This window comes from Callospermophilus lateralis, unplaced genomic scaffold, assembly GCF_048772815.1.
Source record: "Callospermophilus lateralis isolate mCalLat2 unplaced genomic scaffold, mCalLat2.hap1 Scaffold_2319, whole genome shotgun sequence".
NCBI classification, from domain to species: domain Eukaryota; kingdom Metazoa; phylum Chordata; class Mammalia; order Rodentia; family Sciuridae; genus Callospermophilus; species Callospermophilus lateralis.
The window spans coordinates 167341-239092 of record NW_027513216.1 but is presented as its reverse complement, the minus strand read 5'-3'; the positions used below and the strand labels follow the sequence as shown (position 1 = coordinate 239092).

The window sequence follows — 71752 nt, the reverse complement described above, 5'->3', positions numbered from 1 at the left end:
CCGGGTCTCAGCAGGTCCTCCATGACGGTGGGGAGATGTCCTCTGTCCAATCTCCCAGGCTCCCGCCCAGGCGGGCGTGGCTCCGGATCCAAGGGTCCCACAGGGTTCTTCCCTGGGGCCCAGAGAGCGCCCGCTGGCGCGTCCCAGGAGATCCCCACAAGCCTTGGACATCCACATCCACTCTTCCCAGGGACCTCCGCCATCCCGGGCAGGTTGTGGTCATGCACAGGAGCACAGCCCCATGGGCCCAAGGGCCAGAAAACGCTGTGTCAGGCGGGATGGATCCGGGTCCTGGGTGCCCTTGGAGTTGAGATCCCCTAACAGTGTTCTTGGGGTCGCAGGTTTTGAGCACAAGGCTGCCTGCAGGGCCGCTTCGAAGGCCAAAAGCCAGGTGTTTGCCAGGAGGAACTCTCCACCTAGCTCCAAGTCTCCAGGGTGGCGGCCTCCACAGGGACTCTTCACCCCTCCGGCCAAAGAGGGTGTCCCGGCGTGGGAGAGAAAGACCCCAGCCACACAGTTCACTCCCCAGGCGCCAGGTGGCCTCAGGGCTCCGGGGAGACTGGGCCCTGGCGGGCAAGGGGGAAGTCCCCCCCCACAGGCCCAGAGGACACTGAGCCCTGGCAGGCGAGGGGCGCTCACCCACAGGGCCCAGGGCAGACTGAGCCCTGGCGAGGGAGGGGCACCACCCACGGGCCCCAGAGGAGACCCACTGGGAACTGCTGGGCGAGGGGCGCTCACCCCTCAGGACCCAGAGGGGACTGAGCCGGGGGCGGGGGGGGGGCGCTCAGCCTCGGGACACAGAGGACACTGGGGACCAGCGGGCGAGGGGCGCTCACCCGCGGGCCCCAGAAGTCACTGGTCCCTGGCGCGCCTGGGGGGCTAACCCCAGAGGCCCGGGCACACCGAGGACCCGCGGGCGAGGGGCGCTCACCCGCAGGCCCCGGAGGACAAGGAAGCCTGCTGGGCCCCCCCACAAGGCAGGCGGCTCACCCACAGGACCCTGGGGACACTGGGCACTGGCGGGCGAGGGGCGCTCACCCGCAGGACGCAGTGCAGAATGAATGCCAGGGACCCAGGGGCCCTGCCAAGCAGGACCCTGGGGAAAGGGAACAGGGCTGGGACCGCGGGGAGTCGGGGCGGGGGCCGCCAGGCGCGCACCAGCAGCACGCCCAAGCACACTGAGCACTGAAGGCCCAGGGGCGCTCACCAGCAGGGCCCAGAGCGCCCTGGGGACTGCAGGCCGCCTGGGGCGCTCACCCCACAGCCAGCAGGCCAGGCCCAGCACTGCTGAAGGGAGGGGTGCTAACACCCCAGGAAGGAAGGAAGCCTAAGCCCCCCACCCCCAGGGCCGGGGCGGCTCCCCTGCACACTCAGGGCCGCCCGGAGCACTGCTGGGTGAGGGGCGCTCACCCCCAGAACCCCGAGCAGCCTGAGCGGCGCTGGGGGCTGAGGGAGCTCACCAGCAGCAACCCTGGAGAATGAGTGCCTGTGGGCGAGGGGCGCTCACCCACAGGGCTCAGAGTCCTGGGCACCTTTGGCGGAGATGCCCTCAGCCCCAAGTCTCCCTTACCTGGGCCAGGGTGGGACAGTGGTGCCCTTTTCCCGGGTCTCAGCAGGTCCTCCATGACGGTGGGGAGATGTCCTCTGTCCAATCTCCCAGGCTCCCGCCCAGGCGGGCGTGGCTCCGGATCCAAGGGTCCCACAGGGTTCTTCCCTGGGGCCCAGAGAGCGCCCGCTGGCGCGTCCCAGGAGATCCCCACAAGCCTTGGACATCCACATCCACTCTTCCCAGGGACCTCCGCAATCCCGGGCAGGTTGTGGTCATGCACAGGAGCACAGCCCCATGGGCCCAAGGGCCAGAAAACGCTGTGTCAGGCGGGATGGATCCGGGTCCTGGGTGCCCTTGGAGTTGAGATCCCCTAACAGTGTTCTTGGGGTCGCAGGTTTTGAGCACAAGGCTGCCTGCAGGGCCGCTTCGAAGGCCAAAAGCCAGGTGTTTGCCAGGAGGAACTCTCCACCTAGCTCCAAGTCTCCAGGGTGGCGGCCTCCACAGGGACTCTTCACCCCTCCGGCCAAAGAGGGTGTCCTGGCGTGGGAGAGAAAGACCCCAGCCACACAGTTCACTCCCCAGGCGCCAGGTGGCCTCAGGGCTCCGGGGAGACTGGGCCCTGGCGGGCAAGGGGGAAGTCCCCCCCCACAGGCCCAGAGGACACTGAGCCCTGGCAGGCGAGGGGCGCTCACCCACAGGGCCCAGGGCAGACTGAGCCCTGGCGAGGGAGGGGCACCACCCACGGGCCCCAGAGGAGACCCACTGGGAACTGCTGGGCGAGGGGCGCTCACCCCTCAGGACCCAGAGGGGACTGAGCCGGGGGCGCTCAGCCTGGGGACACAGAGGACACTGGGGACCAGCGGGCGAGGGGCGCTCACCCGCGGGCCCCAGAGGTCACTGGTCCCTGGCGCGCCTGGGGGGCTAACCCCAGAGGCCCGGGCACACCGAGGACCCGCGGGCGAGGGGCGCTCACCCGCAGGCCCCGGAGGACAAGGAAGCCTGCTGGGCCCCCCCACAAGGCAGGCGGCTCACCCACAGGACCCTGGGGACACTGGGCACTGGCGGGCGAGGGGCGCTCACCCGCAGGACGCAGTGCAGAATGAATGCCAGGGACCCAGGGGCCCTGCCAAGCAGGACCCTGGGGAAAGGGAACAGGGCTGGGACCGCGGGGAGTCGGGGCGGGGGCCGCCAGGCGCGCACCAGCAGCACGCCCAAGCACACTGAGCACTGAAGGCCCAGGGGCGCTCACCAGCAGGGCCCAGAGCGCCCTGGGGACTGCAGGCCGCCTGGGGCGCTCACCCCACAGCCAGCAGGCCAGGCCCAGCACTGCTGAAGGGAGGGGTGCTAACACCCCAGGAAGGAAGGAAGCCTAAGCCCCCCACCCCCAGGGCCGGGGCGGCTCCCCTGCACACTCAGGGCCGCCCGGAGCACTGCTGGGTGAGGGGCGCTCACCCCCAGAACCCCGAGCAGCCTGAGCGGCGCTGGGGGGCTGAGGGAGCTCACCCGCAGCAACCCTGGAGAATGAGTGCCTGTGGGCGAGGGGCGCTCACCCACAGGGCTCAGAGTCCTGGGCACCTTTGGCGGAGATGCCCTCAGCCCCAAGTCTCCCTTACCTGGGCCAGGGTGGGACAGTGGTGCCCTTTTCCCGGGTCTCAGCAGGTCCTCCATGACGGTGGGGAGATGTCCTCTGTCCAATCTCCCAGGCTCCCGCCCAGGCGGGCGTGGCTCCGGATCCAAGGGTCCCACAGGGTTCTTCCCTGGGGCCCAGAGAGCGCCCGCTGGCGCGTCCCAGGAGATCCCCACAAGCCTTGGACATCCACATCCACTCTTCCCAGGGACCTCCGCCATCCCGGGCAGGTTGTGGTCATGCACAGGAGCACAGCCCCATGGGCCCAAGGGCCAGAAAACGCTGTGTCAGGCGGGATGGATCCGGGTCCTGGGTGCCCTTGGAGTTGAGATCCCCTAACAGTGTTCTTGGGGTCGCAGGTTTTGAGCACAAGGCTGCCTGCAGGGCCGCTTCGAAGGCCAAAAGCCAGGTGTTTGCCAGGAGGAACTCTCCACCTAGCTCCAAGTCTCCAGGGTGGCGGCCTCCACAGGGACTCTTCACCCCTCCGGCCAAAGAGGGTGTCCCGGCGTGGGAGAGAAAGACCCCAGCCACACAGTTCACTCCCCAGGCGCCAGGTGGCCTCAGGGCTCCGGGGAGACTGGGCCCTGGCGGGCAAGGGGGAAGTCCCCCCCCACAGGCCCAGAGGACACTGAGCCCTGGCAGGCGAGGGGCGCTCACCCACAGGGCCCAGGGCAGACTGAGCCCTGGCGAGGGAGGGGCACCACCCACGGGCCCCAGAGGAGACCCACTGGGAACTGCTGGGCGAGGGGCGCTCACCCCTCAGGACCCAGAGGGGACTGAGCCGGGGGCGCTCAGCCTGGGGACACAGAGGACACTGGGGACCAGCGGGCGAGGGGCGCTCACCCGCGGGCCCCAGAGGTCACTGGTCCCTGGCGCGCCTGGGGGGCTAACCCCAGAGGCCCGGGCACACCGAGGACCCGCGGGCGAGGGGCGCTCACCCGCAGGCCCCGGAGGACAAGGAAGCCTGCTGGGCCCCCCCACAAGGCAGGCGGCTCACCCACAGGACCCTGGGGACACTGGGCACTGGCGGGCGAGGGGCGCTCACCCGCAGGACGCAGTGCAGAATGAATGCCAGGGACCCAGGGGCCCTGCCAAGCAGGACCCTGGGGAAAGGGAACAGGGCTGGGACCGCGGGGAGTCGGGGCGGGGGCCGCCAGGCGCGCACCAGCAGCACGCCCAAGCACACTGAGCACTGAAGGCCCAGGGGCGCTCACCAGCAGGGCCCAGAGCGCCCTGGGGACTGCAGGCCGCCTGGGGCGCTCACCCCACAGCCAGCAGGCCAGGCCCAGCACTGCTGAAGGGAGGGGTGCTAACACCCCAGGAAGGAAGGAAGCCTAAGCCCCCCACCCCCAGGGCCGGGGCGGCTCCCCTGCACACTCAGGGCCGCCCGGAGCACTGCTGGGTGAGGGGCGCTCACCCCCAGAACCCCGAGCAGCCTGAGCGGCGCTGGGGGGCTGAGGGAGCTCACCCGCAGCAACCCTGGAGAATGAGTGCCTGTGGGCGAGGGGCGCTCACCCACAGGGCTCAGAGTCCTGGGCACCTTTGGCGGAGATGCCCTCAGCCCCAAGTCTCCCTTACCTGGGCCAGGGTGGGACAGTGGTGCCCTTTTCCCGGGTCTCAGCAGGTCCTCCATGACGGTGGGGAGATGTCCTCTGTCCAATCTCCCAGGCTCCCGCCCAGGCGGGCGTGGCTCCGGATCCAAGGGTCCCACAGGGTTCTTCCCTGGGGCCCAGAGAGCGCCCGCTGGCGCGTCCCAGGAGATCCCCACAAGCCTTGGACATCCACATCCACTCTTCCCAGGGACCTCCGCAATCCCGGGCAGGTTGTGGTCATGCACAGGAGCACAGCCCCATGGGCCCAAGGGCCAGAAAACGCTGTGTCAGGCGGGATGGATCCGGGTCCTGGGTGCCCTTGGAGTTGAGATCCCCTAACAGTGTTCTTGGGGTCGCAGGTTTTGAGCACAAGGCTGCCTGCAGGGCCGCTTCGAAGGCCAAAAGCCAGGTGTTTGCCAGGAGGAACTCTCCACCTAGCTCCAAGTCTCCAGGGTGGCGGCCTCCACAGGGACTCTTCACCCCTCCGGCCAAAGAGGGTGTCCCGGCGTGGGAGAGAAAGACCCCAGCCACACAGTTCACTCCCCAGGCGCCAGGTGGCCTCAGGGCTCCGGGGAGACTGGGCCCTGGCGGGCAAGGGGGAAGTCCCCCCCCACAGGCCCAGAGGACACTGAGCCCTGGCAGGCGAGGGGCGCTCACCCACAGGGCCCAGGGCAGACTGAGCCCTGGCGAGGGAGGGGCACCACCCACGGGCCCCAGAGGAGACCCACTGGGAACTGCTGGGCGAGGGGCGCTCACCCCTCAGGACCCAGAGGGGACTGAGCCGGGGTGGGGGGCGCTCAGCCTCGGGACACAGAGGACACTGGGGACCAGCGGGCGAGGGGCGCTCACCCGCGGGCCCCAGAGGTCACTGGTCCCTGGCGCGCCTGGGGGGCTAACCCCAGAGGCCCGGGCACACCGAGGACCCGCGGGCGAGGGGCGCTCACCCGCAGGCCCCGGAGGACAAGGAAGCCTGCTGGGCCCCCCCACAAGGCAGGCGGCTCACCCACAGGACCCTGGGGACACTGGGCACTGGCGGGCGAGGGGCGCTCACCCGTAGGATGCAGTGCAGAATGAATGCCAGGGACACAGGGGCCCTGCCAAGCAGGACCCTGGGGAAAGGGAACAGGGCTGGGACCGCGGGGAGTTGGGGCGGGGGCCGCCAGGCGCGCACCAGCAGCATGCCCAAGCACACTGAGCACTGAAGGCCCAGGGGCGCTCACCAGCAGGGCGCAGATGCAGTGTGGACTGCAGGCCACCTGGCGCTCACCCACAGCCAGCAGGCCATTCCCAGTACTTCCCAAGGGAGTGGTGCTCACCCCCTGGAACTAAGGAAGCCTGAGCCCCCCAGGGGCCAGGGCGGCTTCCCTCCACACTCAGGGCCGCCATGAGCACTGGTGGATGAGGGGTGTTCACCCCTTGGACCCCAGTTTGAGCACTGGGGTGCTCAGGGTGCACACCAGCAGGAACCCTGGTGAAAGAGCGCTTTTTGAGAGGAGAGCTCACTCACAGGGCTCAGAGTCCCAGACGTGTTTTGCAGAGGATCCCTCAACCCCATGTCTGTCTTACCTGGGCCAGGGTGGGAGAGGAGGAAATAGAACTTGTGATGGGGAGGCACCCTCCATGTGTCCTAAGGATACTGAGCACTGCTTGTAAAGATCTCTATCACTTATATCCGGGTGGCATTTATTACTCCTGTGCATAGGGCACTCATTTGCAAGACCTTGAGCTGTCTGAGTACTGCTGGGGAAATTTCTTTGTCACCAGTTAATATCTTATTCCTCATGTGAATTCAGCACTCAGTGTTCTCAGATGTCTCCTGTTCTGATGTGACATTGGCCCTGATCTCTAGGTTTCTTGGGTTCTTCTCTGTTCATGGAAACAGGGCACTATGTCCTATGCCTCACTGTGTCCTCTGCCCTGGTGGTCTGAGACGTGTCTCCAGGTAGTCGGTTGGAGCTCTGCCCACCCTCTCTCCTTTGTATCCAGGATGTTATTGATGTCATAATGGGTGGGGGAGGGGCAGGCACAGCTCATTGGTGAGCGTGTCCGTGCCCTCAAGACTGACTGTCCATTTCATTGGACCTAATGACCTCTGCCCCCATTGGTTCAAGTCAGAGACCTGAAGAGCCCTGGCCAAATTCAGTTTCTGATTTTTGTCCCTTGAATTGATTGATTCCATTGGGGGTGCTGTCCTGGGCATCAGGGATTTGGGGTCACAGTGTAACTGTGGAGTTTGAGAGCCCCTGTTTCCCATCTAGTTCCTACTGGTGCCAGGGGCATCTCTGCCTGCTGCTTTCTAAATAGGGACCCCACTCCTGGTCTCTAAACCTTGTTTCCTCTGTGCTCAGCCCCAGGAAGCCTGGGTCTCCCCTTTCTCTTCTCCCCTTCTCCAGCCCTCCCCAGGCACATGCAGACTGCCATGCTGCACTGGGTCCTGACAGGAGTCCCATAGGCTCCTGCGTGGTGCTCATTGAAGGGTGGGAAGAAAGTCCCACCACAGGCCTGGGATCTCTCATAGTCCTCAAGCTCCTCAGCCAGGGGCACTTGTGACCAGGCAGAACCTGCCTCTTCCCCACAGGCTATCCCCAGTGTCCCCAGGGCTACGGAGCTGGGGCATGTCCTTATTACCAACTTGCAACCCTGCCACAGACTTCTCCAGGGGGCTGTGGTTTTTAAAGGAGCCCTGAGGTGTCTGGGGCCCTGGGGATGGACAGGGACAGTGGTTTGGCTGCAGGACAGCGGCACCAGCTGGGAGTGAGCAGAGTTATGTGCCCTGAGTGTTGGACTGGCAGAGGCTAGAGGAAATGATGCCTGGTGACAACAGTCCTGCTGAAAACTTAACTTGATATTCCTGGGACTCTGAAGAGAAGAGACAGATGCTCCCTCCAGGGTGCCAACAGGCCAGGGTCCTGACAGCTGTCAGTGGACTGTGACACACAGCGGTCTCACAGTGAGGTAGCATAGAAGAAATAAGGATCTGGAGAAAGGAGGGAAACAGGGAAGGAAAGAGGGACTGCAGCTCTGTACCTAAAAGATCGCCCTCACCTTCAGCCCCAGGCCTGTTTTCCTCCAGGCCTGGATTCTTTAAAAGTCCTACAAGTCTTGGAGTCCTGTAAGGCCAGGTTTGTAGCGCCTACAAACTCAGTTTACAGAAAGTATTTTTAGACTGATTAAAAGAAGCCTGGAGAGAGATTGTTCAAGACCCAGGATGTGGGTTCAGTCCAGGTGCTGCATATCAACTAGATAGTGTCAACCTGAGGGTCCTGAGGGGGAACCTGATGGCCGTGATTCACCCTGCAGCCCATGACCCAAGGAATAGGGTTCATCAGGATGATACCACAACCCCTGCTTCTCATGTTCACCATCTACAAGGTTTCCTTGCAAAGAAGTGTTTGGGACCCCAAAAGCACATCTCACCCCAGGCACAGACCCTGCTCTGTGGCTTGCCTTCCTGAATAAATCTTTGCCTGTGTCTCTATTGACAGGTCCTGTAATTCCTTTCTGCAGCAAGTCAACTACCTTCCAGGGCTGAGTTGATGTCCTCTTCTCCCTCCTGGGACCTCCTCAGACCCCATCTAGTGACACTAGGATTTCATTTCAGAAGCACATAGCCTGCTTCTATGGGTGTGGTGGCCCTGACCCTGGAGCCACCTTACACCCCCTTGATGTTCTATGCTCCCTGAGACACGTGCCAGGTGGCTTCTGGTCCTTGGCTGACATGCTAGGAAGGAACCCACTCAGCAGCACAGTCACTGCCCCCACACGGCCCGGGAATCTCTCATAGTCCTCAAGCTCCTCAGCCAGAGGCACTTGTGACCAGGCAGAGCCTGCCTCTCCCCCACAGGCTAGCCCCAGTGTCCCCAGGGCTACAGAGCTGGGGCATGTCCTTATTACCAACTTGTACCCCCACCACAGACTTCCCCAGGGGGCTGTGGTTTTAAAGGAGCCCTGAGGTGTCTGGGCCTCATAGGGATGGACAGGGACTGTGGTTTGGCTGCAGGGACCACAGCTCAACCACCAGACCAGCCTCTGCCAGAAACCACAGCACTGAATCAGAACCCACCTGAGCAGACTGCCCAGAAGTCCCAGAGCAACTTCACTAGGATGTCCACGGCTGCCTCGCTTTCGTCCTTTTGTGCTTATGGGTTTGGGGGGTTTTAGTGATAAATTCATTTTTTGGTTTTGTACACTTAAATTATACATTTGTTTTGTTTCAAAGGAAGATTTTGGCTTTAGGGCCCTCTCTGCTCCTTTGCTGGTAAGCTCCACTTATTCAAGGTTACTTAGGGGACTGTTCATCAATCCTCAAGTTAACACACCCTTGAATGTGAATCTGCTTTCCTAAATAAATTGTCTCTCTGAAAAGGAAGAAAGGAAGGAAGGAAGGAAGGAAGGAAGGAAGGAAGGAAGGAAGGAAGGAAAATAAATTAACTCTCAGACTGTTTGGGCATGGAAGACTTTGATAAAGACTTGCCCATAGCATCCTAATGTTAAATCATACGACCATGTGACCTCAGCTTGTTTCAGCAGATCACAGCATGACTCAGATCTAACTGCCTGTGTATAGACTTGGTATTTACATACATGGTGCTTTGTCTCATGGCTAAACTCTTAACCTAGCAAGATCTCTGACAAATGGGTTAATTTAGATTTGTCAGAGACAATAAAGTCGACTTCAAAACTGAAACACGTTTGTTTTGTTTTGTTTTTGTTTGGGGCTGGGGGTTTCCTGCCATTCAGTATTATTACAGCAATTTTTAGGGTTTTAGGTTAAAGCATTAACAATGCTTCTCTGGCATCTCAAAATTTCATGAGAAGGTAATCAAGAAATAACTTAAAAATAAATGTGGTGGCCAGTCGCTATGGCACATGCCTATAATCCCAGCGGTTCAGGAGGCTGAGGGAGGAATGTGAGTTCGAAGTCAGCTTCAGAAACTTAGCAAGGTGCTAAGGAACACAGTGAGACCCTGACTCTAAATAAAATACAAAATAGGGCTGGGGACGAGGCTCAATGGTTGAGTGTCCCTGAATTCAAACCCCAAACCAAATAATAATAATAATAATAATAATAATAATAAATTTGGTGAGGATAAATATATGTGATAGGAATAAAACATCCAAATAATTTATAAGTGAGTTAAAATACTAAGCCATCCTCTGCTAAGTATGAATCAAGTACTCAGATTCATGAAGTCTGTTGAAAGGCACTGCATTTGGGTCTGTTCCATGTGGTTCACAGATTCTTGGTACAGAAAACACTGATGTCATCAAGGATTATCTGATCTTTTGAGAATTACTATTCTAGAGGAACAATGTAAGTATCTAGAAAAAAACTTTAATTAGAAAGCAATCTCATATGGAGACATACTTCAGTGGACTTTGAGCAATGAAGTTTTAAGATATTTAAGGATCATTTTTGTCATCCATTTTAAAATATCTGGAAGTCAATAATTTGTATAAGGACAACTCATTCAATACTTAAGCTTTAAAATAGCCACTTTCTATTTTAGGTAGCAGTCAGTTTGAGGGAAACATCTTTTGCTTTGTGGTAGGTGGGCTAATGAAGGCTATTCTGATAGAGGCAGCAGCTCTGGCCCTTTCTGCCTGTTGAGAACCCTTTACTATGTGGCCCAATGCCAGCAGCCATGGCAGGGACGGCAGGGACTTCTCTGCAAAATGTCAGCTGCTGCTCTATTTCTATCACTCCTTTGCTTACATGAGATTCTTTAAAATGTACTTTTTAAAATCCATTTGGTGTTTTAGGAACGTCTTGCAGGATTCATAAACAAAAATCTTAAGCTAGGCCAGGTGGCACATGCCTGTGATCCCAGCAACTAGGGAGGCTGAGGGAGGAAGATTGTGAATTTAAGGACAACCTCAGCAACTTAGTGAGACCCTGTATCAAAATAAAAATAAAAAGGATTGGGGATGCAGCTCAATCTCCAGGACCAACAAAAACAAAAATCTTGAGCTTTTTATACCCAAATCTGTTGTGTGCTGTAGGTGGTGACGGTGAGTGACCAGCACTTGCACCTGCACATGGCACTAGTCCATCTGGAGTTTGCACATGGTAGGCATTACAGGGTTTGCAACTGAACTGTCCCCTCAAAGTCCTGTGTTGAAGTCTTGGTCCCCAGGGCAGCAGTGTTCAGAGTGGGGCTTGGGGGAAGTGATCAGATCAAGACAACTCTGACCTCGCTGACGGATCAGTCCTTTACTGGGTCACCTTGGAGGAGAATACTGGAAGGTGGGGAGGAAGGATGAGGGGCTTAGGGAGAAGAAGGGTGATCTCATCCCCAGGCCCTCCCTCTCCCTCTCCTTCCCAGCCCCCAAGAAGCCAGCAGCTTTTCTCTGCCAGGAGCTTCCCGTCATGATGTTCTACCTGGGGCCCAGAGTCAATAGAGCCAGTGACCATGGGTCTGAAATTCTGGAACCATGAGCCAAAATAACACTTCTTCTTGTAAGTCGATTTCTCTGGTGTTTTGTCACAGAGTAATAGCGTCTGCATCGCCTTACAGGACCATGGACAGCTCCTGTAATGTAACTTGATGATGGGTTCCAGGTAGGTTCAGCCTAAGAACCACTCCTTCTAACTCTCTCTGTCACCCAAGTTAGACCCAAAGGGCCTTTCCACACTGACTTCCCCTCTGATATGGGACCAGATCAGACCAAGGATGGGGCAAGTCCACATCGGCATCGAGGGACCAAACCACCTGGTGGAAGATCAGCAAAGTCTTCAGAGAAAGCCCCTCAAGAGGAGGAAATTGTCAGAGTCAAAATGGAGTCACTGAGGCATCCTACACCAGGTACAGTCACTGGGCTTCCTGGGCACCTCTGCACCTGGGCTCCTTCTTGCCTCCTGCTCTGCAGTTTGTGACAGTGCTCTGTGTTCAGGAAGAAACATCTGCTCTGCCCCAGGTGCCTTGATAGGGTTCCCACTGCAGCCCAGCAGCAAATGGCCAGTCAGATGATGGCACTCCAGAGCCCTCAAGGCTGAGGAACACATGGGAATGGGGAGGGGGGTGGAGTGTAATGGTGCCCATTTAAAGTTAGAAAATTTCTAAGAAAGATTTTTTTTTTTCTTTCTCAGTCCCCAGCCATTTCCTGAAAACCTGTTCATCCTAAATTGGTGTTTGGGGCTACTGGAAGAGAACAAATATATTCTATATGTTCGAGGAGGATGTGTATTTTGGGAGGAACTGCATGGCCTTAATGCTTGCTGACCTCCTCACCCCCAATTGAATGTTGAAATTTGTGGAGCATTGGAGAGAGGATTCGGTCAGGGGGGCAGAGGCTCTATGGGTGGCATTAGTGCTCTCCTGAAAGAGGCCCAAGCTTCTGCCATGTGAGAGCACAGCCAGAGGTGATGTCTGCCAACCAGAAAGTGGCCCCCTCCAGACACCAAGTCTTCCAGTGCCATGACCTTGGACTATGAGCCTGTGGAATTGAGCATGAATGTCAGCTGCGTGTTAGTCAGACTTGGATCACTGCAAAAAATGCCCAAAGCAGCTAACTTTATGAAAAAGAAGAGGCCAATTAGCTCAGTTTTGAAGGTGGAAAACCATGACACCTGCCTCAGCTCAGTTCTTCTGAAGACCTCATGTTGATGGCGATGGGGACCTAACAGCAGGGGTATGTTGGAGCAAGCATCACATCTCAAGTGGGGGGCAGGCAGGCTCTGGCCACTGACCCAGGGACTGCCCTGGCGTTATACCTGGGAACCTTGTTTAGAGCAACTTATTCTTTTATGTCTCCAGATTCCTAAGGCTGTCCACATGTCATCCCTCTCCAGGGCTCTAACTCTAGTCCTGTAGGCCATCTCTGCTATTCTGTGCCTGTCACATCTGGCTCCCTGGGGATTGCTTCCTGACAGGCAGCCATGAAAGAGCATTCTGTCACCCCAGGGATTCCTCACCCCCAATCCCATTCTCACCTTCTTCCTCCTGGCACCCCAGGAGCACCCCTAGCACAAGACCACACTTCTGCCAGCAGGCAGGGACTGGACACAGCCCCCGACTGTGCATCCCAGGGGCTGCTGCTTTCAGCCCAGAACCCCAAAACACAGATCCAGGCAGCCTCTGGCCTCCAGCCTAGGGTAACCCCTTTGCATTTCCAGATTCTGGTGAGGCTTCTGAAGCTGGGCCTGCCCATAGGCCTGGGCTTCCTACCTCAAGTGTCCTGGTCCCACAGGGATCCTGCAGCCACGTGTGGGGCTCAACATCCTCTTTGTTCTGGCAGCACTGCCACCAACTCAGCTCCAAAGATTTTCTCCTTTATTTATTTTTATTTAATTTATTTAATCAATTCATTTAGTAGTACTGAGGATTGAACCCAGGGGCATGGACTGCTGGGTTACAGACATATTTTTATTTTATTTTGAGACAGGGTCTTGAAGTTGCCCAGGCTACTCTAAAACTTGAGATCCTCCTCCTCAGCCATCCAAGGCACCGGGATACAGGCCAGTGCCACTCAACGACTGACGGCTTTTTAAAGGATCCTCAGCATCTTGTCATAACTCATAGCTCAAGGGTTTGTCAAAAAGATGAGGGGGTGGGGATCTGGGGTAAGAAGGACAATAGAATGAATCAACATTATTACCCTATGTACATATATGACTATAATACCTGTGGGATTCTACATCATGTGCAAACAGAAGAATGTGAAATCAGACTCCATTTATGTATGATATATCAAAGTACATTCTACTCTCATGCATAACTAATTAGAAAAAAATAAAAATTATATTTTTAAAATAAAAAAACAGGATGTTCTCTTAAAATTCTCTTATTTTCCATTTCAACTTAATAATAAATAAATAGTAGTAAAGATAAACCCACAACTTGCCTTGGCGTCGCCCACCTGGCCCGGGAGGTTTCCTTCCTGAACCGTCCGTCCGCTGGCCTGCGAGGTTTCCTTCTCGACGGTTGGGGGCGCGCGCGAGGTTTCCTTCGGAACCTTTAGGGGGCGCTAGGCAGCGGGCACGCGGCGACCCACCTCCCTGCTCCCCTCTGGACGCCGCGGAGGGCTGCTGTGTACTATGGCGCCCGCCCAGGCTTCACAATGAGACTGGGGTGCAAAAGGTCCGGCGTCACCCACAAGGGATGAAGACAGGGCGGCTTGCAGCTCCCTCCCCCAGGCTTCGGACCGGGAGCAGCAGGGCGCTACCTTGAGGGAATGCCTCTGCTCTTGAGCCTCTTCCTCCTGGCCACGCTTCTGATCCCAGCCACCAGGGAGGCTGAGGCAGAAAGATCTCAAGTTCTGGCCAGCCTGTACAACCAAACGAGACCTTCTCTCAAAATAAAAAAGGCTGGGGATGCGACTCAATGGTTGGACACCCCTGTAAGGCGGAGGCTCTCCAAGCCTGTGGCACACCCGGCCAGCCTATTTCCATCCAGGAACCGGCCTCATCCAGGGCCAATGTGGGTGGTAAATGGGGTTTGAGTTTGCCAGCCCCCATGCCTGGCCAGGGAGACTGCACCAGCCAGAGGAACAGGGACTGTCCCACCAGGAGGCGCTGGTGGTTTCTATGGTAACATTGGCAGTGACCCCAGTAACTGTCCCAAAGGAGGTCACCTTTGCTCAAGCAGAAGTTCAGAAACTTGGGAAAGTGGGGGCAGTGCCTGCGAGGACAGTCACTCAAGCCAGTGGGCCAGTGCTCGCTAAGTCGCACTACCCTTCAAAGGGACAGTGAGACTGTGCAGGGGTTGACAGGCAGGGAGGATGGGTGTGAAGGTGTGAGAAACACAAAGTCCTGAGGCCCATTTTCAGAATGAGTATTTAGCTAGCCTGGTGTAAGAGCCAGTTGCTGCCATTTTAACTGCAGCCCTTCCCTTTTCCACAGTTTTAAAGTGAGTCAATCACATAGATGGTAGGCCCTGAGGGCTTCTTACAGAGCAAGGGGCAGTGCTGCCTTAGGGATAAAAAGAGGCAGCCTGCCCACCCCAGGGTGCTTTCTCACTGAACTGTTCCAGAGCACATCCTTCTGCAGAAGTAATGTTTGCCTTGCTGAGTAACTTGAGCAGTGCCTGATTTCTTGCAGCACAGGGTATTTCCAACAAGGGGCTCACCAGCCTGAAGGCCCAATGCAGCTGCAAGGCAGGCACTGCAGGGAGACTAGAACATGGGGTGGGGACACTGTGACTGAACTTGGAACCTTTCCAGCTCAGACTCTTGCCCCTCTGGCCGCAGGTGCATCTGAATGTCAGCTGCCTGACCCTCACCAGGCACTCAGCACCCTGGCCTGAGTAGGGAGATGGAGCTGAGTTTTTATTACTGTATGTGCGTTGTCTGGGTCTAATCTTGAGACTCCAGCTGGAGCTGGCCAGTGTCCTCCTTGAGCAGCAGTTAAGTTCAGTCCCTAACCACTTCCCTCCTCCTGCTAACATGAAGCTCTGCCCTAATAGCCCCAGGGCCCAGTACAGGACAACTAGGGGCAGTCCTATGCCCCTTTGTCCACCCAAATTGTTCAAATGAACCAATCAACAGAGAGCAGGAAAAACCTAGCTACCCCTACCTGTGAGCCATTGTCAGCCCCTATAGCTCCAAAGGGCTGTCACCCAGCCCCAGGGACACCCCCATGGCCCTACCTGGCAGCTTCCTCTTGGTTAGAGCTCTGCCTTCCATCTCCCCAGGGTCACTGTGGGAGTCCACATTAAAAGACCCTTTAAGTCTTCTGTAACAGGGGTCTGGGCAGCCTCTGGCCCCAGCCCCAGGAGGATGAGACAGGGTGATTCACAGGAAGATGCCCTAAGTGTGAGAAATAGAAAGTTTAGTGGCTCTTTTTCACAGTCTGGTATTCAGCCTTTATTGGATCCAATCGCAGCCCTTTCCTTTTGCCCACCCTAATTCTAAAATTAGCCAATCATGTAGATTACATCCCAGACTCCTCTGAAAGGAGTGAAGGGTGGGTACAGGCAAGAACAATGGAAAGAACCCATATAGACAAATCTTCTTTTCCTTTAAAGAGTTCTAAGCAAGCAAATGAACAGTGGCAACACTGTGTAAGAATATCCTAGTTAGTTTTCTTCAGTCACAGGAAGAACACCTGGAGGCTAAGGGTAGACATTAATGAACACCATCAAGGCCTAATTCAAATGTAAAAGACCTGAGGCTCCCCTGTGGGCTGGACTGTCCTATGGAACAGTCCAGCCAACTCCTTTATCCCAGAGGTGGAAAACCATAAGGTGGGGGTGAACCCAGATGGAAGGTATAGGAGGACATGTGGGGGTGAACCTGGATGGAAAGGAAGACAGTGGCTTTGATTCTGACTGTTTAACATAGCTTTTGCTCCATGCTCTACCCAGAACCATGTATAAACTCCTAAGTTGGCACACCAAAATGGGTTTTTCTGCTATCAGGCCTCCTCCCACATGGTGAATCTGTCCCTTCTCCCTTAAGTAAATCCTGATCCTTTTACTCTTCCCTTTTATGATTGTCTGTGGATCTTATTCTTCAAAATTCAGGAGACAACAACCAAGAGGAAATTGGTAAAGTCCTCCATGAGGCCACTGGAAGCCACAATCTTGCTGGGCATTGGCCCCACCAACCGACTGCCATGGAATCCTGTGATGGACACTTGGGCTTTGCCTTGTATATCAGTTTCAGGGGCATTTCTTGTCTGCCACATGATGTCCTGTGGACACAGAATCATAGCCATCACCATATCTGCCATTCGCCAGCAGGATGGGTGGCACCAGCTCTGCTCACCTTGATCATGAGGGTCTGACTCTACAAAGGCACAGTCTCCCTGGAATTGATGGACAAAACACAGAGGCACACATCAGGCAAGCACACACCTCCTTACACATCACACAACCCAATACACACGTCACACACACCCACTCAACACACAGTACTACAACTCACATGCCACAAAGCACACCATCCTATCCAAACTGTGCTGTACAGACAACACACAACACGCACAGCACCCAACTATCCACACACAAACCCAGCACACACATGACATGCACACAGCACACACACACTGCACACACACCATATACATAAACATTATACTACACACCTACACCATTCTTTGAACATTATTAAAGCTTTTTTTGGCTCACTATATGATCAATGTTTGGAAAGGTCTGTGCACGTGTGTCTCTGTGTCCTACATCTGCACCTCAGGTTCCAGGGCCATGTGGTGTGGCCATGGGGGGTCTTAGGTCCTACAGGAGGGGCTCATGTACCCCTGGGGCTCACTCTCCTGGGCCCTGCTGAGCCCCTCCCATCCCAGCTGCCCCTGGTGATATACTGAGGGATCAGGACCCAGCTCTCATGCTACCTGTCAGCCAAGGACACCCCTGGGCACCCACAGGACCGAAGCCACACCACACAACTCAGTATCCCCATGCTCTAGAGCTGTGGGCTCCCTCCACCCATCACCCAAGTGGCCTTTCCTTCTGCTGGTCCAGGGACTTCCCACCCAAGGACTTTGCCTGGTGTCCTTCACATTTCTCCAATGCTCATGCCTCCCCGGGGAATGCAGAACTGGAGAGGGGAATATTAACCATGGGGTGGGCCTCCAGGGTGAGCTCAGAGGCCCTCCTCTCTGGACTCTCCCTCCAGCTCTGACTGTGCCTCAGCGACCTACCCCAAAGCCCAGGAGCTGCTTGGAGTGGTCTGTGCAAGTGGGAGATCCGTGTCCTTAGGGGGACATGCTTTGGGGGCCTGGTACAGGGGGAGAAGGGATGAAAGGTGGGGAATTCAGAAGGGGACTAAAGAGACGCTGGAAGCTGGGACATCACAGGCCCAGGCTGCACATAGCCACACCTGCTGTGCAGGGGACATGGACAGCACCTCAGTGAGGGGCCCAGGGTCTGTAGACTGGGGACCCTTGGGAGCCCTAGAAGGGGAGCAGACACTGGGGAGGAACCTTTTTTACTTCTGGACCCAAGAATCTGGAGTCCCTGCTGACTGATTGGGGCGTTCACCAGTGTCAGAGAAGACAATATAAAACAGAAAAATGAATTGAATCACAATTTGGTCAAAATGGAGCATGAAGCTGATCTGCCTCTGCCTGTCCTTCCATCTGCAGGAAGGAAGCCAGGAGACAGAGGGAGAATCTGATCTTCCTCTTCTGTCCTACAGAAGCACTGCCATCAATAGGAACAAAGCTGGGAGATGCAGTTGTGTAGGCCCAGGGGACCCTGCTGGGGACATGACCAGTTCCCTCCAGCCCTACATTCCTTCCTGGGCCAGGGCCTTGATCTGGCCAAAGCTTCCATCCTGGGCATGGGACAGTTGACTGCAGGGAGCTGGGATGTTGGTAGGAAATGGCAGGGATTGAGAAAAGGGCAATATGGAATTTCTTTGAAAATTTTTGATTTTTATTGGGCCTTGTCTCAGTCTCCCCGTCTTGTCCATCCTGCAGTCTTGAGGGATGTGGGGCTCCCTGTCTTCTGGACCTTTATTGAGATCCCCTCAAGGGAACCCTGAGCTTATGAATGAAAAGAGCCAACCTGCAAAGATGCCCACTGCTTCCACCTAGTGGAAAACTGGGGAAACTGCTCTGAAGCCTTGGCAATGCCTGCTTTGGGTAGGGTTGGCACCTGCCCATCTTCATTCTGACAATGCCCCTGTCTCCAAATAACCTTTTCTGAAGACATTACTGATTGTCCATCAAGTGGTCTGGGCCCATGTCGCTGGAATGGACTTGTCCTGTCCTTTTGTCTGATCTGACCCCTCATCAGAGGAGAAGTGACAGATTGTTAAAAATCAGTGTCAAAAGACCCTTCCTGAGCCAAACTTGAGCAATAAAACAGGCTTAGAAAGAGTGGGTTCCTGGGATAAGCTTTTACCTGGATTCCTGAAGCACTTGCCTGGGGTCCATCAAGAGCAGCACCAGGAGGGCTTGCAATGGAGAGGGGGCCCTGGTCAGCATCTGCCTCCCCCAGCCCCAGATTCCAGGTACCCTGGCTGCCATCACTGTCCTGTCCAAGTTACCAGGACCCCCCTTTCACCTTATGGGCCTCCACTTCTCTCCAGGGCTCTGGGGCTATCCACCATGAAGGTCATTGGGGACATCAGGGAGGATGTGGGGCTCAAAACAGGTGCTCAGATCTACCTTATTCCCCATCCTCCCAATGCTGCATGCATGGAGAACTTTGCTATCTTCTCATTTACCCTTGGGGTACATGCACCTAAGTGTGTTCCCAAAACCCAGTCCCTTCCTCCAATGGTAGAGCTAAGGGATCCCGGATCTCCTCTGCCTCATCCCCCCCCATCAAAAATGTGGATCCTGCAGTTCTACCTGGGAGACCGTCTGTGATCAGGGGCAGGCTCCTGGATGCCCCAGCTGTGGGGTCAATTAGGCATCACAACAGTGATCAGGTGACCCTGGCTGCTAACTCACACTCAGGGTCTTTGGGAAAACATTCTATCTGCAATTAAATTCTATCTTTATTGTGTTACAAAACAGCACGCGTCACTGTGGAAACCTTGGGGAAGGTGGAGAAGGTGAGAGCAGGAGGAAGCGGTGGCCTGCATGGAGACGCACAGGAGACCTCAGCCCTGGCGCCAGGCGGGATCTCTGCAGTCTGTGAGCAGGGAGATGGAGGCCTTACACATTCTGCTGCTGAAGCTGACCTGGAAGGTACTTAGCAGATGCCTCCACTCCGCCTCTGACCAGGGCTGGATGAGGCCTTCACCTTCTTTCCACTCGGCAGGGCTGAGCAAGGCCATTGTCGCAGGTGGCAGGGGACATCTGTAGTCTGAATTTTCCAAAGAGCCAACACTGCCTTTGCATCTGGAGGATGGCATATATTTTTATTTACCTTTCCCTACAACCTATTCTTCCCTGCAAGGGCAGAAAGATGCACTTTTCAGGTCCGTGTCATTCCTCAAACCATGTGGGTCAGATCCTTTTTGCTAGTTAAGGTCCCCATCAAGCTGTCCCTTTCATCCATGGACTGGACCCATCATCTCAGCCCTAGTCAGGGGCATATTCTGCAGCCACATTCCTTGCCAAAGACTAGAATTACCAAGGGAGGAAACATTTCTGTGTTGAGGAGTCCTCTAGAAACTCTAGAGGACTGTCGTCTAGAAACTCAGGAGACTCCCAGAATCTGCCAGAAGGTCACTCCAGAAGAGACGAGGGAACTCACCCTGCAGTGTGCACAAGTCTTCCACTGAGTGTGGACACCAGGTCAAAACATCCATAGAGCTTGGTGCAGTGGCCACGCCTTAATGCCAGTTACCAGGAGGCTGAGGAGATCCAGAAGATCACATGTTTGTGGCCTGCCTGGACAACTTCCTGAGATCCTATGTTGAAATTAAAAAGAAAAAACGTCTGGCAGAGTGCTCCTGGGTTCCCTTCCAGGTACCACACATCAACAAATTCATGTATGTTTTTTAAACATTCACACACTGATGTGCCAAGAGCCAGCATCAGGGTCCAGGATGATCCCAGACCTGCCTGTGGAGGGAGCAAGTACCCAGCACCACCACACCTGGCCCTGCCTCAACAACCTGGTCCTGCTGCCTGACCGCTGTCAGCTGAGCTTGGCTCAGGTGTGTCTAGGATGGGGTTGCCCTGGTCTTTATCTTGGCATTTGGTTTTGTCTTGACCTGGCTCACCTCAGCCCTGGACTTGGTCTAGGCTTTGGTTTTCATCTTAACAACCTTGGCTTTGTGCTTTACCCTGCTCTGTAGAAACAGGCTTCTATTGCTCCTAGAATTGATTTAAATCTAGTCAATTGATTTAATGTCCAAGTCTTTGAATGAGCCCACCAACTCACAGTGCTCCCTTGGGGACATCTGCTTGATAGACATCATCTGTCATCTTACTGGAACACCCAGGCAGAACATCCTCACAGGCAACAGGACAGGTCCCAGTCCCTCCTTGACCAGCTCCTGATTGTGTCCTCCCCTGGAGGGTGCTGCTAGTACCACACAGAGTATGGGCCCAGGGGCAGATGGGTCTGGGTTCTGGTACATGCCCTTCCCCTTGTTGCTTAGGTACCACTGTCAAAGTCACATAAACCCCCTGAGCATCCTTTGCCACTTGGAAACTGAGGCAATCACTGTTCCCTTACAGACTGGAGGCAGATGGTTCATGACATGAGGTGTGTTGAGCATCCTGCCAGACTCAGGGCAGATAAGGTGCTGTCAACATAGGAAAGCTCTGTCCTTCCCAGTCTTACCAGCAGGGTGGAGCCAGGAGCTCCTCCTGTCTTCACACCCTCAAGTCAGCACCCTCGGCCACGCGCGCGCCTGCGCGCGTCCCAGGAGCCGCTGAGGGGAGTGCGCGTTTGTGAGGAGCGGGAGGCGGGGGCCGGGCCAGCTGAGGCTGCGGGGGCCGCGGGGCCCGACGAAGGGGGAGGGCGGGACCAGCTCCAGTACTGCTGTGACCACAAACGGAGCGAGTTCCTGGGCCCGAGGGGAGCGATGCTGTGGTTCCAGGGCGCCATTCCCGCCGCCATCGCGTCGGCTAAGAGGAGCGGCGCGGTCTTCGTGGTGTTTGTGGCAGGCGATGATGAGCAGTCTACAGAGATGGCTGCAAGTTGGGAAGATGAGAAAGTGACAGAAGCATCTTCAAACAGTTTTGTTGCTATTAAAATCGATACCAAAAGTGAAGCCTGCCTACAATTTTCACAAATTTATCCTGTAGTATGTGTTCCATCCAGTTTCTTTATTGGAGACAGTGGAATCCCTTTGGAAGTAATAGCTGGAAGTGTTTCTGCAGACGAACTCGTTACAAGAATTCACAAAGTCCGACAGATGCACTCATTAAAAGGTGAAACATCAGTGGCAAATGGCAGCCAGTCAGAAAGTTCAATGTGTACTCCATCCGCCTCATTTGAACCTAATGACACATCTGAAAACTCCCAGTCTAGAAATACAGAGCTTTGTGAGACACCACCTACTTCTCCTGATACAAAGTCAGATGTTGCAACAGGAGGAGAAAATTCAGACCGTACTACTCCCTCTCAGGAGCCTAGTGGATGTTCAAATCCAAGACCTGCAGGGGACCTCACCGTCAGAGTGGAAAGACTAACCAAAAAACTTGAAGAGAGGAGAGAAGAGAAGAGGAAAGAGGAAGAACAGAGAGAGATTAAGAAGGAAATCGAGAGGAGAAAAACTGGAAAAGAAATGTTGGATTATAAAAGAAAACAAGAGGAAGAATTAACAAAAAGAATGTTAGAAGAAAGAAACAGAGAGAAGGCAGAAGATAGGGCCGCTCGAGAGCGAATAAAACAGCAAATTGCATTGGACCGTGCAGAGAGAGCTGCTCGTTTTGCAAAGACAAAAGAAGAAGTAGAGGCTGCCAAAACTGCTGCCTTGTTGGCCAAACAGGCAGAAATGGAAGTCAGAGGGAATCCTATGCACGAGAAAGAAGTACTGTTGCAAGAATTCAGTTCCGTCTGCCTGATGGTTCTTCCTTTACAAATCAGTTTCCTTCTGATGCTCCTCTTGAAGAAGCAAGGCAATTTGCTGCACAGACTGTTGGCAACACTTATGGTAATTTTTCACTAGCAACCATGTTTCCCAGGAGGGAATTTACCAAAGAAGATTATAAAAAGAAATTATTGGATTTGGAACTTGCGCCAAGTGCTTCAGTGGTACTATTGCCAGCAGGAAGACCATCTACATCCATTGTACATTCTTCCAGTGGAGACATTTGGACATTGTTGGGGACAGTACTTTACCCATTCCTTGCCATCTGGAGATTGATTAGCAATTTCTTATTTAGTAATCCTCCTCCTGCACAGACTTCAGTGAGAGCTTCATCGCCAGAACCTTCAAACCCTGCATCATCTAGCAAATCAGAAAAAAGGGAACCAGTCAGAAAAAGAGTGCTGGAAAAACGAGGGGAAGACTTCAAAAAGGAGGGGAAGATATATAGATTGAGGACTCAAGATGATGGTGAAGATGAAAACAACACTTGGAATGGAAATTCTACTCAGCAGATGTAGTGCAACAAGTACATTATGTACAATAATCATTGTTTCTCTTATGATTTAATTCAACTAAAATTCTACTGGAGAAGTTGGTCTGCTTTTTATGTTTTCTAGCTGATCTACAAATGTGTCTTTATTCCTGATGAGTGGGTGCAGGTGAAAGTTGTTTAACCCAGAAAAGTTAAGATGTAACAAGCTGCTTGCATATGGTAACCAACAACAGGAAGCCTAAAAGATTCCAAAGGTCTGCCACAGCCTCCCTCCATTAGCTTCTTCCTCATTGTTTCATAAAGCCTTTAACCATGTGCTCTCAGATGGCATGTTTCTTTTTAGAATACTCTTTCCTCCAAGACACTTAAACCCACACAAAGTAGCTGGTATGTCACTGAGTAATTTGACTCTTAGAGCATTTTAACTAGCCAATCAGATGACAACTTATGTTTAACTTTCTCTTTTTGCTCATCAGCTGCAAGCTAAATCTTAGTTTTTGATCTTACATAAACATTGAATAAAAGTTCTTTTCCAAAAATCAGAATGATTTTATTTTGCTTTAAGCATCTTTTTGTTGTACAGGGTTCTGATGAAGTCACATTTCTCTCTTCTGTTCCCTCTCCACCCCCAATTCCTGGAAGCTATTTCAGCAAAATAGCTATCTGCCTTCCCTTAAATAGCAAAGGAAGAAATTTTCTGATGTACTTCGATGCCATGCTGTCTCTCCTAGTTCACTGAGGCATCACTTGGCTTGCATAAATTTATGGTCGGTCTTCTCACCTGTTTTGCTTCTGATGCAAAACAGTTGAGAATTGCTAGTCTACGACTTACTGTTTTTCCTCTCACCTTTATATTGAAGTTTTGTATTCAGTAATAAAGACCTCTCTAGGACTTTAAGTACCTGTGGTGTGGGATGAGAAGTATAGAATAAAGATACACTTTTACTCATTTATTTCTTAATCTGACTTACATGCTACTTTTTCTATGTATGTTTGGTAATAGAGACCACTAAACTAATGATGTTTGAAAGGGGGAGTAAGCATGTTAGTTGCTGTGTTTTCAGATTTGAAAGGTATTGCTCTTTGAGTGAATGTGTAAGAAGACACTGACTTTTTTTTTGTAACAGGAGGAAGGAATTATCTCAGCAGACTTTTTCACCTATGAAATGACAGTGACTTTTTAAAATGGTAATAGTGTTGGCAAGGAAATGGTGAGATATAGGCTATGCTGTTGGTAGAAGTAGAAACCAATATAATCTGGAAAAATTCAGAAACTAACGATTATTTCATACTCTGATTCAGTGATTTTTTAAAATAATGCTGATAAATGTATACCTTTTTCACACATAAACATACTCATTGTATGTTTATTTTACTTAGAAATTGGAAACCAACTAAATGTCCTCTGTAGAAGTAATTACTTTTTGATGACAAATGATATACTACTAATTCAGTAATTCACTTTAATATTGATTAAACATCTGTTATGTGTTGGGGGAAAAGAAGCAGGATACAGAGCTGTAGTTACAGTATGATCTCAGCTTTGTAAAATAATTTTATATATAGATAGAACTATGTATTAATATATATGTGAAGAAAGAAGAAAACACAGTGTAACATTAATAATGGTAAGAGTGGTTATATGTGATTCCAGTTTTTCCTTTTGCACCTTAATGTTTTCGCAGTCTTCTGCAATGATCATTACTTCCATAATTTAAAAAGTGAGTTTGAAAATCTCTAGTAGGCATCCCATTTAAAGTTTTGTCATCTTTAAAAATGCAGCAGTAGGTGATATTTTTTTAAAAAAACTGTCAAAATGGGTGTGACACTAGTAACTATTTAGAGATATATTTGCAAAAACATTGAATACCTCAAGTCATTTTGTTTTGAAGAAAATCAAATATGTCTTAGAGAAATTACATAAAAGAATGCTTCATAATCTTTGAGTAGGAGAATCCTTCCTCAATTTTATCTTTTAAAAAAATAAAACATCCAATACAGTATATAAGGCTATGAAATGAAATGAAGTCTCTCCTCTGGCATCTTACTACCCCCAAGCACTGCTCTTCCCAAGAGGTAACCTCTCTATTAACAGTTTCTTCTGTAATTTTCAGAAAATTTTTATGCATATATGAGCAAATATGTAATCTTTATTTTTAAATAAATGGGATCATATTATATATACTAAAAAAAAAAAAAAAGTCAGCACCCTCACTGGGAGCCTCCTCCCCATCAGCCTGCATTTCCTGTCCCCCAGCCCCCACTTGCTCTGTGCTCACATTTTCTCCTCTCCCCCTCTAACTTCCACTGTCTGGCTCCCCTGAAGCCTCCAGAACACCCATAAGGAGGCTCAGTCCCACTCCTTGGGCTGGGAGCTGGTGCAGAAGTCCAGGAAGGCCCAACCTGGCTAGGAGGGTGATGGTGCCAACTCTGTGGCCATGTTCTGATTGAGGGTGGCACGCAGGCCTGGCCAGGGCACTGCTGAGGGATGGAGCCCTGAAGAAGAATGCTCCAGGGCTGCTGGGAGAGAGCCGCAGGGAGTGGCAGGCAGCAGTGCAGGGCTCTGGAGGCACAGGGCAAATGGCCAGGGCAGAGCCCTGTCGGGGAAGGACCACTGTCTAGCATCTAGCAGACAAACGTTCCCTAAAGACCCAAATAATGAATGCACACAGAGTACTCCATATACACATATCTATGGGCCAATGCACACAACCCACGGTCAAAACCTCAGAACCAAAAATGTGCAGAGCTGGGGTGCTTTGGCCTGACTTCATCTGACAGGGGGGTCTGTACCTCCTCCCTGTGGCCTTCTGTGAAGCTGCACCATGGCCCTGCCCACTTTGTCCAGCTTCTCAGCTCCTTCACCTTCACTCCTCATCACAGAAGTGTTTTCTCCCTTGGTCTGAAACAGAATTTCCATTTCACATTGCAGTGCACATTTCATGGGCTCATCCTGCCTTACTGGGTAAACACCTCCTCTTCCCCTTTCAAGTGCTTGACAATTTCTAGAAGTGGCCAAGTGAGCAGAGTTTCTTCGATTGCTTCATCTGCATTATTGAGCCCAAGGAAGGTGAGCTTGAGTCTGGGTTGTGTGCTGGTCCAGTTACCAACTTGCTTTCCAAAACTTCCTACTGGCTTGTTGGGCTTGTAGCATATTTGGAGACAAGAACCCAGAGGAAATTGATGAAGTCCTCCATGAGGCCACAGGAAACCACGATCCTGCTGGGCACCAGGCCCACCAGCCAACTGCCATCTTGACACTGGAATTCTATGATGGACACTTGGGCCTTGCCTTATATGTCAATCTCAGGAGTTCCTTGTCTGCCACAGACTGTTCTGTGGACAAAGGGATCATTGTCATTACCATAACTGCCACTCACCAACACAGGGTAGGTGGCACCTTGACCCTGAGGGTCTGGCTCTGCAAAGGCACAGTCACACTAGAATTGACGGACAAAACTACACACACACATACCAGATGCCCACACACCTCCTTGCACATCACACAACCCAACACACATAGTCACATACACCCACTCAACACACAGTATGACAACTCAAATGCCAAGAAACACACCATCCTGTCCAAACTGTGCTGTACAAACAACACACAACATGCACAGCACCCAACTATCCACACAAACACAGCACACACACACACTGCCCATCCACACCATACTTTGAACGTTATTAAAGCTCTTTTGTGGTTCATTATTCAGCCAGTATATGCAAATTCGGTGCACATGTGTCCTTGTGTCCTGCAGCTGCTGATCATGTTTCTTGTGCCATGTGGGGTGGCCGTGGAGCCTTGGGACCTGGAGGAGGGGCTTGCATTCCCCTGGGGCTCACCCTCCTGGGCCCTCCTGGGCCCTCCTGAGCCCTTCCTGCCCCAGCTGCATCTAGTGATACACTGAGGGATCAGGGCCCAGCCCTCCTGCTGCCCCTCCCTCGGCCACACCTGGGTAGCCACAGGACAGCAGCCACACCACACAACTCAGTTTTCCCATGCCCTCAAGCTGTGGACTCCCTCCACCCCTCACCTTTCCTTCTGTTGACCCAGATGCAGATCTTCCCACTGAAGGAATTTGCCCCATGTCCTTCACATTTCTCCAGTGAGCTGGACTCCAGCTGCTGCCTCCTAGAATGCAAAACTATGGTGGGGGATATTAACCATAGGGTGGGCCTCCAGGGTGGGGTTCGGAGGCCCTCCTCTCTGGACTCTCACTCCAGCCCTGACTATGCCCCAGGAGCTACTTGAGGGTGGTCTGGGAAGGTGGGGGCTCCATGCCCTTAGGAGGACTTGCTGAAGGGGCCTGGCACAGGGGGAAAAGGGAAGAAAGGTAGGGAGTCCAGGAGGGGACTGAAGAGACACTGGAAGCTGGGATATCACAGGTCCAGGCTGGTCATAGCTTCTAATTGTGCAGGGGACATGGACAGCACCTCAGTGAGGGGCCCAGGGTCAGTAGGCTGGGAATCCTTGGGAGTTTCAGCAGGGGAGCAAGCATAGGGGACGACATTTTTTTATTCCCAGGGCCCAACAATCTAGAGTCCCTGCTGACTGGATAGGAGCACTCACCAACATCACAAATAAGAAAAGACAATATAAAAAGAAAAAAATGAATTCAATCTCCATTTGGCCAAAACAAAGGAAGATGCTGATCTGCCTCCACCTGTCCCATAGAAGCAGTGCCATCTACAGGAACGAAGCTGGGAGACCCAGATGTGTGGATCTGCTGGGTCTGGAGCTCTTGTTCCTCTCCTCAATGCTGCTCCTCCCACTGGGTACAGAGCAGAACATGGTGAGTATGTCCCCAAAACTCTGGGACTAAAGATGGGGAAGAAGAACCCACTCTCAATCCCCAACACTTCCTCTAGGGAAGAGCTGACCAACCTGGGAAAGAGTCTAGGTGACTGAGAAGGTGGACCATGAAGCTGACTGTGGCTGTCATCAGTGAATAAGAACCCAGAAGGGACAAAAAGAGAGCCTGGGAGGAGGGCAGAACCCTGCTCCCAGCCTTTCCCAGGGAGGACCCTGAGAAGGAGGTAGCTGTGCAGAAGGAGGCTCAGGGGTAGGTACAGGAAATCTCTGTCTCAGGGCTTCTGAACCTCAGGACAGCCATCTCTGGCACAGTGCAGAAAGGCACCCTGCAGAAAGCCTGTCAGCAGCCACAGATCTATCTACTAAGTAAGAGGACAGAACAACCCAACCAGGACAGCCAGATGTCTCCAGGAAGCATCACAAGCTGGGGTGATGAAGGACCACCGTGAGTTGAGAGTACTCCTGCACCACACGAGAGGCAGCCAAGAAATTCAAACTCCCAGCATCTCAAGAGCCCAGAACAAAACACAAAACAAACTCTACAAGGGACAGGCAAGAAAGGAAATATGCACTCAACAACAAAGATCAAAGGTGCCCAGGGAACTGCAGGAAAAACACCCACCATATTCTCATAAAGAAGTAACACTAGAGAGAGGGTGGTGCTCACTAGTAGGCAACAAAGAACCAACTGCAATGAAGACACACTGGGGTGCGGCCCCTGGACACAGAGGCACTTTAGCAACTCAGAGAATCCTGAGCAATGGTGGGTGAGGGGTGCTCACTGAGAGGACACAGAGTGAGCACTGTTAGGTAAGGGCAGCTCACCCTAGAATCAAGAGGAAACTGAACATGGTTAAGCAAGGGGCCCTCACCCTTATGACCCAGAAGAGACTGAGTACTGCTGAGCGTGAAGGAAACAAACAGATCAAGGACCATTCCATAGTGCTGCCAAGAGTTTAAGTAAAATAACTGCATTGTTGGTGGTACAATAACTTGGGAGACTGAGACAGGAGGATAGCAAATTTGAGGCCAGCCTCAGCAACCTAGAGAGACCCTACTCAAAATTAAAAATACAGAGGACTAGGGATTAGCTCAGTGGTAAAGCACTCCAGTACCAAAAAAAGGGAGGGAGGGAGGGAGGAAGGAAGGAAATTAAAAATGGATTCTCTTTCTCTTTCAGAAGTGGGAGAAGAATGAGAAGAAACTGTAGAATCAGATGGTCTGTGATTTTTCATTGGTTCAAACTGGCCCTCTTTGTGATATGAGAAAATGTTGAACTTCAATTTAAGCCTGTAAAACAACAATGCTATTTTTTTCTAATCCCATTGAATTATCATGAGAGTAGGAAAAAAAAAAACATAAAATACATTGTCAAAGTCCAAAATACCAAAATAGAAGAGAGGTGTTCTTACAAACTAAAAATTTTGACCAACCTCTAGTTACTCTTCCTATTACTGGGGGAAAATAATAATAAAGTTTCATTTTGGTAATCACCAGAATATGTAACAAAATGAAATATTGTAGCAAAAATAAAATATCTATTTTAAAAAAAGAAAGATCCATTTATGTTTAGGTCAAGTCAGAAAATGTTAAACATGAAAATAAATCCAGGAGAGGGAGGGAAGAAGGCTTCAAGATAAAATGATGTGAAAACGTCTGCAGGAGAGCATATGCAAAGACATTGGGGGAGCACTGGAGGGCAAGGGGCTCTCACCCACAAGGTTGAGATTTTTGTATCTTATTTAATATTAACCTAAGATTATAGAGCACTATTTAAAAACTACCCCAGAGACAAAGCAGAGTTCTGGATAAAATGATAAGATCTTGGGATAACTTAAGGATGTCAGGCATGGACATCACATCAAACAGTAATTCTTACACCTGGCTTTCCCAGGATCACTTGGGAAAGACAAAGAAAGGCAAAATCAGATCACCAAGACCCCCTTCCCTAGGTGAACTGCTCAGCCAAGCTTCCTCTCCTTTACGTATTGAACCACTGTGTAGTGAGTGTGTTACATCAACAAAGGTTCCCAAGGTGAGGGGAAAAATCTGGAATAATATTCCAATATTAATATCCATACATTCACTGGAAAAAATTGATATGAAAATCACAAGTGTTTCCATCAAACACAGAAGAGATTTTTCTTTTTACAAACAACTCTTCCTAGGGCTCCCTTCACGTCTCTGTTCCTCAGGCTGTAGATGAAGGGGTTCAGCATGGGAGTCACCATCGTGTACATCAGAGACATGATGGGTTCTTTCACAGTAGAATTATTAGCTGATGGACATAAATAGAGGCCAATAATTGTCCCAAAGAACAGTGACACCACGGAAATGTGGGAGCCACACGTGGAGAAGGCCTTGTGAATACCACGGGAAGAAGGGACCTTGAGGATGGAGGAGAAAATTCATGCATAAGATATAATGATGAGTAAGAATGGGAAGAAAACAATGATCCTCCCATGATAAATATCACTAGCTCCTTGACATGAGTGTCAGAGCAGGCCAGCTTCAGCACAGCAGACAAGTCACAGAAAAAGTGGGGGATCATATCATCCACCCAAAAGAGACAGTCTTAGGTGGGGTTATAGCTCAGTTGGTACAGTGATGGCCGCACATGCACAAGGCCCTGGGCTCAATTCCCAGCATCACAAAAAAACAAAAACAAAAACAAAAACAAAAACAAAAACAAAAAACTAGTCTTGCCATGAGCAGAGTGTGCAACAGGGCATGGAGCATGGTCAGCACCCAGGACAGCACCACCAGGGAGAGACAGAGCTTGGGGCTCATGATGGTGATGTAGTGCAGGGGGAAGCAGGTGGCCACATAGTAGTCATAGGTCATGGCCACAAGGAGAAAGCTCTCCAGGTCTCCAAAAAACAGGAGGAAGTTCATTTGAGTCAGGCAGCCTGCATAGGGGATGGAGGGAATTTGGATCTGCATGTTCTGCAACAATTTAGGAATGGTCACAGAGGAAACCAGAGGTCAGAAAAAGACAAGTTGCTGAAAAACAAATACATAGGTGTGTGCAGATGGGAGTCCAGGTGAATGAGGATGATGGGGAGGACCTTCCCTAGGACAGAGGCAAGTTACATAGCCAGGAACAAGGCATAGAACAGGTTTTGGTGCTCTGGCTGAATGGGCAGGCCTAGGAGGAGAAACTCTGAGATGAGAGTTTGGTTCCTTCCTATCATGCTCTGTCTCCAGTCTCTTAAAGAGAAAATAATACAGTCCTTTAGAAACTCAAATAAAATTACACATTTCTATGATATATAACCTGTTAGGGGTCTTTCAAAAAAATCTTTATTTCACTCTCTTTGCAATAATTACCATCTTATATCACAACGTGAATAATTATAATCTTTAAAACAAGACATGACATTTGCTTCACTTCTTTTTAACATGCTATAATATTCCATTCTTTTGTAAACATTCTGACACACAAAATGTATTGATGTGGTTTGGTTTGGTTTGGTTTTTGCTTTTCTGCCAGGCCAGTCACCCTCAGTGATTATAACTGGGTCCTGCTTTTTCAGTTTCTGACATGCTAATGCTCTTTAGGAATTTTTCTAAATTTTGCAGTCTTCTAATTCAACATATACTCCCAAGAAAAAACTCATGTACTTCAAGGCTTCAAATATCATTTAAAACTCAGGAGTTGACATCTTTCTATCCTATAGAACCCTATTTTAAGGCTTAATGACTATCTTCCCTTGAATGTACCACAGGTATAGTAAGTAAAATAGATCCCAAGTGAAATTCATAATCTCTGCCTGCTCCTTTCCCAACCCTGTCCTCCTGTCTCTCATATTAAGTAAAAGGAATTCAGGCTCAAACTCAGAAACCTGAGAGTTTTGTTTCACTCACTCATTTCTCTCACCATCCATACCCAACCCAGAAAGTCCTACAGAGTCTGCACTGCATTTTGAATTCATCCACTCTTTGTTCCAAACATCACTACCTTAGACAAGCTGACCTCCTATGTCACTTGAACTGTGCAAACTGCCTCTTAAATTCCTGCTTCTAAGCTTCAATACCCTTCTCCTCCAAATACTTTCTTTTGCACTGTGACATTATAAGATGAAATCTGGTCATCCCTCTCTTCTGATTACATCCAGTGATAGATTCTCAGTGCTTTTAAGAAAAAAGACAAAGTTCCCTTCAGGAGCACAAAAGACACTTCATTACCTGATCCTTTCCCACTTCCTCAGCCTCTCCTCCTGGCTGCACAATGCCTCTTGCCTCCCCTGTCAGCAGTGCTGGGCTGAAGCCATCATTTCTAGGCTCCAGTGTTTCACACTTGCTGTTTCTCCTGCTTCCCACCTGCTTTCCTTGCCTCCCTCTTCACCTGGCCTACCCCCTCATCTTTCAGGGGTATTACGTGGCACTTGCTAAGCTAAACCTTCCTGGTATCGTGCTATAGTTTCCACAGCATCCTGGACTCATCTCATGGCACTCAGTGCCCTGATCCCTGGTTGACGGATGACTTCCCATTGATTAGGAACTCCATGAAGAAAAGTCAGGTCTGCCTCAGACTGCAGCAGGGCAAGCCCCTGGCATGGAGCCTGACGTGGTCAGTGTCCCATAAATACTGACTGGCTGCCTTTCAGGCTGAGGCACGCATTCCTTCACCTTAAAAGACAGCAAAACTCTATCAAGTTAAAATTGCCACTACTATCAATTGTTTCCAGAACAAGAACTCACTTCTTTACCATTTAGCTATGCATTTTGACACTCTGTTACAAACTTCATGGATGTAATTTTGCAAACATGGAAAACATCAGGGTACATCAGATCTACTGCTCATTTCACTACTTTGTATTGAGTTGGTCTAAAACTCCCCCTTTCTTTAAGTCCCTAGGAACCTAGGAGGTTTCTAAACTTATTTATTTATTTATTAAGTGTAGATGGACATAATACCTTCATTTTTTGTTGTTTATTTTTATGTGGTGCTGAGAATAAAACCCAGGGCCTCACACATGCAAGGCCAGCACTCTACCACTGAGCTACAACCACAGCACCTCATCTAAAAATCTTTTATGCTTCATTTCACCTTATGTCATTGATATTGGTGTGGGGAAAATGAATATGATGGTAATTTTAGAAATTATGGGGGAAACAAAAACAATTCTACCTTCAAGCCCTTAACTGAGTTCTTCCTCCACTATCCACAGCCCACGTGATGGTTAATTTCATGGTGAGTTTCATTTCCTTTCAACTCGGCTAGCCCCTGGTACCTAATGTGTAAGTCTTAGTTAGATTTTCATCACTATGACCAAAATCCCTGACATAAGCAATTTAAAGGTGGAAAGTTTACTTTGGTTCACAGTTTAGGGTTTCCGTGCATGGGTGTCTGGGTTCTGTTGCTCTAGGCCTGAGGTGAGGCAGATCAAAATGATGTAAGGGTGTGGTGAAGGAAAGCTGCTCAGCTCATGGAAGCCAGGAAGCAGAAAGAGAGTAAGGAGGGAGGGAAGGGCCCAGAGATAAACCCCTTCTAGCGCCTGTCTCCAGTGACCTGATTCCTCCATCTAGGTCCCACCTCCCTGTGGTCCATTCCACCCTTAGTGGATTAATCCACTGATGAAGTCAGAGGCCTTATGATCCAATCACTTCTCCAAAACCCCACCTCTGAACACATGAGACTGGCGGCCGTTTCAGATCCAAACCATACCACCTTGCTTCAGTCAAACACCAATCTAGATGGTTCTGGGAAGGCATTGTATTATGATTAGCATTCAAATCAATAAAAAAATCACCTTTCTTGGGGCTGGGGGTGTCTTGCCTTAAAAGGAAAGTCTGCTGAAGAGAAAAGGGTTCTACTCCAGTTTGCCTTCAGACCCAAGATGGTAGCATCAACACTACTGGGCATCTGCTCTACTGACCTGCCCTATAGATTTCAGACCTGCCAGTCCCATGATCATGAGAGTTAATTTCTTAAAATGAATCTCTTTTTCACTCTTTATCCCGTTCTTCTCTACCCCTTCCTCTTTATCTACACATATCTATCTATGTAAATGATCTGGTTCTGATTTCTGGAAAATTCTGACTCTAATATAACTGTACCCCAAATATGACAAATAAATCAGAGGAGGGGCATTAAGAGATGTAAGGAGCTCCTTAACTAAAAAGACATAATGGAAGCCAACCACTGGGATCTTCACCCTGCTAGTGGTGTTTAATTCTGCTGCATTAACAGTTTTTACACTTGAACATTATCTGCTGGCATTGCAATGGGAAGAAAATGTCTACTGCAAATCACATATCTGGCTTCTCACAATTTTTCTTTCCATCCCGGATGTCAAGAGTGTGTCTAGGAGTCACAAACAAGAGGCATCAATTTCAGTTGCTGTGCCGAGGATGGATTAACCTTCATGTCTCCCTGACCCTTGAAATCAGGAATTCTCAGTGCGGGGTGCACATAGGAATCAATGAGGGCAGGGCTTCTAGACTTTAGTGTACATGCAACTCACTTGGGCATAATGTTAAAATACTTATTCTGATTTCATGGTTCAGGCTTTATATTTTTCCTTAATACCCACAGAAAGTCAATGCTTTGGTAGATGGGTTGAACAGGAATAAGAAGGACAAACATCTTCTTTAAACTGCAGATTATTGGATCCTCTCAGAAAAATTTAATCACAATGTCTTAAGAGGGGGGCTGTCCAAAAAATGTTAATTCTTTACAGATGATTTTAAAAGAAAGCAATTCTATTTAAAGCCTATTGCATTAAAGCCTACCTAGCTCACAGAGCTGTCATTATGTTGAAATGATATAATCTTGTTGTTGTATCATAAGATATACTGCACATTGATATTTATGAATGTTATCATTAACAATTCAACTTGTAGACATTAGACAAAATACTTATAGAATGTTGGGAAGATGTGAGAGGCAGAGGGGTATAGAACAGATAAGCCATCCCATTAAAAAAAAACATCCTAGAGAATGCATAACCTGGAAAAACTATACCTTCAGATTAAAAAGACACTACAGTTGAAATAAGCACCACCCTTCTTGATTTACCTAGGATTTCTAAGAGTGACCTCTGACCTGAGATCCATCTCCCTTCATTCATTGTAGGCATGTGAAGTAAAAACCTCTATAGTCATAATCTGCGTCTACACCACCCCAGCTCATATCTCTTGCTATTCATTGCTGCACCATAGGGAACCGGCTCCCGATGGACTTCAGATCCTGGGGTAACTAATTATAAACAAAGTAATTACTCAGGATCTCACTAGGACAATTTTCTCAGAGTCCTGCCGCAGTGAGTGATTATAGCCATAGATCACACCTGACTATACTTTGGGGAACAGTGAGGATGGAAACAAGCTCAGGGATGAATGCTTAATCACTGGCTGCTTGGGGAATGGGCAGGAGTTCTGTGCTGGTGCAGCCTGCTCATATATGCCTATATAAGGAAAGGACAGGAATAAGAAAAAAGATGAACACCCCCACATCATGTCCAATACTGTCTTAGGTCAAGTTAGAAAAAGAAGCCCAGATTCCACATTATTTAGTTACTTTTGCCTCCTTACCTCTCTAGGAAAACCTTCATAGCACCCATCATTAACACCCTCCCAAATACTCTTCATATATACCAGATGACTTCCTAATGTCATGTTCTATGTTCCTGGCAGAAGAGCACATACTTTGAGCAATATATATATTGATACAACATTTTAGGTTCATTAGTCTCATCCCTTCGTTCAGCCACAGCTGCAGGAACCAGCTCTGCACTGGCTTCAACCAGCTTGAGTGGATGCAACTTGACATCACCTTCCTTCAGTCCTTCTCCACCTGTTCTTTAATTTTTGTTCTGGGACTTTTTATTTTATTTTGGTACTGGAATTGAACTCAGGGACACTCAACCACTGAGCCATATCCCCAGCCCTTTTTTGTATTTTATCTAGAGACACAGTCTCATTGAGTTGCTTAGTGCCTCACTAAGTTGCTGAGGCTGGCTTTGAACTCACAATCTTCATGCCTCAGCCTCCCAAGACGCTGGGCTTATAGGTGTGTGCCACTGCATCTGTCTCTGGGATTTTTCTGACTCCAGAGAAAGATGTCATGGGAACTCTCCTCATACTCACACAAATAACAAGGTCTATGATACATTTTAAGTTAATTATTTTATAGAATGAGAGGAATGGAGTAAAGCGTTTTGTTGTTGTTGTTGTTATTGTTTTGTTTCTTTATCATGAGAAATCTGATTTCTCCAGCATCATTTGTTGAAGGCTATATTCCACTGATTTGCCTTGGTTACAGTATTAAAAATCAATGGAGGATATAAGCGTGAATCTAGTTCTGCATTGTATGCTATTATGACACTCAATAGTGATATATGTTTCTATCTTTTCTTTAATATCACACTTACTTGGTCATTGTCACTTAATAGACTAGAAATAAGAAATGTGAAACTTTCTATTTTGCTCTTCTCTTTCAAAACTGATTTTAATTTCTAGCTTTGCCTTCACACATAAATTCTATAGTAAGATCATCATTTTGTACACAAAAGAATCTTGTTGGAATTATGATTGGAATTTTTCTAAATCCTGAGAGAAGTTTTTGAAGAGTCAACATCTTAAGAATATTGAGTCTTCCAGTCCAGACCATAGTATGCATTTCCATTTCTTACATCTTTTGTTTCTTTAATCAGTGTTTTATAGTTTTGAGACACAATAGTCCCACTTATCCATGTTCTCATTTTTCCTGATTGCAGTTACTTCCACTAAACCACAGTCCTACAATATGTAATGAGAAATTCCAGAAGTAATTGTCATGTTCTTTTTTTGCCCTTTCTCATTACATAATAATAAAAGGGTCAATTTTTCAATTCTCAAACAATCCTTAAAATTATTTTTAACTCAATGAAAAGGAAAGTACATCTTATAAAAATTACCAGGATGCAACAAAAGCAGTCCCTAGAGGAAAAACTTATAGCATTAAATGCATGTATTCGAAAGTAAAAAAGATCTAAAGATGATTGTCCATACTTCTATTTTATCAAGTTAGAAAAAGAAGAGTAAATTAAATTTAAATTAAACAGAATTAAATAAATAATAGAATGAGAATAGAAATCAACGTAATTGAAGCGGAAATCAATAAAGAAAACCAGTAAAACTAAAAGCTGCTTCTTTGAAAAGATCTATGAAATTAAGATGCCTCTAGTCAGACTAAGAGAGAGAAAGGAAGAGATAGAGACAAATGACATAAATACTTACATCAGGAATAAAATAATATTGTGAACAACTATATTACCATGAATTCACTAATCTAGATGCAAGAGACCAATTCCTTGAACGAAAAAAAAATCTCACAAGTGCACCCAGGAAGAAATAGATGATCAGAATAGGCCTGTACCAATCAAGGAAATTGAGTCAATAAGTAACCTTCCAAAAGAGAAAGTGCCAAGCCCAAATAGTATATTTGGGTATATTCTACCAACATTTAAGGAGAAAATGATACCAATTCTGTAGACCCTCTTTGGAATAAAGAAGAAGAGGGAATACTTCTTATTTCATCCTATGAGAACAGAATTACCAGAATACCAAAACCCAATAAAGACATTATAAGAAAAGTACAGTCAAATATCTTTCATGAATACAGATGTAAAAATTCTCAACCAAAAATATTAGCAAATGAAATACAATCATGTATAAAAAGAATTATAAACCATGACCAAGTGAAATCTATCCAAGTGATATATGAGGCTGGTTCAACATTCAAAAATCAATAATGTAAAATCCATTACATTACAACCTATAGAAAAAACAATCCCATGATCAAATCAATAAATGCAGAGAAAAATCACTTGACAAAATCCAGTACCCATTCATGAAAAAAAAAAACCTTGGTAAGTTAGTTATAAGTTAGTTATAGATAGGAAGAACCTCAACTTCAGAAAGAATAGCTACCAAATAACCTACAGCTTATATACTTAATGGTGGAAAACTTGATACATTCTCCCTAAAATCATAAACAAGACAAGCTTGTTGCTTATCATCTCCGCTTTTCAACATAGTACTAGAATCATGGCTAATGTGATAAGAGGGGAAAAACAAATAGTGATAGATTGGAAAAGTAGAAATAAAACTGTGTCTGATGCTGACATGGTCCTCTAAGTAGTAAACCAAAAAAAGTTCACAAAATAACTAACAAATGGGTTATAGGAAGATTGTATGATCCAAGCTAATATACATGAGTCAATGGATTTCCTGCACTCTAACAATGGAATTTTATATTAAAAACACAATGTCATTTTTATTCTCATCCCCGTAAAGTGTAATATTTTGTTATAAATCTAACAAAAATACATCAAAGATCTATAGGAGCAAAAAATACAAAGCACTGATGAAAGAAATAAAGAAAAATAAAATATACAAATATTCTTTGTTAGCAAGTCATGCATTTGATAAGAGATTAATATCCAATATATTTAAGGAACACAAACTCTATTGAAAGAAAATAGATAATCCCCTTAAGAAATGGGCAAGGGCCCTGAAATAGATATTTCTCAAAAGAAGACATACAAACAGGTAACACATACATTACTGAAAGATTTAAATATGAGAATTAAAACTATGAAACTCCTAGAATGTAAGAGTAATCTTCATGAAGGTGGATTTAGCTGCGGTTCTGTGATTATGACCAAAACAAAACAAACAACAATAACAACAACAACAACAAAAAAGAACCTCACAACAGAACAAGAATAGATGAATAAAAAGCTTGTATGTATCAACAAACACTATCTGAAAAGTTAATAAACAACCTACAAATGGGAGAAAACATTTGCATATCAGTTTGTAAGAGTATTAATATGTAGAAATGTATAAAGAATTCTCACAACTAAGTGTTAAAGACAAAAAGCTCAATTAAAATGTGCAAAGGAACTCAAGGAATATTTCTCCAAGAGAGATGTATAAATGGCCCCATTTGGCCCGGTGTCCATGAAAAGATGTTCAATGTCATCAGTCATTCTCTACAGATCTTAAAAGTTTCAAGGAATGCTTTCCAAAATGCTAGTTGTACACCAGGTTGATTTTAGCTTTTAAAAATGGGAAAAAAATATTGGTAAGAATGCGGAGGAATTGGAACTCCCATACATTGCTGGTGGGGATGTAAAATTGTGCAGCTTGACCTGGAGAATTTATTTGACAAATTCTTCAAAAACAGAGGAGATGGCGCCCCTGGGCTGAGCGAGCTAGCCAGCTAGTGCCGTGCGGCTGGAGATGAAATGGCAGATGCCCAGAGCGGCCAAGAGCGAGGCGCGCGAGCTGGGCGCAGGGTCCTGACCCCAGGGGCTGATCCACCAGCTGTGCAAGTTCAGGCAGTGTGCGGGGACAGTCGGGCCGCCTGGGCCACTCGCGCCCTACTGACAAAAGCAGGCGGCCCCGCCCGCCCGCTCAGCTCTGGTGCAGCTGGAGCATGAGCAGTAAGAAGTACTGCAGCCTAGAGGAGGAATTGGAAGATTGTTTCTTCATGGCCAAGAGGACCTTTTTAAGGAATGTGAAGAGCAGGCATCTGTCAGAGAACATCTGTAAGATAGTAGAGGAGGGAATCTTGGGAATCTCCTCTGCCTACACTGCAGGAGATCAAGCATATCAACAGTCACAATAGCCTGGAGAAGAACTGCCTGGACTTGAAGCTGAGCGAAGATGGCACCTACACGGGTTTCATCAAAGTGCATTTGAAACTTCTGCGGCCCATGGCAGTGCCTGCTGGGATCAGGGCCCAGTCCATCAACGATGCCATCAAGGAAGTGAACCTGGGGCGATGACGGACAAGCGGACATCTTTCTACATGCCACTGGATATCATCTAGTAGCTGCCCATCAGCAGCACAATCACAGTCTGCAAGGTCATCCAGGGGCTGCTCAAGAGGTTTATGGTAGTGGAAAATCCCCCAAAGTTTGCACTTTTTAAGCAAATACACAAGGATGGTCAAGTCCTCTTCTAGAAACTCTGTGTTGCTGACTGCTCCCTCTATCTGTGCCTCCTTGCCAGCCAGACACAGATGTCCTCAACTTTGTGCTAAAGGAGAATGAAACTGGAGAGGGGAGTGGGACACATTCTCCATCCCTGAGCTCCAGAACTTCCTAAGGATCTTGGAAAAGGAGGAACAGGACAAAATCCAGCAAGTGCAGAAGAAGCACGACAAGTTTAGACAGAAATTGGAAGAGGCTTTAAGAGAATCCCAGGGCAAACCTGGGTAACTGGTCTTGCTTCCTCTCCTCCTAATGCTCTCATTGTTTTTATTAATAGTTATTATTTTGCAGCAGATGCTTTTTCTCAGGACACCTCTGTCCTGCCCAGCTGTTCCAGACATGGCACAATATCTCTTCCATGGACAAGTGTCTGTGTGGGGGTTGACTTCTGCCCACTTCTCATGCTGTGCCCCCCAACAGACTCGGCCAAGGATCAGAATTCATGAGATGGACAACATTGGCATCTCTCAAGCTGCAAGCCTTTCACTGACCAAATAGTTGCCTCTTTTGTAACCAAACCAGAACTTCTCACACCAGCCAGCAAAAGGAAAAGAGTAAAAGGTTTTAGAACTATATGTTCTTTCTCTGGCTTTGACTCATCTTTAGTTTCTCTTATTTGCCACCTTCAAAACCTTTATTTAGGTCAAGTGTTGTAGCATATTCCTTTAACAGGTCTGAGCTAAGTTCCTGAAAGCAGAATAATGTTCAGAAAAGGGTTGTCCCACACTGCCCAAGGCACCTGCTGTTCCTGCTTAAGGGAAGTTCATGTGGCCTCTGGCCTAGCTGCTGGGGTAAGGAGCACCAAGGCTGAGGCTGGCTTAGAGATTTGCTGCGAAGTTGCTGCCTGCTCTGGCCCTGGTCCTCATTAGCAAAACTGTGCATGTGTAAACCCAAAGGCATACATACATGTGTTTGATCATCACATCTTTGTCAATGCTGTTTGTTTTTAAGTTACAAATTTGAATTTAACGTTGCCATCATCCTCATGTGTTTCCATTAAGGGGAAACTAGCCATTTACCATTTTTAAAGTCTCCTGTTGAGTCCAGAAATCAGGCAGCAAGAGAAAGCCAGAAAGCATTGCAGAGAATCATGTCTAGGGAGATTATTGAGCGTCGGCGGTGGCGACCTTACATGCCTCTTCCATCTTGGAGAGGACATGCTGTGCAACTGGTAGGTGGCAGCACAGGCAGAGACCCGGAGCAGTGGGCGGGCACTGTGGAGGAAGTAGGGTCTGGAATTCAACAAAGAGCAACCCCTCCTCTCAGAATCTTATCTTGGCTTTGGATCTTAGTAGAGAATCATTAAGCAGAGATCAGACACAGTGAGTGAGCAGATGTTTTGGACACTGGACTTATTGAGCCCATCTCTATTTTAAAAATGGCTCAGAGCAACCAGGAGCTAGTGATTGACTTTCTGTCCTACAAGCTTTCCCAGAAAGAATACAGCTGGAGTCAGTTTAGTCAAGTGGAAGAGAATAAGATTGAAGCCCCAGAAGGGACTGAATCAGAGGCGGAGCCCACCAGTGCCATCAATGGAAACCCATCCTGGCATCTGATGGACAGCCCCATGGTGAGTGGAGCCATGGCCACAGCAGGAGTTTGGATGCCCCGGAGGTGCCCCCATGGCAGGAGTGAAGCAAGCACTAAGGGAGGCAGGTGACAAGTTTGAACTATGGTGCTGGAAGGCATTCGGTGACGTGATGTCCCAGCTCCACATCACTCTGGGGTCATCAGAGCTTTGAACAGGTAGTGAATGAACTCTTCCAGGATGAGGTAAACTGGGGTCACATTGTGGCATTTTTTGTCCTTTAGGGAACATAGTTCGTGGAATGCATAGACAAGGAGATGCAGGTATTGGTGACTTGGATGGCCATTTACCTGAATGATCACCTAGAGACTTGGATCCAGGAGAATGGTGGCTTGGACACTTTTGGGGAACTCTATGGGAATAATGTTTCAGTGAAGAGCTAGAAGGGCCAGGAGTGCTTCAACCGTTGTTTCCTGATGGGCATGACTGTGGCTGGCATGATTCTGCTGGTCTGGCTGTTCAGCTGGAAATGACCAGACACTGACCACCCACTCACCCTCCCTCTCACTCCACCCCACCTCACCACATCCCTTGTCCAGCCAGCGTTGCCACCAGGAGAACCATTACAGGCAGGCCACGCCCGCCATCCATCACTGGCTTGGGCCTATACCTGGTTCCCTGCAGTTAGTTTTCTAGATCTACCACGCTTCTGTGACAGCCACCTACCTGCATACCTCAGTTCTCTTGGCCTCAAAGTCTACAAATTTTCCCTAAAATCTGTCCTTTGAAGGCTGGCAGGGGGTAGGGGCAGCTAGGAGCAGGAGGGCCCTACCTCGTTGGTGGAATCCTTACTACCCCTTAGCCTGTGAGACTGCTTTCTTGGTAAAGAGCTAGAACAGTTTTTGACCCACTTCCCTAGAAAAAAAAACTATATTGTCTTTTTTTGTTGTTGTTTTGATGTTTGTAGCCTCAGAGTTGATCATCATTTTCCATCCCCTCTGGACCTATTCCTTCCATCTCTGCCCCCAAGAACCATTTAGAGGCCACTTTTGACTAATTAGGAATTCAGGCTGCTTGGGATAAAGAAGCAAGGATCAGGACTTCCTCCTCACCTCTGGCCTGGACCAAGTCCCCCCTCCTAGTGTGAATATTTCCCAGAGGCCTCTGGCTAGAAGCCAGTCCCAATTAAGAGGGAGGGTGCTATCACTTCAGGAAGTACCCCCATGCTAAACCTAGGATGGCCCTTGTAGTTTAACACCCCCCCAGTCCCTTTCCCTCCTCTCTCCTGGCTCCCATGGCCATGACCGAGGGACCATCTGGGCCCAAGACAGTTGCCTCAGAGCTATTTATGGCCTCAGCTGCCTCACTTCCTACAGGACCATCCTGTGGCATCGTTGCACTGGGCTACTGTCCATTGGGTACAGGGATTCAGGGGCCTTACCCCAGATGTAAAGAGGAAATATAGGGAACAGCAGTCGGAACCCTGGGGTCTTCCTACCTCAGGAAGGATTGGTGGGAAGGAGACCTTAGGGCACAGGCCAGTGGATGGGGTTGACTGAAGGGGCCTGTGTTGCCTGACCAGGTAGATATTGCCCTACTGTCCAACCTGGGCATCAGGGCTGCCAAGGTCAAAGTGGCCTGGCCAAGAACCCTTCAGGCCTCCCTCTACTCCAGCCTTGTTCTGTCTCATCCACTGGCCACCCCAGGCCCTCTGCTGTACATATTCCAGACAAGTTTTCATTCCTTGTGAAGATGATATACTATTTTTATTAAGTGTGTGTGTGTGTGTGTGTGTGTGTGTGTGTGTGTGTGTATTCATGTGTGAGGAGCTACTGGCTTGCTGTGAGCGTGCAGGTGGAGAGCTGGTGCCTAGAGATTGACAGCCTAATTAATGCTCCTTCCCCTGCCCTGTTCCAGGAAAGCTGTCCTAGGGGTCTTAGCTCCTGAGAGGCACCTGTCCCCCCTCCCTCCTTCAGTTGTTGTAGCTCTTTAAAATAGTCTGTGTGAAAGTGAAAGTGCAAGTCAGTAATAAACTGTGTTGACTCAGTGGGAAGATAAAAGTTAGGAGCTGAGGTATAGCTCATTGGTGGTTTACTACCCAGCATGCATGCAGCTCTGGGTCCAATCCCAAACACAAAAACATGTAAAATGATAAAACATACAATGTGAATACTACTAGCATTGCATTTGGCATAAAACTTGCCAAAGTCAATAAAAGGGTCTTCAAAGCTAAAGAGTAGTTTCAACGTTATTTTTGTAGCTTACTATTTCAAGCTTATTTTTTCCTTCAGGACTTATAAAATCAAATGGTGAGATTTTTAATCTTCGTAATATTTGGATGACGTTGGATTTTTGTACTCTTTATTCAAATTAAATACTAAGTTGTCTGCAGCCTTGCTCCATCTTCAGCAGATGAGGGCCTGGCTGTCTTGGGTTCCCCCTGGGCCTCCAGCACTGCCTCCTTCCTCCCCCTGAACTCTCGGGTCTCCAGGTGCTGCCAGAGGTGTGGCCTTGATTACAGGGGGAGATCCTCCAACTGGGCCAACCTGGAGTCCTTCTGTTGTGAAGCTGGCCAGGCATGTGCTCAGAGAACCTGTGGGCATGCCTCCCCATTGACCTCAGTGCCTTTTGTTGCAGGGAGATGGGAGCAGGGCGTGTTTGCATGAAGCTCTGCTGCTGGCTTGCTTCTGCCAGGAGGTGGACATCAGCAGTGTGGGAGACAAGGCCAGGGGAGCCCTCACTTGGAGCATAGGGTGAGGGTCACATACTTCCTACCCATCTGGCTTCCTGGACTGTGACTTCCCAAGAAGTAATATCAGGGCACATTGACAAGGAGGATCAGATTCCTGACTCTGAATATTTGTACTGGCTCCTTGTTCAGGGTCAAGCTTAAAATAAATTAGCCAGATGATTTCAGCAAGTAGCCAGGACCACAGAGACGCTCCAATACAAAGGGAGAAGGACTTGCCATTTCTCAAAAACAGAACTGGTGTCCTCATCCAGCCTCTGAATTACCGTTTCTTTGCTGTCCTCTGCCTTCCCAAGTCCCTCTTGAGTCAATTCCAGCCCAAGCTTCATGTAGCCTCAGAATTTTCCTCCTTTACCAAGGCTAAGTCCATACTGCCCCATCCCAGAGCAATGCTAATCCCTTGTCATAAACCTTGTGCATCATCTTCAGAACTTCAAAAGCAATGTGAGCTAACAACAATTTTTTAAGCCACAAAAAAACCTGGTTATCTGCTGCCTCATGCTCAGCCTTATCACTTTCCTCCCTTAAAAAAAATCTCTCCCTGTCCCTGCTGCATATTATTCCCTTTGTCCTGTATGTCTCTGACCTTAAAAGAAGGCATGGCTCCTGCTGCAACCGCTGAATGCTGCTGAGACTCTCCCTTGATAGGGATGGCTATTTTATTTTTGAGAATATATATATATATTCTCAAATATATCTAAATATATATATATATATATATATATATATACACTCACATATATATATATATATGGGGGCATATAGCTATATATAAAGAGATAAGGGTGTTTATAAAATAAGAAAATTATGGGAAAATTCAGACTTTAAAGAACAGTTAGACCTGGGACCTATGCTGAGATCTGAGCCTTTGGAAGACATGTTGGGTTTCCTTCCCTCTCAGAGGTGGTGTGACTGCTGGTAGAGCCTTCTATGGTTGTGTTGCTCAGTGTGCAAGTGTTTGTTCAGAGGATATTTTCTTTTGTCCACATATAAAAACTGTTGGTGTAGCTGTATTAAACACCATCAGCAGAGTGAAGTTTCCAGCAATCTGAGCTCAGGTATGAGCTTCCTACATCTCTTAATGTGCCTCCTCTGTTTTATTTAACAGTTTGGGTTGTGCAGAAGAAAACAGAAGTGTGTGTGTTTGGGTAGGGGATTTATTTTAAAAATATATTGCACATGGTCCTAGGGACTGATAAGTCTGATATCTGCAGGGCAGGCCCACCTACTGGGATCCCTGGAAAGAGGAGAATGTTATAATCTTGAGTCCAGAATATTCTGGAGGAAGAAATTTTTGTCTTTAGAGACTCAAGATTTTTCTGTTAAGTCCTTCAAATGACTGCACAAGGCTCATCACATTAGGGAGGGTATTATGGTTTGAATGTGAGGTGTCCCCCAAAAGCTCCCATGTGAGACAATTCAAGAAGGTTCAGAGAAGAAATTATTATGTTACAAGAGGCTTAACCCAATCAGTGAATTAATCCCTTGATAAGGATTAATTGAGTGGTAACTGAAATGGTAAGGTGTGGCTGGAGGAGATGGGAATTGGGATGTGGCTTTGGGTATATATTTGTATCTGGCAAGTGAAGACCTCTCTCTCTCTGTGCTTTCTGATCACCATGTGAACTGCTTCCTTCTGCCACACTCTTATGCCATAATGTTCAACCTCACTTCAAGCCTTGAGGAATGGAGCTGGCCTCCTATGGACTGAAACCTCCGAAACTAAGCACCTAAATAAACTTTTCCTCCTCTACAATTGTGTTAGTCAGGTCCTTTAGTCACAGCAGCAAAAAAGCTGCCTAAAACAGAGGGTAATCTACTTTACTCAAGGTCTAATGATTTAAATTTTAATACTCTTTAAATTTTTTAAATGTATTTTAAAAATTAATTTATTTATTTTAATTAGGTATATATGACAGCAGAATAAATTTTGATTCATTGTACACAATTGCAGCACAACTTTACATTTCTGTGGTTGTACACGAGGTAGCGTCATACCATATGTGCAGTCATACATGTACCTAGGGTGATGATGTCCATCTCATAAAATACCTTTGCAGCAACATTTAGAACTGTTATTTGGTATCAGGGTGTAGCCAATTTGACATATAACAATTAACCATCACTTATGGTGTGAACATCTGAAGAAGAATTGAAGCAAAGTCTTAAAAAAAATGCACCTTTCCTCCCCATACCTTACAAAATGTTCATCATATTTATTTTTCGCACATCAATATCAATGGAATCATGTGGATTAAAGTAAAAGGATGTTTGTTTTTAGTCACTGGTATCACTGAAAAGTATAGCACATTCCATGTACCCTAATATTTTTTGTAAATACAAAATTACATGTGTGACCTTGGTACTAGAATGTCAAAATTTAGGGCCAAATGGGTAAGTCTAATGAATTCTAATTCCAGAAAGATTTAGCAGGAGAGTAATTCTAACTTAACAGAACTTTGTTGCCTTTAAAGTTGAAGGAATCTGTCTTAGCCTGAAGGACAGCCAACAAATACTGAAGAAGCCTTGGCCACATCAGGCACCATGCCAGGAGCTGCCCTGCTGCAGGTATGAGGCAGGCATGGAGTTTCCTGCATGGAGTTTACAATCTGGTGGGAAGTCAGCTACCCACCAGTGATCAGGACATCCAGTGGTGTGACATGAGTGCAGGAGGCTGTGGGACCTGCAGCAGGACTCACCTGATCTGGTGAAAAGAGCAAGGTTTGTGTTAGCAAGTGCCATATAACAGGATAAATCAGGATGGGCCAGGCAAAGAGGAAGCAGAGGGGAGAAAGTGATAGGCTGGGGGAACACTGAGTCTAACATGCTAGAGATAATAATTTGCAACCTTAGGTCCAGCATTGCTGGAGAGTGGGATGCAAGTGTCACGGTGGGGACAGAGGAGACAGTGGGGGTAGATACAGGTCAAATAATGAAGTACAATTTGTCGCTTGAAAGTGACTTTGCCTTTGTCTTAAGACCAATGATAACACAGTAAGGTACTCACCAGACAAGACTTGATTATTATGTTCAGAAAACACTCTTAAGTTCAAGTTCAAATCAATGAGAGCTTTATTAACCTGTCCAGGGACTGTCACCCTGGCCCCAGAACAATGGAGTTGGCCAACCAAGGACTGAACCTGTGAAACTGTGAGCTAAAATAAACTTTTCCTCCTCTAAGTTTTTCTTATTAAGTCACAGTTTTTCTTGTTTGGGTCGCAGACAAAAAAAAAAAAAAAAAAAAACTAGCACAATGCACAACCTCAAACTCTAGGTTCCAAACAAGTGTTCTCCTTTTCCTTTTCCTCACACAATGATTAACGATATCAACCTCCCATGTGGTTACTTGAGAAACCACTTCTGTGTGTAAGTGTGTGGGGTGTGTATTCACAAAAGTAGATTATGATGATTTGGGGGGCTTTGGGTGCCATCCCTGACCTGCGTGGGCAGCTGAACTTCAGGTTGCTTGTAATTTGCAGGGACATCAAATAAAACCCAGACACAAATTACCTTTACACAAGCTTCAAGACAGCTTCTCAACTCTCAGTCTCAGGCTCCCCAAAGAGGAGAGCAAGAGAAAGTCATGAGAGGCTGGCAAGAGAGAGAGAGAGAGAGAGAGAGAGAGAGCACGTTTGGAAGTGGGCTTTTATTGGGGGACTCTTGTTCTTTAGAAAGTTCTATCCAAAAAAAGGCCAGAGAGGCAGGGTTACAAGGGACAGGTAAATGAAACACAACCCCAGGGGTGACACCTACACCTGAAGACCTGCCTTTAACATCCGAGCTGGGCAACGCCCAAGTTACCACGAAATGTAGTGATTGCTCAGAGCCTCCTGCTTCGGGACTGGAAGGCAGGGGTCATTCAGAGCGGCTCCCCACATTTGGGACTTGCACTTCTCCCTTGATCTTCTCTAAAACCATCTTGAAAGGGCCCTATTCTGCCATTGGCAATGGCCCCCATTAATATTTCTGCTATCTCCCAGCGCCCTTGATCTTGAGGCTGCAAGTGCTTCAGATGGTCAATATATGTCCTTGAGACCCTCCTTGTGCCAAAGCTGCATTGTGTTCCTTGAAAAGGCAAAGAAAGTCTCCCTCTCTCTCTCTCTCTGCCTGCACACTTTAACACTTGACCCCTGAGTAGTCCCTCTCTGTGTCCTCTGCCTCACAGAGTTGGCTGAAAGCAGAGCTTGTTTCCCTTCTCCAATCCTCAGACTCTTTGTTTTTTGTTTATTTGTTTGTTTTGTTGTTGTTGTTGTTTTGAGTGAACCAGGGGATATGACAGATCTCACACTGACCAGTCCATCCTGCTTCCCTCTCTCCCCTGCTCAGGCACGCACCTAGCCCCCACTCCTGTCCCAATTAGCTAGTAGAAATAGGTCCCATTATATCCTGTCCCACCAGCATATCAGACCTAAACATCTGTTATTATGGGTTGAATTGTGTCACCCAAAAAGGTATGTTGAAGTCACAACCCACAGCACTTGTGAATATGCCCTTATTTTGTATTTTGTATTCAAGTTAAAATGAAGCCATGGGGGTGAACTCTAGTCTAATATAAGCAATGCCCACTTAAGGAGAGAGAGAGAAAAAAAAAAGCTTTGTGAAGGCAGAGACACAGAGAGCGCACCATGTGATGCTGAAAGCAGAAAACAAAGAAATAGAGTTACCAGCTAAAAAACCTCCAGCCTGATGTCTACCCCTAGAGCTGGGCAGATGCAAGGGAGGGTCTGCTCAGTCTTATGGGGACCAAGGCCCTGCTGACACCTCACTTTGAACTTCTTTTCTCTGGAACACAGAGAAAATTAATTTCTATTATTTTAACTGCCAAAAATAAAAGAAGCAGACTACGGTTCACAACATTTTGCACTATACATACAATATTTCTTTGAATATTGTTGTCAATTGTTTTTTTTAATCTCCATGTGGTTGTTAAGGTAACACCAGTTTTTATCATAGATAAACTCTGAAATCTCAGTGTCAAACTACAAAAAAAAGTATTAGTGACAAGACAAAGGATTAATATTTAAATTAAATCAATTTCTTTTATACCAGAAAAATCTAACAAAAAATGAATCCTATATTCAATTGCACTGAAAACTAGGTGCAAGAACTATAGGGAGGAAAAAAACTATCTTCTGATAGATACAAAAGAATATCACAATAAAAGGACACATAGACACTTCAGAAAGCTTGTAACATTTAAAAATATTTTTTCATTTTTATTTTCATTTATATTAAACTGCAGAAAAAACTCATGAAAATTGTACATATTATCAGGACAGCTTGCAACATTTTGACAAATGTAAATATTGTATAATGTTTAAATTAAGTTTTCTAAGTCCTCAAACATTTGCCATTTCTTTATGGGGAAAATATTCAAAAAAATTTTTTTCCAGCTTATTGAAATGCACAGTACATTATGGTAACCTATCAGCCAAATAGCACACTGAACTTCTTGTTCCTACCTTACTGTAACTTTGTAGCCATCGATCTGAACTATAAAAACATTATTCACAAATTTTTAACATATACTATACATACCATTTCATTCACTGATTTAAAGTATACATTTAAATAGTTATTTTTGTGTATTTTCCCAGATTGGTGCACCCTTCACCACAATTTTAAAACCTAATCATTACCCCAATTAATAACTACTCTTTATTTCTCCATATGTACAAATACTCAGCAGTTTGCAACAACATCATGAGCCAATGATAACAATCCAGACAATGTACATCTTTATTATTTTCCTAGACTTAATATTTCATATGAATAGAATTATACAATATATGGTCTTTACAGCTGCCTTATTTCAATTAACATATTGTTTTCAAGGTACATGTATGTTTTTTCATTTATTTTATAGGTGCATTAAATTATATAGAATAGTGAGATTCATTGTTATATATGCATAATATAATTTGGTCACTTTTGTTCCCCAGCTCAAGGTACATTTATGTAATAGTATGTATCAATATTTTATTTTGTTTCTGGGTAACTACATAGAAGTTATGTGAATCAAGAAACAGAATGTAGGATAAAGAATATATGTGAGTAGATAATGGAGCTCAAATTTGTGTGACTCAGAAATCATCAAGTGAAGATGTCCATTGAAAAATGAGGATAAAAACTATTATGTTTTGATATGGAGAAGGTCTGGGCTGCAGAGATGTGGAGGTCAGTGCCATTTAATAGAAGTTGAAATGATACAGTTGGTTGTCATCATTTGCAGGGGACAAGGAAACTCATGAGCCAATGATAACAATCCAGACAATGTACATGTAGCTCACGTTGGAAAGTGTAAGGCTGCATATTCTATTTCTGAGGTGGGGGAGAGATGAGAAGAACCCCCACAATCAAATATTTTGCAGTCTTAAACAGGTTCAGTACTGACACATAGTGGAGCATCGGCATGTTCAAATTCCACATTTTTCAATCTTTGACCCATATTAAGATTCCCTTTCCTTCATGGAATCATTACAGGAGAAGATCATTGATGTAAAGTTTATTGATTGATAAAGATCTATAGATAAAGATAGTTAAGATCATTGATGTAAGAGCATTGATGTAAAGTTTATTGATAACTTGTAAAACCAAGGAGGGAAAGGTGATCCTTGAAGAGTGAGGTTGAAAAGTGTGTGGGCTCTGTCTCATCCAGCGAGGAGGTCCACAGAACAGGGTAGAGGACAGTGTGGCTCCAGAGTCACTAATCAAGACCTCTGGAGACCAAGCAGGAAGCAGGTCTGATTTTATTGCACAGTTACCATGTATATATACTGAGGCAGTAGCTAAGCAGATTACAGGCAGCCATCAATGCAATTCTGCTAACTGCCCTTGCAGCGACCAATTGAGGAGTGGGCCATGGTGCAAGCACAGAGACTACAACCCTAATGCCCAGGGTTGTGCCTACGGGGTAAGCAGCCTGCCACTTACATGCCTGGCACAAAGGGAGTGGCCTGCCGCTCAGACACTTTTAACGTATGCCATGTATGCAGTACTCCATGCACTTTTCCCCACAGAAAAATAGACTCAACAGCACTTAGCGCCTCAAGGGGACTTCGTTTCTAGCAAATACAAACTAAACTGCTGTAACACAGTAAATGGAAATTTTATTTTAAGTACAGATTGGGTACAAAAGAATAATGCAGAAAATGGAAAGAAGGTAGAAGTAATAAAGGTTAGGAGAATGATGTGAACACTTTCTGAGAAAGAGATAAGTAAAGACTTTCTATTCAGGAATAAAAAGTTCCATTTAGAAGAGCAAGCATTGGCCTGAGTTGTTTAAATCTTGGCATTGACCTGGGAGAGCAGTATATCACTTTTTTTAAAAAAAAAGTTATAGTTTTGGGGCTGAGGCTGTAGCTCAATGGTAAAGCACCTGCTTTGCATGTGTGAAGCACTGGGTTTGATCCTCAGCACCACATAGAAATAAATAAATATACTGTGTGTTAATCAACAACTAAAAAATTTTTTTAAGTTATGGTTTTAAAAAAGGAACACATGGTAAATTATCGATTTAACAGATAGAAATTTCAATTAAAATATTTAAATTATGCTTCCAGGGTCAGCTAGAATTAACAAGCAGAAAACCTTCCTAGCAGGTTACTGATAAAAAGCTTTACATCAACTACCCATCTCCACTTCAGCTCTTTTGTTTTCACTTCAGATTTTTAACATTGGAAAATTATGTGATATTTTATTTGAACAGAAAACTTTGTGATGGGAAGAAAGAACTGCAATAATATTCAAATATACATCACAATATTTATACTGGACAAACTGTGTACCCTATTGCAAGAGTTACCATGATACAGAGAATAGAATTGTCTTCTTAGAAAAGACTCTTCCTAGGGCTCCCTTCATGTCTCTGTTCCTCAGGCTGTAGATGAAGGGGTTCAGCATGGGAGTTACCACTGTGTACATCAGAGCCATGACAGTGTCTTTCACAGTAGAATTATTAGCTGATGGACATAAATAGAGACCAATAATTGTCCCATAGAACAGTGACACCACAGAGAGATGGGAGCCACAAGTGGAGAAGGCCTTGTGGATACCACGAGCAGAAGGGACCTTGAGGATGGAGGAAAAAATTTGTACATAGGACCCAAGGATGAGTAGAAATGGGGTGACAATAACAAGTCCTCCCATGATAAATATCACCAGTTCATTGACATGAGTGTTGGAGCAGGCCAGCTTCAGTAAAGCAGATATTTCACAGAAAAAGTGGGGGATCACATTGCCCGAACAGAAAGACAATCTGACCACAAGCAGGGTGTGCAATAGGGCATGGAGCATGGTCAGCACCCAGGATAGCACCACCAGGGAGAGACAGAGCTTGGGGCTCATGATGGTGGTGTAGTGCAGGGGGAAGCAGATGGCCACATAGCGGTCATAGGCCATGGCCACAAGGAGGAAGCTCTCCTAGCCAACCATAATTGGCTCCTGTTCTATCAGTAACTTGTCTGCAAAGCACAGGAAGAAGTACATTTGAGTCAGGCATCCTGCATAGGGGATGGAGGGAACTTGACTCTGCATGTTCTGCAACAGTTTAGGAATGGTCACAGAGGAAAAGCAGAGGTCAGAGAAGGACAAATTGTCGAGAAACAAATACATGGGTGTGTGCAGATGGGAGTCCAGGTGAATGAGGATGATGATGAGGAGGTTCCCCAGGATGGTGGTAAGATACATGGCCAGGAACAAGGCATAGAACAGGTTCTGGTGCTCTGGTTGGATGGGCAGGCCCAGGAGGAGGAACTCTGAGACGGGAGTTTGGTTCCTTCCTGTCATGCTCTGTCTACTGTATCTTTTTTTAAAAAAAGAAAGACTTGGGTCCCTTAACAATTCAAATAAATGAACATTTTTCTCTTATATGTGATCTGGTACTCATTCTACAATAACTGATCCCACCTTGATTACAATAATTATTATCTTTAAAATCTAATTGTCCATCATCTTTATAATCATTAATGCCTTTTTCTTAACTTCTTTGTAACATGTTTGAATATTCCATCCTTTCCTAAACACTTACCTATTGGTTTCTGAGACAAAATGCATTACTTTTTTACATATATGCCTGTCTGGTAATCCTAGGGAACCATAATTGGCTCCTGTTCTATCAGTAACTTGTATGTTATTATTCCTCATGGATTTTGCTAAACCCTATCTTATCATAACTCTATATGGAACTCTCCTAATAAACCTGACATGCTCCAATGGCTTATATCAGTATTTAAAACTCAGACATGAAAGCTGGGGATATAGCACAGTGGTGAAATGCTCATCCAACATGCACAGGGCCCTAATGCAACCTTCAGCACCTCAAAAAAAATAATCAAGTAAATAAAAATAATAATCAGTAAATAAAACTCAGGTATAGACGTCCCTAACCTATAAATGTCTATATCCCATAACAATTGTCTTCCATTCAATGAATCATAGGCTCCTTAAGCTCAACAGGTCCCTAATGAAACTCATCAGATTGTACTTCCTCTGTACCTCTCTCTTCCTCCTCTACTCTCATATTTTAAAAAAGGAATGCAGCATCAGATCAGAAGTCGTGAATTGTTTCATTCATCTTTTCTCTTACCATCAACTCCAACACATCACGTCATGTATATTCTACACTCTGTTCTCCTGCTACTTCATCCACTTCTTATCACAAGGCCAAGTTCCTCATCTACAATGGCATCTCATCTCACCTGGATTATGGAAGCAGTTTCTCAAGTCTTGTCCCTCATAGGGAAAATTGTGCACCTGGTTTCTCAGAATGCTGAGTCCCTTCTGAGTGAGTAGGATGATCTCTTGAGTCAGGAGTACATGCTGGGATCACAAATTGGAGACATCACCTGGTAGTGTCACTGCTGACCCATCAAGTCTGATCTTCTCCTGTGGTAAAATCCATCATCACATCCTGCACTGACATAAGAATCACATATGGCAGTGCTTATAAACCTTAATAGATGTGCAAATACCTGGGGATTTCTTTTAAAAAAATTCATTCTGGTTCTATAGCTCAATTTCTACATATTAAATGAGCATCCAGGTAATGGCAATTCTGTGGTCAATAAACTTCATGTAAGTAGCAAGTACATACACTGCCATGAAAATACATATTACTGCCAAGTTCAGATAAAGTTAAATAATTATCTCTAAGAAGGGCTTGTGAAAAGATTTTTAAATCTCTGAAAGAAAATACAAAGAAGAAAGAGAAGAAGGAGGAGGAGAAGGGGCAGAAGGAGAATTAAAAATTACAACTTTCAACCCAAAATTTAAAAGCTGTTATTATTTTGAACTGACAGAATTGTCAATATTATTGCACAATAAATTATACCAATGAACATTATTATTAATAACACATAAAAATGTTGAACATTAGTCAAAGTATTAAAACCATGTGAGAAAGTCTTGGGAGGCAGAAAGATGGAAACTTAACAGACCTGAAAAATTATTCTGCAGAACACCACACAACCTGGGAGTTCAAGACAATCACGTTTGAAAGACAAGAATTCATTCACTCTGCTACCAACTCATCCAGGGTGGCTGAGGGTGACTCCAGAGCCCAACTCAGGATCCTTTTCCCCTTTATTCACCAGAGACACAGGAAGTAACAGTCTCCATAGTCTTCACCTAACTGCACCATCCCTTCTCATTCTTCCCCTTCTACTCACAGAAGTCAGAGGAGCTCTGCATCCCATAGGAGTACCAAGACTGGAACTCATTAAAGACAAAATAATTAGCCAGGACCTCTCAGAAACTAATTCTCCCAGAGTCCTGTAGTGGTGACTCATGACAGCCTCTGTTCACACCAGACCATCCTTTGGGGAAAAGTGAAGATGCTGAGCAGCTCAGGACAGATGCTTTCTCATTGCCTGTGTGGGGAAGGGGAAGGAGACTTGTGTGGCTGCAGCCTAAAATTCAGGAGGTAAAGGTGGATGGCTGCAGAAACTATGAAGTAATCAGGGACCACATTATGAATTAATCTTAGGAGTTTAAGAGTTTAGGTTTTATCCTATGAATAACAGGGATCCATACACCATATAGTGGTCTTTGAGTAGAGTACTGCCATGAAACTCGTGTTTCAGAAACATTGCAAGGATGGCAGAACCTGTTATTTCTCCACAGTCCCTAGGATAGAAAGAAATGGATTTAACAAGGATCAGACTTCTATGATTAAAGAACATGCAGATATAAAGAAATCACAAGAGTAAGAAGAAATAAACTTACCTGAACATGTTCAATTCTTCCTCATGCAGATTTGAAAAATGGACCTTTGCATCACATTTGGCTCATTTTTATGAAAATCTTTAAGAAGCCCCAGCATGACCATCGTCCCTTCCTCCATCTATGCCATGTCACTTCCCACTGCCAAGATTATTCTGGCCCTGTATTTGAATGTGAAGCCAGGTTTGGCATATATAATTCACTTTCCCACCATCCACTAGTTTTTAGCCATCATTTGATGCAGGATCTTTACATAGTGGCACATTGCAACTTTCCATTGTAGGGACCTGAATCTTTATTGGTGCTCCTTTATTGGGATTTATACTTTTCATTAACATTTGTCATGAACTTTGAATTATAAAGTGGTACCCAAATAATTCTGCAAGATTTCAGATGTCACCTTCTCTATTCCAGTTGTGTAGAGTAACAAAGTTTCCCCTTGGTGACCAATATCAACTACCCCACGAACAATAGCAACCCGCTGTTTGCACATTAGCTCACACCTGAAACAGAAAATAGTCAAATGATAGTCTAAAGGATGTTATGTCCCTTGGCAGAACATCATGTCCCTTCTACAAACTTCTAATGCACTGTTCTAAGTTTTCTCAGCCACTTATTTCAGTCAGTGTTGCAATGATCTCAACTGACTTCAGTGGCTACCACGTGAAAGCACTGCACATCTATCCTGCTCCATCTCACCACAGCCTTTGCTTTGAGACATCTCTGGCTCTACAGAGCAGGATGTCATGGGGAATCTCCTCAGCACTCATATAAACATTAAAAATCTACCATCCATTTTCTGTAAACTGTTGTACAGAATGTGAGGTGTAGATTAAAATTAATTTTTTAAATATGGAAATCCAATTTTTCCAGCACCAAATATTAAAAAGACTCCTGTACTAGCTTTCCACCAGTACAATGAAATATCTAGCACAGTCAACTTATAAACAGGTTCATTTAGCTCACAGTTTGAGGAGTTAGAATGGCAAATGGCCTAGTGCAGCCTTGGTCAGGACAACCTTTGCATGATCACCTCATGGGATAGGGATGGCAGAGCACATGCAACCGAAGAATAGCATCTCAAACTAGAATGGAGATTCCATGATGCATTTCAAATCATCCTCAATGACCTGAGGACTTTTCACAAGTTCCTTCCACTTAACCACAGCAACTCCTAAACTGCAATACTGAGTCTAGGCCTTTATGAATGAGCCTTTGGCAGATAGCCAACATTAAAACATGGTAAATTAGCAAAGAAAAGGATTAACAACAATATCTAATTGATTTAGAACAATTAAAACAATATACTGTAACAAAATTTTCTTAGTGATCTCTCTCTCTATCCCTATCTCCCTAAAATATTTTTTTTACTTTTAGTTGCATATTGACACAATAACTTAATTTTGTTTCTTTATTATTTTTTATGTGGTGCTGAGGATCAAATCCAGTGCCTCACATGTGATAGGCAAGCACTCTACCAATGAGACACAACCCCAGTCTCTCCCCCTAAAATCTTATTGTACTATATTTATTTTTCTTCTACCTGTCACACTGTATCATGATAAAGTGCCTACAGGGTAAGATAAAGTGAGGTTAATGACCTAGACTTTGCTATGTAGCATTAGCTCCATAATATAATGCTCACCTGAAGGTTCACTTGAACCTTATCAAGTAAGTTTCATTATGTGAGGTTTACTTATTGCACAACAATGCAAAAAAGGGCAATCAGATGCCACTTGTATAAACTGCTATGCCCCTAAGATATTTCAAATCATTCACAGTCTAGTACTTGATTTATTTTTATGGATTACCCAACTATTTTTCTTCAAGTCCCCAATGTAGACTCCAACAGCACAGGATTCAGGATTCCTATCCATTCCCTAAATGGGCAATGACTGATCATACATCCCTGGGCTCTCTATCCCCACCTTTCCCCAAAGTACAGTAGGGTGTGATCAGTGACTTTAATCAGTCACCATACAGGACTCTGATAATTTGCCTTGAAGAGATCCTGGATAATTACTTTGTGCCTAATGAGTTAGGCCTGAATCTGGACTCCCCTGGGATGTAGAGCCTCTCGGGCCCGTGGATGGCTAGAAGGTGAGAAATGAGAAGGGATGGCAGAGAAGAGATGGCAGACACGTGATGACTACAGAGGACGTTACTTCATATGCTTGTAATGATTAAAGGGGAGCAAGATCTTGGGTCAGGGCCCCAGAGTCACCCTCAGACACCCTGGGTAAGTTGTCAATATGCCAGGTTGTATGATGTTCTGCCAGGTAAGTTTTCAGGTGTGACAACTTCCCTCTTTTCCATCAAGCTGCCTTCCAAGACTTTGCCACAGTATAAAAATATTCTGACTAAAGTTCATCACTTATAACACTTTTTATTAATAACACTGCTCACTAATGTTACTTACTGTGCAGTGAATCCTCAAAGATCACAGCATTTTGACATACCAGGCCTGTAAGACAGGGTTCAGTGCAGTAACAGTTCTTAAACTTTCTTTTATTTTATATTCACCTAAGGAGCTTTAAAAAGCTTTGCACAAGCCACTTCACAGAGATTCCAATTAAGTTATCTGAAGGTGCTCAGTAATCTGAGTTAAACGGCAATGTGTGTATTTGCTACTCAAGTGCAGTCCAGTGATCACAGTATTGACACCACTACTTGGGTGTTCATTTAAAATGTAGAGTCTGAGCTACAGCACCAGAACGAATGTCTTAATGATAGGTAATTTGCATGTGTGTTGAGTTTAGAAACACTGCCCTACATGATTCTTGTGTGCATCCCAGAGTGAGGATATTGTATTTAATGGCCGAAGAAGAGGAAGCTCAGTGGATCATCTATGAAAACATCTGCAGCTGCTATCTCTGGTTTTGTGATCCCTGCACAGGTTCTTGACACAAAGATAGTCCCACAAACTCAAAAGGTAAGCAAAAGTCTGAGAACCAGGTACATGATTTTCTCTTCATGTTTCTTCCCTTTATGATGCCAACACATGGTGTCCAAAGTCCAAAGGTACAAACTGTTAATGCAGTTCTGTTAAACACCATCAGCAGTGGGGTGGACTTCCCAGCAGTAGGACTTATTTATATCATTTAGTGAATGAGTTTCCCAGATCTTTTAATGTTCCTCCTCTGCATTTTTGATGACTTGGAGACAGATTGGGTTTTTGTTTGTTTGTTTGGTACTGGGGATTGAACCCAGAGGAGCTCAACCACTGAACCACATCTCCAGCCCATTTTTTATGTTTTAGTAGAGACAGGGTCTCACTGGGTTGCTTAGTGCCTTGCCAAGTTGCAGAGGCTGGCTTTGAACTTGTGATCCTCCTGCCTCACCTCCCGAGCTAATGAATTATAGAGACATGCCATAATGCCCCAAAATACTGAGCTTTATCCAAGGTTACCCCCAAAAAAGTGGCGTGTGATGCGTGTGTGTGTGTGTGTGTGTGTGTGTGTGTGTGTGTGTGAGAGAGAGAGAGAGAGAGAGAGAGAGAGAGAGACCAATTACAGTTGCTAAGAATGACCAGTCAGGCAGGGAAGAGAAAATCCAACACTCTTTTTGTGAAAGAAGCAAACAGACAAGTATTTAGGAAAGAATGGGCTACTGAAACATGTTGAAAAGAAGATGAGAAAAAGTAATAAATGATCAAAGAGATAAAGACACTTGTAAGGTTATACTTATTGTGATGGTGGTGGGATCAACTATTGGAGGACACGTAAACACTGTATATGAGGAAAAAAATGATCATTTTCCCTTGGGTTTTTAAAGGGCCTTATTATTTCTCTTAAAGGTATTGGAGACAAATAATAATGGGAAAAAACCAAACTCTCATCTCAGAGTTCCTCCTTCTGGGCCTGCCCATCCAGCCAGAGCACCAGAACCTCTTCTATGCCCTGTTCCTGGCCATGTATCTTACCACTGTCCTGGGGAACCTTCTCATCATCACCCTCATTTGCCTTGACTCCCATCTGCACACTCCCATGTATTTGTTTCTCAGCAACTTGTCCTTCTCTGACCTCTGCTTTTCCTCTGTCACCATGCCCAAATTGTTACAGAACATGCAAAGTCAAGTCCCTTCCATCCCCTATGCAGGCTGCCTGACACAAATATACTTCTTCCTGTTTTTTGGAGACCTTGGGAACTTCATCCTTGTGGCCATGGCCTATGACCGCTATGTGGCCATCTGCTTCCCCCTGCACCACACCACCATCATGAGCCCCAAGCTCTGTCTCTCCCTGGTGGTGCTGTCCTGGGTGCTGACCACATTCCATGCCCTGTTGCACACCCTGCTCATGGCAAAAGTCTCTTTTTGTGAGGACAACGTAATCCCGCACTTTTTCTGTGACATGTCTGCTATGCTGAAGCTGGCTTGCTCTGACACTCATGTCAATGAGTTGGTGATATTTATTGTGGTAGGACTCTTTCTTGTCTTCCCATTCCTACTCATTCTTGTGTCCTATGCAAAGATAGTGTCCTCCATTTTCAAGGTCCCTTCTGCTCGAGGTATCCGTAAGGCCTTCTCCACCTGTGGCTCCCACCTCTCTGTTGTGTCACTGTTCTATGGGCCAGTCATAATTCTATACTTATGTCCATCAGCTAGTAATTCTACTGTGAAAGATACTGTCATGTCTCTGATGTACACGGTGGTGACTCCCATGCTGAACCCCTTCATCTACAGCCTGAGGAACAGAGACATGAAGGGAGCCCTAGGAAGAGTCTTTTGTCAGAAGAAAATTCCCACCTATGTATGATAGAAATAACTGGGGTTTTATATCATTTTATCCAGTAAATCTGTTGATATTAATATTGAAATATTATCCTAGATTGTTTCCCACATCATGCTAACTTCTGATGAAATAGCATATCACATAATTGTTCAACAGGTAAAAGAGAGGAAGTTTAGCTGATTAGTTGGAAGGAGGTCTTGTTAATCTGGCTATGCCTTCCTGTTTGTCTTTTCTTGGTGATGCTGGGAAAGCACAGGGTAAGGGCTACTGTTTTATGAGAACTCCATTCTTTACATTCTTAAGATACCCCTGTATTTTGTTATCTTGTCTCAAACACGCTTTGACTATGGCATAATTTTTAAATAGTGCTTCATAATCTTAGGTTGTTGCCCAATAACATTTAAATATCTCAAAATCCAGGCTCCTTCTAATATCTCCTATATAATTTTTCTGCACAAATTTTGACATCATTCTATCACTTAACTTTCCTACATCCCTGATTTATTTTCATGTCTATGCTAATTTTTCTGCCCTTCCCTGACCCTAAATACATTTTCCAACCCTTTTTGTAATGCTGATAATTGCATAATTCTGTCTTTACCTGTAATTACATAAGGCAGGAACCCTATAAATTATTTCTCCAGGACTGGGCAAGGAAGTTTGAGATTGGTTCAGTTTTAAAGAATGCCTTTTTGCTTGGTATTTTGACTTCGCAAAATTTCCTGACATGTATGTTTTTATTATACATTCATGACAGTTCAAAGGAAGTTGAAAAGATACTCATTGTTTAGAATTGCAAAATATGAAATTCATTGACTTTCCATGTCATCCAGAAAATCAGTTGTTCAGCCTGTGCAAGATCAGAGAATGATTCTGAGGTTTCTTTTGATTTTCTCCCACTTCCAAAAGAGGGGAGTAGCCATTCTTTTTTTTTTTTTTTAACTCAGCTCTCTATAGCATGGGTTGATTCCATTCTTCATTTATTTGTTTCCTTAGTTGTACTCTGTAGGTGATGGCATTCAAACCCATTTCTTTCCTCTGTTCAAATATCTGCTGACCCCACAACTATCTGAATGCCAGAACTTTCTCAAAAGCTCCCAGCAATTCTTTCACTTCCTAGCTATTCCTTTTATTCTAAACAATCTAGAATTGTTTTATCTAGTTATGTGAAGAATGTCATGGGTATTTTTGTAGAAATTGCATTGATGGAATGTATTGACATTTTAATTGGGACTGAACTGAACCCATATATCACTTTGAGTATTATGGACTTCTATTTTAAAATATTTTTTCAATGTATGTATTTTAATTACAAACTGGACCACTTAAATATTGATTTTTCAATCCATGAATATGGCATGCTTTTATCCTTTCTTTCTTTCTTTCCTTCCTTCCTTCTTTCTTTCGAGTGTGTGTCCCCTTCAGTTTCTTTCAACAATATTTTATAATTTTCATAGTAGAGATCTTTTTTCCTCTTTGGTTAAATTTATAGGTATTTTAGTTAACATTTTAGCTACTGTCATTTGGATTGTTTTCTTGATTTCCAATTCATATAATTCAGTTTTGGTATAAAATTGTATGCTTATTTTGTACCATGAAAAATTGCTAAACTCATTTGTTAATTTTAATGTTTTTATGGAACTTGGGGGGTTTCAAGATGTAAGATCATGTCATTCAAACAAACAATTTGACTTCTCTTTTGTATTTTGGATGCCCTTTGTTTCTTTCTCTTGCCTGTAACTCTGGACAGCATTTCCAACACTATGTTGGATAAAATTTGTAAAAGTGAACATCCTTTTCTTCCAGAGCTTAGAGCAAAAGCTTTCAGATGTACCCATTTTAGTATAATTTTAGCTGTTGGCTTATTGTAAGTGACCTTTATTATATTGAGGTACATTCCCTCTATGAAGGATTTCTTGAGGGTTTTTTGGAGGTGTTAAATTTTATCAAATACATTTTCCATATCTATTGAGATAATCATGGATTGTGTCTTTCATTCTATTGATGTCATGTATCATGTTTATTGATTTGTATTTTGACCATTCTTGCATCTCAGGGATTAATCCCACTTTATCATGATGAAAATCTTTATAATGTGGTTTTGGATTCAGCAAAGTATTATTCTACTGAGAAGTTTTTGCATATATATTCATAAAAATATTAACATGAAATTTTCTTTCCTTACTGATTTTGGCATCAGGTTAATGCTGGGGCTGTGTTTGGAAGAATTACTTTTGAAAAATTTTTTGAATAACATAAGGAAAATTGGAATTAATCATTCTCAACTATTTTGTAGAACCCAACAGTTAAGTCACCTATGTTCTAGGTTTTTTTTTTTGTGTGTGTGTGTTAAAATAATTTAATTCTCCCTGTACATCTCTGTTCACGTGAGAAATCAAGGTACACACTTTACAATATTTACCTGTTTTGAGACATTCAAGTCAATTCAGATGGCAAAAGTAGAATTCAATCACTAGTGAAATGTTTAAAAATATATATATTAAACAAAAAAAATGTCTTTATAAGATAAAAAATAATCTTCCACAATGCAATAAATTGCAGATCACTAAAATTTTAACTCTTTAGATGATTTCAGTTCAGTTTTTGGTTTCAAAATTTAGAGACAGTTAAAAAAAAGTGTGTTGGCAGAATTTCTATCTGTTTTTACGTGTTTCTCTTTCTTGTTTCGACTACTTGTTACACTGGTTAAAGATGAAGATGGAGGTGCTCTTGCATGACCGGTAGCTTTTAGATGGTCAAAAAGTTTATTCCGGGATGGAAATTCACTATGGCAGGTTGTACAGCTGATAAGAACATCACTCAGTATTTGTGGTTCAGCAGGTATTTTGACAGATTGTTTCACATCTTTGGTTTTCTTTCCTTTGGGCTTAGGAACACTTTTAGCTTCACTTTTTGGATCATCACAAGGTTCAATGGTCTCTGTGACATTGACATTTTCTTGGGGACTATCTTCCAATTCTTTGGCACTGTCTTGATTTAAGTTGATATTTTCTGGATCAACCTTTATTCCTTCTCCAGGTCCATTTTCATTACAATTGTCATCATAATTCTGTGCCGGTTTTTGTTTCTTTTTCTTCTGTTTTTTAGAAAGCTTTTGCTTTGGTGTATCTTCTATTTCTTCCTCGGAATTTTCATCTATATGAGATCCTGAAAAATTTTCTTCTTCTTCCTCCAATTGTTGTTTTAACAAGGCAACCATTTCCTGATGCTTCTTTGACTTTTCATGATTCTTCATGGCCTTTTCTGTCTTGAAAGATTTGTCACATGCTGGGCAGTAAAGGTCATCAAAAAGCTCAGTATCCTCCGCCTCATCACTATCTTTACCATCTTGTCCATCTTTAAGCTCCTGCTGCTCCATTTCATTATCATCTGATCCATCTCCAAACTCCTTTTCATATCGTGCTTCCATCTCCCGGAGTTCCTTCTCCAAATCGGCCACGGTCATCCAGCTCTGTTCTCTGTACTGTTCTGCCAGTTTTGCCTGCTTTAGTTTCTGTTGCCGTCTCATCTCCTCAGCCTTCCTAGCCTTCTCTGCATTCTGTTCCTCTACAAGCTTCCGATGTGCCTGCACTCTTTTATCTCTTTTCCGGATGAAAGCTACCAGCTGCCGAACAAGCTCATTCTTCTCTTTCCTTGCTTTGTCTCGAATCTTTTTGTTTTCTTTTTCCATGGCTCGTTTTTCCCAGCGGTTTGAAGCTTGCCGTGTATCATACTCTTCCTTCCAAGCGAAATTCTTTTGGGTGCAGAAACTCTGCCAATAAGCGTAGAAAGGGTGGACTGCCGTATCATAGTCACTCTGGGAGTCTCCAAAAGTTGGGAAATCCTCAACATCCTCCTCTAACACAGATTCCAGTTCTTCCTTTGCAATCATTTCAAAAACACTACGATACACTGTGTAAAAACCCTTTTCATCGTCTCCATAACCAGAGTAACAGGTAACAGTGAAACAGTGAAGCAAATCTAAGCTGTCATCTTGGTATTCTCCATCAAGCCCTCCTTTAAGTAAGGCCTCTCTATGATTATCATACCATGCTCTTTCCTGAGGGTCGCTCAACACATCATATGCTGCTTGAATTAATTTAAATTGTTCAGCTGCTTCTGCGGCGTTATCCAGATTTTTATCCGGGTGCCATTTCAGGGCCAGCTTCCCATAGGCCTTCTTGAGCTCCTCCTCGCTGGCGTCGCGCCGCACCCCCAGCGCCTCCTAGTGACACTTCGTGGCCGGGGCCCGGGACGGGGCCGGGTCCGAGCGGCGGCGGCGGCGCTGGTTGTCCTCTCCTCCGGCGGGAGCCCGGCCTGTTCTAGGTTTTTCTTTGATGGGAGGCTTTTCATTATTGATTCTAATTTGCTACTTGTTATTGGTAAGTTCTGTTTTTTATTTCTTCATGATTGAATAGTATTAAGGTATCTGTGTCTAAGAATTTCTCATCAGAAGAATAGTCATTTTAAACAGCTTTTGCAGATGAATTTTTATATAATAAAGCCAATCAATTCAAAATTCTACAATTTACACTTGCCTAGCCTACATGAGACCCTGGGTTTCATAATCAGCCTGATCAAAACTATCTACAATTTGATGAGATTTGAACAACTTCAGTTCTCCTCAAGGACACTTGATGAAATTCATGCCAAATGCCAACCGGAATTATTTTTATGGAAATGAAAAAGCTTAAACTTAAATTTACATGAAAGAGAAAACAAGTAAAATTTCTAAGAACTATTTGAAAACCTGGAAATGTAAGTTGGTTCCATGCCTAGCAATATCAATATATATCTTTAAAAAAACTCCTATACAAGTATATACTTGTATAGGAATTGAAAAAAGTTACAAGAAATGAGGAAGTATCTGAAGAAACAGTCCTATGGGGGGATTGTTTTATGATGAATATGGTATTTAAATTAAATGTAGTGAAGAATGCAGTACCTAAAAATGGTACTGGAATAATTGAAATGGTAAAATACTAAATGAATTCTTTACTCTCATAATGAAAGTCATGAGACTTTAGATGGCTAAAGCACTAAATATAAACTACAAACTTTAAAAATATTTTATACAAGAAAATATTTAAATTTATGCAAAACTCAGAAGCTACATTTGTTAAAATTTCATATATATGACCTTGCAAACTAAGAGCTTAACTTAATTATATTTTCAACTTGCAAATAACCATAATGAAAGCATTTGTTTAATTAAAATAAATAAATAGTACATTATTTCAGGATGTATTTTCTTTTCTAGCATTAAAAGTAAAGATGATTATAAAGCAGAAAAAATATAAAGTTATCTTTGAATATAATTTTAAAGTATCCCCAAAATACTTAAGACATTTATGTACATGACATTGATTGGAAATTAATTCATTTCTCATCACCTGATCACTACTGAAATCAATAACTAAGTTGTAAGAATTCAAGAGGACCCCAAATTACCCCAAAACTTTGAAAAATGTTCATCAATTTGCTGGAATCTTCTACTAGTTCAAAGCCACAGGGTAAAATATGCACTGATTCACATCTATTTCTCTTGAAAAGGATGGGGAGAAATGGCAGGCACACAGAGCCTCATTGGTGTCCCCCCAAATGTTAAGGAGTAAGAACTAGAGGAAATAGAAAGTCATGAGCCAAATTAAGAACACTATTACTGAAAGAAAAGTGGCACAGGACTAATCACACACACACACCTAGGATAAAAAGTGGGTTTATTGTCAGGCTGCTCTGCACAGAGAGAGGGACAGCAACAGCAAGCAGGGACAGCAGCAGCGACTCCCCCTTGAATGTTACCTCTTATTGGCTAGAATCATGGCTGGGGCTAGGGGCGGTTTTAGTTTTGACTGACATAGTGAGCATCCCCTGATCTTGTGGAAGGCAAGTCTTGTTTCTTGGAAAGACAGGCAGTTTCCCTATCTCTCCGAAGGTGGAGGGGTAGGGGACAAGAAAATCAGCATGTCCTTTTATCTTCTCAAGGAGAGAACAGGGAAATCACTACATCCCTATCTCAGGGGCTGGAAAGTTGCCTCCCATCTCTCAATGAGAAAATAGGGGGAGACCGGCACATCTCCAGATCAGTAAGTTTTATCTTGGGAATAAGAACAGTATTCATAAAGTGGGGGTGGGGTAAAAGGAAGATGGTTGCAATTAAGCTAACAATTACCTGGGTCTGTTGTCACCAGCACTTGAAAATGATGTTTTTAGAAAGCTAAATGTAATGTGGCAACACTAATTTAGGGAAATAGCCACAACCACATTGCTCTCTTTAGGCCATCTCCCTATCCTGTAACTTAGTACAGGGTGTAAGATGAGAACCCAACATGATCCTTTTCCATATGACTGAGAATGTTAATCCTTTTTGTAAACATATACCCATAATTACACAAACATGCACAGCTTATTAGGTAGCTATTTGGAAGGTAATGTGAATCAAGAAATGGAATGTAGGACAAAGAGCGTATGTGCATAGATAATAAAGAGTTCAACTTTGTGTGTCAGAAAGTATCAAGTGAAGATATCTATTGAAAAATGAGGGCAAATCTATGAAATGGGCTTCAGAGATGTGAAGGTCAGTGCCATTTAAGAGAAGTTGAAATGACACATTTTGTTGTCATCACTTGCAGGGGACAAGGAAGCTAATGACCAAGAATGGAAACTTAGACAATGACACACACAGCTCACACTGAAAAATGTAAGGCTGAGCCAGGGTGTGGTGGCATATGCCTGTAATACCAGCTACTCAGGAGCCTGAGCAGGAGGATCACAAGTTCAGAGCCAGCCTCAGTAATTTAATGAGGCCCTAAGAAACTTAGTGAGACCCTGTCTCCAAATAAAATATAAAAAGTGCTGGGGATGTGGCTCAGTGGTTAAGTGGTCCTGGGTTCGATCCCTGGTACAGAAAAAAAATGTACGGCTGCACGTTCTATTTCTGAGGTGGGGGGAGGTGAGAAGAACCCCCACAATCAAATAATCTGTGGTTTTTTAAATAGGTTCAGTACTGACACATAGTGGAACACTGGCATGTTCAAATTCCACATTGTTCAATCTTTTAAAATACTTATTTATTTATTCTAATTAGGTATATATGACAGCAGAATGCATTGGGATTCATTGTACACAAATGGAGCACAAGTTTTTATTTCTCTGGTTGCACACAATGAAGCATCACACCATATATGCAGTCATACATGTACCTAGGTAATGATGTCCATCTCATCCATTCAAGCTCTGACATCATAATTTTTTCCTGTCCTTCATGGAATCATCACAGGAGTTAAATAAGATCATGGAAGTAAAGTTTATGAAATACTTAAAGAACCAAGGAAAGAAAGGTGATCCTTAAAGAGGGAGGTTGAAAAGCAGATTCTGGCCTCCTCAACCATGCTTGAGGCAACAACATTTAGAGCCCCAGGAGGACTTAGTTTCCAACAAATACAAATTAAACTGCCATAAGAAGGTAAACATAATGTGCATTTAAATACACATCAAGTAAAAAGGAAGGAAAATGCAGACACGAGAAGAAAAGAGAAGTAAAATAATTGAGAATGATATAAACACTTGCTCAGATAGAGATTTCTACTTAGAAATGAAAAATTAAAATTACAAGAGTGACTGCTGACCTGAGTTGTTTGAATCTTAGCATTGACCTGGGAGAAGAGACTATCATTTAAAGCCAAGTTATGGTTTTCAAGAGGAACACATGATAAATTAGTGATTTAAGAGCTTCAGACAGAAACTTCAATTAAATGATTTAAATTATGCCTTCAGGGTTAGCTAGAATTAACAAACAGGACACCTTCCCATCAGGTCATTGAGATTATCTTTTACATCAACTACACTCTCCATTTCAGTTTTTGTTTATCGGAAATTATTCTTTTTGAACAGAAACATGGAAAGAAATATCTGCAATAATAATCAAATATCAAACTCAATATTTATATTGGATAAAATTATAATATGTATCACTAGGTTTACCATGATACAGAGAATAGAATTGTCTTCTTACACAACATTCTTCTCAGAACTCCCTTCACCTCTCTGTTCCTCAGGCTGCAGATGAAGGGATTTGGCATGGGAGTCACCATTGTGTACATCAGAACCATAATAGAATCTTTCACATTAGAATTGTTAGATGATGAACATAAGTAGAGACCAGTACTGTCCCCATAGAACAGTGACACCACAGACAGGTGGGAGCCCCAGGTGAAGAAGGCCTTGTGGATACCACAAGAAGAAGGAACCTTGATATGGAGGGGGAAATTTGTGCATAGAACATGGTGATCAGAAGGAATGGGAGTCCTCCCATGATAAATATCATTAACTCATTAACATGAGTGTCAGAGCAGGCAAGCTTCAGCAGAGCAGATATGTCACAGAAAAAAAGTGTAAGATCAGGTTGTCTGAACAGAAAGACAGTCTGGCCGTGAGCAGAGTGTGCAACATGGAATGGAGCATGGTCAGCACCCAGGACAGCACCACCAGGGAGAGACAGAGTTCAGGGCTCAGGACAGAAGTGTAGTTCAAGAAGCAGATGGCTGCACAGCTGTCATAGGCTATGAACTCCACACAGGAAAGGAGAACAAGGAGAAAGCTCTCGAGATTTCCAAAAATCAGGAAAAGGTACATTTGAATCAGGAAGGCTGCAAAGGGAATGAATGGAACTTGACTCTGCATGTTCTGCAATAGTTTAGGAATGGTCACATAGGAAAAGCAGAGATCAGAGAAAGACAAGTTGCTGAGAAACAAATACATGGGTATGTGGAGATGAGAATCCAGCAAATGGGAATGATGATGATGCGGTTCCCCAGGATGATGGTAAGATACATGGAAAGGAATAGGGCATAGAACAGGTTCTGGTGCCCTGGCTGGATGGGCAGGCCCACAAGGAGAAACTCTGAGATGAGAGTTTGGTTCCTTCCTATCATCCTCTATCTCCAGTATCTTTCAGAGAAAACAATTAAAAATCCCTCAATGATCCAAAGAAATGAACATTGTTCTATTATCATACATTATCTGATACTCATTCTATAATAATTAACCTCATTTCCTTTATAATAATTGGAATCTTTAATGCCCGAATGTCTATTCTCCACATCATCATTGATGTCTTTTTCTTAACTTCTAGGGAACATGTTTGAATATTTTATCCTTTCCTAAACATTCTTATCTATTGGCTTCTGAGACAAAATGCTTTGTTATTTTTTATACCTGCCTGACTCCTAATCCCAGGGAAACATAACTGACTCCTGTTCCATCTGTGTCTTATATGTTGATGTTCCTCAAGGATTTTAATATGCTATTATTATAAATATATATACACCCCCAAGAAAAACTCATCTACTCCAGTGTCTTAGATTACCATTTTAAACTCAGACGTAGGGTCTGGGGATGTAGCATGGTGATACAGTGCTTCTCTAGTATGCTCAAGACTCTGGGTTTGATCCCCAGTGGTCCAAAAAATAAATTACAAAATAAAATAAAAATCAGTAAGTAATCAATAAATCTCTGTGTCCCATAACCATTATCTTCCCTTCAGTGTGTCATAGGCACCTTAAGCTGAAGATGTCCCTAATGACTCTCATCAGATTGCACTGCCTCTGTACCACCCTCCTATTTATCTACTCTCTCATATTTCAGAAAAGGAATGCAGCATCAGATCTGAAGTCTGTGAGCTGTTTCCATTCATTCTTTTCTCTTACCACTAACTCCAACATACCACATCACATATATTTCACTCCTGATCACAAGGCCACATTCCTTGTCCATGATGTCATCTTATCTCACCTGGACTATTTAAGCAGTCTCTCAAGTCATGTCCCTGTTTCTATGCCTCAGTACCCTTCCCCTTCAATATGCTTTTTCAATTACACAGTAGTATTCTAAGTAGAAATTGATCAACTTTGTCCTGATTAGTGCTTCAAAGGATTGGCATTGCTCTTAAGATAATGTTCCTTTTGAAGGCACAAATGTTGCTTTATTACCTTACCTGCATCTACCTCCACTGTCTCACCTGTCCACACAGTGATAATTGCACTCTACTCTGCAGCAATTATGGAATTAATAGCATCTCATACACACTGTTTCTCCTGCTAATCAATTTGTCCCTCTGTTCTGTCTTCACCTGGCTTACCCACACTTACTTTCAGGCATATTACATGACACTTGCTAAGCTAAAACTCCCTTGTGACCACATGCTAGGGGAGTCCTGCAGCACTTTCCACAATATCCTCTTCTCTTGTCATATCACTTGCGTCTGGATCACAGGTTGATAGCTGACTTCCCACCAGGTTGTGAACTCTACACAGAAAAGGCCATGTCTGCCTCACAACCTGCAGCAGGGCAGCCCCTGGCATGGTGTTTGATGTGGCCAATGCTTCATCTATATTTGTTGCCTGTCCTTCAGAATGAGACATGTCTCTTCAACTTTAAGGAAGTCAACTCTCCTTAAGTAGAATAATTGCTACTTTCATCCACCCAGAATACAAACTCTCTAGACTTCACCACCTAGCACTACATTTTGTCACTGCATTACCAACTTCTCTGATGTAGCTTTCTATTCATGGAAAATATTAGGGTCCATCAGAGGCCCTGTCCTTTTCAGCAATACTGATGTGAATGAAACATTCTTCCACTTTAATACAGAAGATGCCATCAAATTGATGTTGGTAAAATAAATCTGAGAGCATTATGTAAATTATTATTAAAGGAGAGGAAAGAAACATATTTTTTAAAGCTCTCCTTTGAGTTCTTCCTTAGAGGAATTAGCCATATATGATGACTGATTTTATGTGTCAGCTTTGCTCGGTCCTGAGGCCAAGTTTTCATCAAATATCACTTTTTCATTGCCATGAAGATATTCTGTTATATGATTAACATTTAAATCAGTAGACTTTAACCAAAGCAGATTATCCTCTATATGATGACCCTTGTATCATCAGTTGAAAAACTTAGAGGAACAAAAGACTTTACTCTCCTTATCAAGAATTCTGCCCCCAAAAGATTTTTCTCCCCTAAGGAAGAATTCTGCCTCCAGAGTGCTCTGGATTCAAAAGTATAACATTCGGGGCACAGCCGACCGCCTGCGCGGTAGACAGACCATCGCAGCTGGAGGAGGGGCCCAGCCACCTGCCCGTGCAGTCACCTGACCGAGCTCTGGACAAACATAAGGTTTCCCCACACCCCCCACCTCATCAAACACCTTATGAGAAAAATTGATGGAACTCATCTTGGAAAATCCCACCAACCCTTAAAACCCACCAACCACCAGCTCAGTTCTGCAGCTGATCAGGCACCTGGTTTTCATCTCAGAGAATAAGAGGAGAGAGGCCACAGGTGGAAGCTCAAGTCCTCTCACACTGACTACCACCACCACCCTGAACTCAGAGACTCAAGCTAGGAATAGATAATGCCACCAACTGGAAGAAAAGAAAACAGAGTTCTGAGAGACATTTTTTTTCTTTCTTTTTTTCTCTTCTCTCTCTCTTTTCATCCATTCATCCAGTCTCCTCTACCCTTCCCCCTCTGATCCTCGCAACCTCAACATATGTGAAACCAAGAATTGTGTATGAAAAAGGTCTTTAACAACTGAATCACCAGAATAATATAATATAGAGGAATTACATATGCCCCTCCTCCCTCCCTGCTTTTTAGTTCTTTTTTTTTCTCTTATTTTCTTTTTCCCACTCTCTTTTTTCTCTTTCTCTCCTTGTTATTTGTTATTCTCCTTCTTACTCCCTCTATCCCACTTGGAACCCCCTAAATTTTACTATTTATAAGTAGGGTAATACAGATAGGAATTTGAATCTATACATTCTTCCATAAATTACCCATCTGTTGGTTAGAGCTTTCCAAAGTTACTAAGTTAGATTAACCCCATACCCTCACTCCTTTCCCCCTAAACATAACATCCTACACCTGAAATTCAGTTTTCTTCAAGCTACCAGAAATGGTATGCCTTTCATGAAACTAATGACTATATTTGTAAACGATAATTGAAACCAACATTTGGAGACATAGAGTCTAGCTATAAATGTAGTAATAA

At 45.3% G+C, this 71752-nt stretch overlaps 2 protein-coding genes and 6 pseudogenes across 2 annotated transcripts; 4 read left to right on the top strand and 4 right to left on the bottom strand.

Annotated features, from left to right (window-relative positions):
* Positions 1-21110: 21110 nt before the first annotated feature.
* LOC143386990 (UBX domain-containing protein 4 pseudogene) lies at positions 21111-23794 on the top strand (annotated as a pseudogene).
* A 5812-nt stretch (positions 23795-29606) lies between these two features.
* Positions 29607-30677, bottom strand: LOC143386986 (olfactory receptor 1468-like; annotated as a pseudogene).
* An 8237-nt stretch (positions 30678-38914) lies between these two features.
* Positions 38915-39701, top strand: LOC143386999 (ras association domain-containing protein 5 pseudogene; annotated as a pseudogene).
* A 1150-nt stretch (positions 39702-40851) lies between these two features.
* Positions 40852-41534, top strand: LOC143386997 (bcl-2-like protein 1; annotated as a pseudogene).
* Positions 41535-51550: 10016 nt separating this feature from the next.
* Positions 51551-52537, bottom strand: LOC143640413 (olfactory receptor-like protein DTMT). The gene is made up of 2 exons (XM_077108240.1): positions 52209-52537; positions 51551-52166 (listed from the first exon to the last, which is right to left on the bottom strand). Exons 1-2 carry the CDS (start codon positions 52535-52537, stop codon positions 51551-51553), a joined length of 945 nt encoding a protein of 314 aa, XP_076964355.1.
* A 6248-nt stretch (positions 52538-58785) lies between these two features.
* LOC143386982 (olfactory receptor 1-like) lies at positions 58786-59727 on the top strand. The gene has a single exon (XM_076841712.2). It carries the CDS (start codon positions 58786-58788, stop codon positions 59725-59727), a length of 942 nt encoding a protein of 313 aa, XP_076697827.1.
* Positions 59728-59912: 185 nt separating this feature from the next.
* On the bottom strand, positions 59913-65525 carry LOC143640411 (dnaJ homolog subfamily C member 21 pseudogene; annotated as a pseudogene).
* Positions 65526-67682: 2157 nt separating this feature from the next.
* LOC143386988 (olfactory receptor 1468-like) lies at positions 67683-68636 on the bottom strand (annotated as a pseudogene).
* Between the last annotated feature and the right edge of the window lie 3116 nt (positions 68637-71752).

Bases quoted from the DNA above. Each gene is read 5' to 3' on its own strand.
- LOC143386982 (XM_076841712.2), top strand. From the start codon at position 58,786: ATGGGAAAAAACCAAACTCTCATCTCAGAGTTCCTCCTTCTGGGCCTG.
- LOC143640413 (XM_077108240.1), bottom strand. From the start codon at position 52,537: ATGACAGGAAGGAACCAAACTCCCGTCTCAGAGTTCCTCCTCCTGGGC. The intron at 52,167-52,208 runs GTTACTGATAGA...TGGCTAGGAGAG, and splicing joins TTCCTGTGCTTTGCAGACAA to CTTCCTCCTTGTGGCCATGG.